At 42.4% G+C, this 72,089-nt stretch overlaps 1 protein-coding gene across 2 annotated transcripts; it reads left to right on the top strand.

Moving 5' to 3' along the window:
- The first annotated feature begins 11,676 nt into the window (after positions 1–11,676).
- SLC24A5 (solute carrier family 24 member 5) lies at positions 11,677–64,831 on the top strand. Of its 2 annotated transcripts, XM_089670339.1 has the most exons (9): positions 11,684–11,920; positions 23,845–24,024; positions 25,584–25,667; positions 32,368–32,471; positions 34,818–34,918; positions 35,978–36,261; positions 41,282–41,488; positions 58,248–58,349; positions 64,488–64,831. In XM_089670339.1, the coding sequence occupies exons 1-9, from the start codon at positions 11,752–11,754 to the stop codon at positions 64,808–64,810; spliced, it is 1,554 nt and encodes a 517-aa protein (XP_089526465.1). In that variant the 5' UTR covers positions 11,684–11,751; the 3' UTR covers positions 64,811–64,831. The 2 variants fall into 2 exon arrangements, with proteins under 2 accessions (XP_089526466.1, XP_089526465.1); XM_089670340.1 differs by lacking the exon at positions 41,282–41,488 and having other exon boundaries at positions 11,677–11,920.
- The last annotated feature ends 7,258 nt before the right edge of the window (positions 64,832–72,089 follow it).

The raw sequence follows: 72,089 nt of genomic DNA, 5'->3' as shown, positions 1-72,089 counted from the left end.
GATATGCTTTCAACAGCATGGAGGAAATATATCATACAAACTCTATTCAACTGAAATTTTATGGTAATTTATATGGTTGCTAAATTTATCTTTAAAAAAAAAAAGTTGTGAATAGAAGATATTTTCTGCTTTGTGTATGAAACAGCTTCGTTTTCCAGCCAAACGCTCAAAATGTGTGGCTCCAGCCGACACATAAATGAATAGTCCTATGGCATAGCTGTGTGGTAATCTCAGAATCTGATGGACAGAAATACATTCCTTTGTCAGATACAAAAGCTCCCATATATGCATTTCATCTGTGTATTTAGTTGTTTGCCTGGAGTTTAGCTTTATGGCTCAGTTCACTCTGTGTGGGTTGGTTGCGAGTGCAGGAATCACATCTGTTCCCACACCCACAACCATCCACTGCCTAATTGCACTGCTCTTATGGGATGCACGTGGCTACCATTCATTGTGAATGGGACCCCCATGCATCTTGGCCAGCATGCGGTTTCCCTGCGGCAACGTTTTTAAAAAAGGTTGTGTGGGAAACACGGGCACAGCAGCCTATTCAAATGAATGGGTTGCCGTGCCTGAGCACACGCAGGTAGCATGGCCTGCAATAGTGTGAACCAAGCCTAAATGGTGTTCAATGAATGTGTTAGAGCTGTATTTACTCACCTGACATTGTATGCAAATGGATGGACAGCTCACTCCTGAGGGTAGAGGGTCAGAAGAAAACAGCCTCCCCTTTGTGTTGCTCATGCACACTCTCTAGAGCGTGCAATGGTGCATTCTGTAATTGATGTGGCCGTCAGACACAGCAGATAACAGATGTGTACAGGGCTGATAAAATTGACCCTGTACCATGTGATCCATGTGACCAATCACAATGATCACACATGTAAACAAAAAGCTGCATATTGCAGCTAGTGCTCAGTTTTACACACTGCCTCTAGATCAGCCAGTGTCCCTAATCATTGAACGCTATAGGGGTAGATTTAGATATGTTTATAAATCTCCCCTGCCTCTGAAGTCCATTCTGCATTCAGATCGAGCTCTGGAGGTTACAGACAGGTGGTGAGGAAGTGATGCGATTCCTCCTCACCACCTGTTTTTGCCGAACAATCGCGCCACAATGGCGTGCATCATTTACTTGAATGTGTAGCGTTCGATGGGCTTGCCGGTCATTGATCACTACATGCCGCAGGTGTGAAGAGAAGCATTGTGGCCATGGCATGCAAACATCAGCTGCCTTTTGCAGCTTAAGGTGGGGGCAATTGTTGGGTAAAGAAAAATGTCTCAACCGCACCCACCCCCCAAATGCAAGTCTAAACAAGGCCAAAGGCTACATTCACAACAATGATTTAGGCCAGCGCAAAGTATACCAGCAGGAATCTATCTGCTGTGGCTCTGAGCAGATTAATGCGGCCACCAGCCTTGTTTACTATAATGACAGGTCACAAGCATGTATCTGTGGCTGTTTGCATACACTAAGGGGGAGATTTACTAAAACTGGAGCACTCAGAATCTGGAGCAGCTGAGGAAGGGGGTTTAACTCCCGAAACGCGTCAACTTATCCGTATCCTTAGACTCACAGTTGCATTGTGACTGTTTTTGTGGATCACCTATACTGCCCATTATCACGTTGGTTTGTGAGTATACATCCTTTCTATTTAATAAATTACGTGTTATACCACGGTAATGCACGATGAGAGTGCGCCTTGTTTGTTTTTATTCATCAGTGGTCAGATTTCCCGATCTCAGAAGGGCAGCACCTCTTCGGTTGGCATTTGACAATTCCTTGGTTTGCATGAAGATTGGAGCACGGGTTTCATTTGTTTTTCTTCTGGTGCAGCTGTGCATGGTAGCCAATCAGCTTCTGACTTCAGCTTGTTCAATTTAGCTTTGGTAATAAAACCTGAAAGCTGATTGGTTTCTATGTAGAGCTGCACCAGATTTTGTACTCTCCGTGTTTAGTAAATAAACCCCAATGTGTCCAGTAGCAATCACCATAATTGCTGGCTGTTCAGAGAGCCACAAATAGCAGCAGCCACCGGCAACCACTGATTACAGTGAACGGGCCGGCGGCCGCATCTACCCATTTGAAGCTGCAGCAGGGATTGAAAGATTCCTGCTGCTACAATTTGCACCTGCCTAAATCACCAGTGTGAATGTATTCCTAAGGATGCTATACTGGAGTGGCTAGCGATTAGAGACACTGGCTGGCTGCTCTTAATAACACTGTATGCCAGTGCAGCCGGCCAGTTTCCCTGATCACTAGCCATACCAATACAGTGTCACCATACCAGTGCCTCTGGTTAAGGTCGGGTCACGGTTGGATTTGAGGTGAACCCAACCTGTTTGGAGTTCAAGGACATAGCGAACTAATGTGACTTTTTATCACCATAGCAACCAACTACCAATAACGCACTTCCTGGCTGCTGAACTTATGTATCTTACAATGGCCAATAATGGGAGATTTGTGATATGCCAGCCATGCACTATAAAAGGGTGGGCTTTCCAGCAGCCATAGTGACAATGTGCTTAGCTGTGATAAGGAAAGCTTAGGGAGTGCTGGTGATAAAGGGCATAGGGGTAGTTTACTGTAGGGCTTGTAGGCACTGATATATACGGGATAATTCCCACCAGCCCACACAGAAAACCAAGGTGTCTTCATGTGCTGGCTGGTGTCCTTAGGTAAGACAGTGGGGGTCATGAGGCCCTGCATTTTTACAATGCACGGCAAGGTTTACCTTTTTTTTTCCTCTTTGTTTTTCACTTCATTAAATCGTCATGTCACCTTTTATTCATGTATAGGCACCATTTAACGTACAGGGGTCTACGTATGAATAAAAATTGTCATGCGAATATGTTAATCATTCACATGGGCTCCACAAATCTTCACCATCATTTTCCAAATTTTTATTCCTATGGTTGTCAGTGCTATCTAGTGGCAATAATGTGATTTTTTTTCCCTGAAATACCCCAATTATTTATTTTATTTTTTATTTATTACAGGTACTTACAGTATATAGTGCCATCTATTTATGCAGCACTTTACATGTATACACACACATATATATATATATATATATAGTACATTCATATCAGTACCTAATCCTCAAGGAGCCTAATCTAAGGTCCCTAACTTACATTCATACATACCCATACTAGGTCCAATTTAGGCAGGAACCTTAACCTACCAGTGTGGTTTTTATCTTTATAAACTGTAATGTACGTAATAAACTTTGCAATCTTCCTGTATCCTACTTGAGTGTTGGTTACTTTGATTGCCCGATCGCGATCGAGCCCGTGCCACACCCAGACACTGCGCAGCACAAAGAAAATATAAGAAATAAGAATATAAGGATTCCAGGAAAGGGGGAATACCTTACAGCCAGCATGTCTTTGGAGTGTGGGAGGAAACCAGAGTACCCAAACAGGCACAGGGAGAACATGCAAACTCCAGGCAGGTAATGCCGTGGTTGGGTTTTGAACCAATGACCCTAGTGCTGCCAGGCGGAAGTGCTAACCATTTAGCCACTGTGCTGCCAATTAGGAAAAAAACTGCATTTTTACCACTAGAGGGCACTGAGGATCCTAGAAAATAAATATATTAGGAATATTATGGAGGTTTATGAAGCCCTTGTGAATGATTGCCATATTTGCACAGGGAATAGCCCCCCACAAAGTCTCTTGTGCTGTAAAAGTCAGCCTGCCAGCAGATGATGTCTGATTTTCGAGCTGTTGCTGTGTGTTGGCAGCCCATTCATATTGAATGAGCTGCCTTAACACAACGTACAATAACACAATGCCATAACTCATAGAAATGCGAAAGGGACCTTTTAAATATTTGCCAAAATGGAAGATTCATAAAGCAGAGTGGAAAAAACAGCAATACATATTGTAAATGAATTGCAACTGTCAAAAAAACCAAAGTGGCAGTGAAATCACGCTGTATCTCTGTATACATCCCCTCCTGTGAGGCTGTCTTGTGGAGAATACGATCCTTGGCAATCAGAATAACAGGTGTAGTATGTGTAATACTTTCACAAAGTTACAGACCTCCAGACCTCTTTAAAGGAAAGCTGTCATAAGAGACAATAGGAGGGCTGCTATTCTTTATCTTGTATACTGCTGGCTCTGTCTTCTAACTCACAAACATGGTAAAAGCATGCAGCTAGTGAAGTCAGATTCAGTATTGAAGCCATATGATCATCATGACAGTGAGATCATGAGCATTTTCAGAAGGAGATCAGCAAGGGCAGTCCCTGGATATCTCTGGGGGCTCTTTCACACAGGCATTGAAACTAGGCACTTGGGTTATTACTTCCTGACCACCTATTAACACCACTCAAAAGGTTCAAAATAGGGAGTGGATGGAGGTGTACTCACTACAGAATTATGCAGGCCATATATGGGTCGAAAATCGGCCGATTTGTCGGCTGAAAATAAAATCGGCCGATTTTCGGATCGTTAGTGGGCGATTTGGTCGGCCGTTTTTCGGGATTTTGGCCGGGTTTTTTTTGGTGAAGTTGGAAAAAAATCGGCTGATCGGCCGATTTTCGCGGCATTAATGGGCTAATCGGCCGATTTTTTACCGATAAAAAATCTGCGCATGAGCAGTGACCTGCAAGAGGAAGAAAAAGAAAAAAAAAAGAAGAAGAGGATGAAGAAGAGGATGAAGAAGAGGAAGAAGAAGATGAGGATGAAGAAGAGGATGAGGAAGAAGAAGAAGAGGATGAGGAAGAAGAAGAAGAGGATGAGGAAGAAGAAGAAGAGGATGAGGATGAAGAAGATGAGGATGAAGAAGAAGAAGAGGATGAGGATGAAGAAGAAGAAGAGGATGAGGAAGAAGAAGAGGATGAGGAAGAAGAAGATGAGGATGAAGAAGATGAGGATGAAGAAGAGGATGAGGATGATGAAGAAGAAGAGGATGAGGATGAAGAAGAAGAAGAAGAAGAGGATGAGGATGAGGATGAAGAAGAAGAAGAAGAAGAAGAAGAGGATGAGGAAGAAGAAGAAGAAGAGGATGAGGAAGAAGAAGAAGATGCAGAAGATGAAAAAGAAGATGAAGAAGAAGAAGAAGAAGAGGATGAGGATGAAGAAGAAGAAGATGAAGAAGAAGAAGAGGAAGAAGAGGATGAGGATGAAGAAGAAGAGGATGAGGATGAAGAAGAAGAGGATGAGGATGATGAAGAAGAGGATGAGGAAGAAGAAGAAGAAGAAGAAGAAGAAGAAGAGGATGAGGATGAAGAAGAAGAAGAGGATGAGGATGAAGAAGAAGTAGGATGAAAATAAGAAGAATTCCAGTCCAGCAAAAAGTGTCTCTGCAGAGAGCTCCGCTATTTCTGACAGTTCTCTGACAGTTCCTTCGTATTTACAGCGGTTGAAACATTGTATCTATTTGTTTCCAAATAAAAACATCTGTATCCTAAATGGAAACAAATAGATACAATGTTTCAACCGCTGTAAATATGAAGGAACTGTCAGAGAACTGTCAGAAATAGCGGAGCTCTCTGCAGGGACACTTTTTGCCGGCTGTAAACGGGATGAAAATCGGCTGATTTTTTTACCATTGGTGGTAACGTCGGCCACTTGAACGACCGATTGTTCGTTTTTTAAAAGAAAAATCGGCCGATTTTCGACCCATCTATGGCCTGCATTAGTCACTAGTCACACCGCTGCGATTTAAAATCATGCAATTTGTGTGCAATTTCAGCAAGATTTCATGTGCGATTTCTGAAGACTTTATTGCGAGTTGTGAAGATTTTCAATGATTTCTTGCGATTTGCATTGTGATTTCCATTATATTCTCTTTATGTGGAATTGAAATAAATCTCACAGGGGGTTTGATGAGTGTTGCCTGATGCTGTTTAAAATTGAACACCTGTGTGAAAGAGTCCTTACGCTAGGTTCACACCTATACAGTTTGCATTTGATCTGTTTTTGCAGTGCGTTTTGCGGTGCACTTTGCATTGTTGCACAGGCATTTTTACAGCGTTTTGCGGTTTTTAACAGTTTTTAATTTTTTTTTTTCTTGCTGCTAGGCAGATTTAAAACGCAAATCATATGAAAAATGCAGCAAAACACATGAAAAACGCACTACATGTGAGATGTGAACTTGTCCCATAGGAAATCATGTTAAATGGACTGTAGTGCGTTTCTGCAAAACGCTGTGGAAAACGTTTAGGTGTGAACCTAGGGTAATGGTAGATTCATTTACGTAGAACAGGCAATTTATCAAACAGTAAGGCCTCGTTTTCACTAGTGCTGGTCTCTGAAGAGCAAACCATGTTCAGATTACTCTTCAGAAAGTACTTGACAGGCAGTGAGGAGGTGCTGTATCACCTCCTCACTGACTGCTTGAACTCCTTGAACCCTGCACTAGTGCGCAGGGGGTGATTGCAGGGCACAGCTCTTTAGTGAAATGGGTGGCAGTCAGCGGGCGGTACAGCTTGCTGAACGCGACACTAGGGATCATTTTTACTGCGACGCAATGCAAAGGTTAGAGGCCACTGCCTCTGCAGCTAAACAAAATAGTAGTTTCAAGGCAGTAAAAGTATGGTTTAACCTCTGGGTTTAACCCCCCCCCCCCAACTGCTACTGTAAATGATAGACACGTGCGCTTCATTTTATTCAGAATCTATATTCGAGTGGCCTTAGGTCTGGTATGGATTTTAAGGGGAACCCCACACCAAAATTTTAAAAGCATGCAGGCCAGGGAAGGGGGATGAGCGAGTGCCCCCCCTCCTGAACCATACCAGACCACATGCCCTCAACATGGGGGAGTTCTCTCCTTCAAATCACCTTGTCCCCATGTTGATGTTCCCCACAACTCTGTCACGGTGGTTTTGGGTAGTCTGTGGCCAAGGGACTTATTGTAATCTGGAAGTCACTTTAACAAGGGGGCCCCCCAGATCCCACCCCCCCACATCCCCATGTGAATGAGTAGGGGGTACATATTACCCCCTACTCATTGATCAAAAAAGTGCCAAAAATAACTAAGAACACAAACACAGTTTTTGTTAAATCCGTTATTAAAAATAAAAAACAAACAAAGAAGTCCCCCGAAATCCATCATCAATCATACTGAAAGCCAGCTGCCAACCTGAAAAAAAACAGAAGAAAAAAAAGGTCTGCACACAACGCTTGCCTCCTGGCCACTGACAGCTCCGGTTCCCACCAATGGTAAATAAACATGGGGGAAGGGTCACTGGTGCACCTTTGTTTATTTACCATCCCTTGGACAGCTCTGATTCCCAATGACAGGTGACCCCACCCCTTTATTTACCATGGATGGGAACCAAAGCTGTCAGTTGTTAGGAGGCAAGAGTCACATACAGACCTCTTTTTTTTAGTTTTTAATTTTTTTCCGATCAGCAGCCAGTGTTCATTGTGACTGACACTAAATTTACTTTGGAGAAAATTTTTTTCCTTTTTTTGTTTTTTAATAAAGGACTTGTCAAAAACTGTGTTTGCGTTTTTATTTATTTTTGACACTTTTTTTGGTGAATGAGTAGGGGTACTATGTACTCCATACTCATTCACATGAGGGGCCCCTTGTGAAAGGGGGCTTCTAGATTCTGATAACCTCCCTGCCCACAGACCCCCACAACAACAGAGCCAGGGTTGTGGGGAAGAGGCCCTTGTCCCCATCAACATGGGGACAAGGTACTTTTGGAGGGAGCCCCCCTCCCCACATGGGGACAAGGTACTTTGGGAGGAAGCCCCCCTCCCCCATGCCTCCCACCATGTTGAGGGTATGGGGCCTGGTATGGTTCAGGAGGGGGGGAAGGCTTGCTCGCCCCCACTTTTCACTGCCTGCTGGGCTGCATGCTCAGATATGGATTTTGGGGGGACCCATGCCATTTTTAAAAAAAACTATTTGGCATAAGGGTCCCCTTACAATCCACACCAAGCCGAAGTGTCTGGTATGGATTTTGGGGAGGACCTCATGCCATTTTGTTTTTTAATTTTGGCAAGGGGTTCCCCTCAAAATCCGAAATAGATTGGAATGGGACTGCTAGGCTGTTTTTATTTTATTTTTTGATGCTGACACTTGTTTACATTCTGCTATTAGCAGGGAATCCCACTGAAAGCAGATGAGTCATGGTTGATAAGGACACAGCCACCGCCCGCTCCTAAACAATAGATATTCCTCACAATGAATTTGGATCGATTCGATATTTATGATTCAATTCAAGTACTTCCAAAAATTCAAATCCATTAGAAAATGAATTAACAAAATGAAAACGAACCTAAACAATACAAGTTACGAAAACAAATCATTTGAATTTAACAAAGGCAACAAACATGGTGGATCAATTTCTGAGGGGCCTGGTAACCACCACCACTAATGTGAAAGGAGCCAAAAGCCTAGTACACACTATGAGAAAATCGAACAAACGATCGTCCAGTTTTTCATGAACGTGCATATCATGATGTAACTGATGATTATATTAACCAACAATGGCAAACGCAAGCAAGGATAGCTACGTACTATCTCAGTAGAAGAGGAAGTTTATGTAGGACAGTGTAGGGTCGCTCTTAGCTTGCGCTGTTTTTTCTATTCAATTATTTCTGTACGATTATTGTACACATTGAGCGAAAATCAGGCGTTGTGTTTATGTACATAAAAAAAATTCAAGTTTGTACCTTCATTCGAACAGTCAAAATCGGTTGTCAAAAGCACTATACTAACGAACAGATAATCAATCGGCCATCCTTTGTATGGAAATTTTTGTACGACTTTCTTATCATGTGCAGGGGCAGACTGACCATTTGGAAACTCGGGCACTGCCCCATGAGATGCCCCTGGTACCTTTTTCATAGGTTTTTTTGAGTTTGGGCAAGGACACAGGGGCCCCATGATCCCCTATTGCCCGGGGGCCCATGAGTTGTCAGTCCGCCCCTGATCATGTGTACAGGTCATAAGAATAATTTTTGCAGCTTTATTAATATACACCCCTAGAATACCGTGGTATAAGTTCACGGTGGGTACAGATTAGATCAGTGTTTCTGCAATCCTCACATATGGAAGCCTGAAACATTTGGAGCTGAGTTAGCCCAACCTTCAGTAAGTTACCCTGGGACCTGAAACAATTGAGTACTGACGTGATACTTTTTTTTATATTTGCACTAACAAATAATTTTGAGGACAAGCTTTCGGGGTATGTCCCCTTCTTCAAGGTCCAGGCAGTACTACTACACAAAGTTTTAGCAGAATGTTAGAAGAGATGTTGAAAGAAGGAGGGAAAAAAAAACAGAAAGAAACACACAAACAACTGTGACAAATTCAACCACCTTTCTACAAATCATCTCATTAGCATCACATTGATGTCAGAGTGCTGCCTATCAGCTGACTGTCAACAAGTGGCTGAATCTTTGAGCATCAAAGGAGCCTAATAGTCTGTGTATCCCTAGCTTTACAAAAGTGGAACAAAGGCCAATAGGATCCAATCTGTTTAATCTTTACCTTCTTGCCAACCATGTAACATAACGTGTGAAAGCAGGAAAGTGGGCCTTAACACCCACACATATGTGCCCCTGGTTTTGAGGATAAGTTAATGCAGATGAGGCACTAAGTGAGTCTAATTACCACCTAAATCAGCCACAGAACCTGTGTAATTAATATGTGTTCGGTTTTAAAGGGATGAGGTGGAAATCCTTCTATGGCGGCCAATGTTTCTGTACTGAGACCATGCTCCCAGCATAGTGACCGAGCTGTCACAGACCAAACTATGGTTATGATGTCTCGTGTACTGTCTCCCATTGTGTCGTGTATTGTCTCCCATTATAATGTACAGCGCTGAGCAAACTGTTGGCGCTATATAAATACTGTATAATAAGTTCCTGTAAGTGGCTATGGAGGGTTGTGCTCTCCCGACAGGCCTGGTTGTGACTTGTGACATTCTACAATATACAGTTCATATTACTCTGTGTTCCCTGTTCGACCCACCATGCTACACCCTGTGCACACACTTCTCATTGGCTAAGTAGACTAACAGCTTCCCGGCAGGACTAGGATCTGAACTAACCTGAGCTTATCCCTACTGTTGATCTTGCTAGAAATTTAGTGACCTTATTAAATTCTGTGAGATGAAATGAAATCTCAACAATGTTATCAGCTTTTCCCAGCTATCTTCTGTGAAATACAGAACACCACCACCCTATGTATGAGGGATAAAGAGAGGAAGAGGTGTTTGCAGAGGAAAAAAAAAAAAGGAAAGCAGCCTAGGTTAACAACACTGCTCTTACATACATACAATACAATGAATGTGTGTTGTCGTTCTAGGAAAGGAAGTGTGTTACTGGCAGGATCACAAGGTGACAAAGGAAAAAAGAAAACTAATGCAGCCACCTCATCTAAGGACTGGTAAGCTGCAATATATTATATTTTTGTTTTTTTTTATCTGCTTTAAGGACTTAAACACAGTATTAGGTGCCATTCATTTGAATCACACTCCAATAAATGAAATGAGCTTTGACAAACATGTATTGCACAGCACCACAATGTACAGTAATGCACTACCATGTGTTGCAGTGTGCTGCATTGAAAAAAAAATGCTGCAGGTCTTTTTTTTGGTCCATTTATGTCGGCCCCTTCAGATTTAATGGGCTGCCCTAACGAAGTGCATGTGTCTTAACACACAGGAATGGCACAATATTATTGGGCCCTCAAAGCTGCGATGTCAGCAGCTCCACTCTTCTTCACTTTTACCGCGCCCACCCAAATGCTGCTGCTCAGGAATGCACCCATGTCGCTGCCATGATGCTTTGTGGATTCAGCAAAAATTATTGCATTTGGCAGGTGGTGCTGCCACCAAACGCAACCTATTTAAGTGAAAGGGGCTGTGCCGCAAGCATGTAAATGCCCAGGGCGTGGCTCAGTGAGGTTGGTTAGCACTTCCGCCTGGCAGTACTATGGTCGTTGGTTCAAATCTCAACCACGGCACCACCTGTCAGGAGTTTGCATGTTCTCCCTGTGCGGGTTTCCTCCAGGGGCTCCGGTTTCCTTGGACACTCCAAAGACATGTTGGTAGGTTAATTGGCTCCTGTCTAAATTGGCTCTAGTATGTGTATGTATGAATGTAAGTTAGGGACCTTAGATTGTACACCCCTTGAGGGATAGGGTCTGATGTGAATGTACAATATATATACATAAAGCACTGCATAAATTGGTGCTATATAAGTACCTGAATTAAAAAAATAAAAATAAATGAGGGTTAAAGCAGATTGTGAAGAGGGAACTTATTGTCTCCTCACCGCCTGTCAAACTCCTCCTTGAAAGCGATCCACTGCAGACTGTGGTGTAGTATAGCCGCACATATGAATGAGCCTGTACGTTCAAAAGTAGAAACGTAAAAAGTTTGTTTCTCATAGCCTACAGCCTAGCAATCTTCATGTGTCATTTTTATGGAAGATCTCATGCAAGTTTTAGATTAAATAACCATTGCTCTTACCCTGGCTTTATAAATGTGGCTTGTCTCTGTTTTTTTAAGGCCTCCAGTGAAATATTTCCGTGGGTTTCACGTTCCATACAGCTCGTGATTGAGCATCATCTGAGTTTAACTATTGAGCACTTTGTATTCAAGGTCCCCCCTCAGGGACTCATTCCTGACCCTCCTTGTAATGAGGTTTGATGGAGCCCCCTGAGGAGGTTAATTGGTGCATGTGGACAGGACACCCTGCCTCACATGATGAGGATTAACTTGGTCTCTCTTTTAGTACATGGCAGAGACAGCCAGGAGCTGCTGAGAGCCAACCATGAAGGTAGCTGCACTGGATGGAGGACGGGAGGGCAGACAGAGAAGACCACGAAGGGTTGTACTTGGCATCTTAACCTTCATCTTGCTGCTGTGGGCATCTGTGCACTTCCTGTACCAGGCCTTGTCCCATGGGGGTTCTGCAAAGCATCGGGTCCGGAGAGATGCAGGTCAGTGTATGTTCTGTCTGTATGTTGTGTAGCTGGTTAAAGGAGTTTTCAACATTCAACAGAAATGTGGCCTCAATCACAATGGCGTACTGTAGTGTGTGCCTATGTGAGGGCTGTGTTTGCCTGCACAGGAATTCCATGCATCCCAATGCAGGCAGTCCCATTCATGTCAATGGGGACGCAGTGGCTGCACTAATGCACCCAATTTGACAGCCATGCTGGTGCACAGCCCTTAATGCACACGGAGTTTGGAGTCAGCGGTCAAATTCGGAGTAGCAGCTGTCTATATTGACATAAATGGTAGAGCCTGTATAGAACACCTGTACAGGTAAACATGGCCCTCACACACTCTTACATTATATTTCATCCGTGGGAATGAGGCCAAATTGTTGCGTCTTTCTCTAACCCCCCCCCCAAGTCTGAGTAGCGCCATTCTATAGCTAATGGTGGCCATACATGAACCAATCTGAATGATTCGTCATAGAATTGGACACTATAACCGAATCTATAAATCCTCATAGGACACCTTTTGTGTCATTGAACAGTTTTGCGCAAAATGGATCATTTTCATCAAAATTATTTTTATCTCTCTGGATGGAAAATCGAATCATAGGAAAGTAGAGAGATTGATATAATTGCTGTATGCCGCATGGAACGATCTTATGATCTGCAGAATGTATTTTTCTCCTGGACAGTAAACAGATGAACAATACAATTGTATACAAAACATTTTTACATATGGTCACCATAAAGACAACTTTTTTTTTTTTTTAATGCATTTTAGATAGAGTAGGGGAGGGTTAAACCAACCATCGTTTTTCTTGGCCGGCTGTGTCTCATTAAAGGCTATGTTCACCTTCGGTGTCTGTGTTCCTGTGCGATTCAGTATGCAGTTAGCTGTGAGCCGGTGTATTGTAAAGGATACGCTTTCTATTCTATGCTGCTTGCTTTGAGTTCTGCCTTGTTTAGAAAAATGCTATTTAGATGAAGTTCCAGGGATCAGAGGTTAGTCTGAATGGAGGTGGAGATGTCGTGTTTTACAAAGTATGTACTGAGCTGTGACCTGCTGAATGATTCATTTTTGCTTGTTTGTTCATTTTAGTGTTATGTCCCAGTATTTGTTTCAAAGGTAAAGCATAGATGTGCGCACATATTTAAAGTCAACAAGCTTTGTGTAGTGCAGAAGCTTACTAAAGCCTGCTTAGGTGCTTGTTTAGTGACCTTCAGAGCTCCCATTGTGATCTGCATTAAAGTGGTTGTAAACCTCAGTCATGAAATATGAACCATATCCCTCTATAGTGTGTACTTGTCTCAAGAGCACGAAGTGTCATTTCTGTCTGCTGCCTCATTTTTCTATCAACATGAATCACTTCTGGCAAGTTTTCCTGACACCAAGAGAAAAATGGTGACGGGAGGGACCTGCAGCAGATTGACAGCCTCAGCTCTATTCCTGTGAGCTGTGTGGAAGGGGGTGTATCTCTTCCCTCCAATCAGCTCTCAGAACACTCCTCACTGAGCTCTGCAGAGTGTAACTTCAGCTCTCAAGCTCTGCAAATGAACAGGTACAACTTTATGAGGATGCCAGTCATTTTACTAGGTATATGCAAGGGCTTACAACCACTTTCAAATCAAATTTGATCATAAATGTAGGCAAAAATGTATTCTGATACATGCCTTTTTCTAAAAGAAAATCCCAATACGTGTAAACTAATTGGTTTACGTGAAAGTTTTAGCATTTTACAAATGGTGGTATACATACTGGAATTTTTTTTCTGTTTATTACTAGTAATATCTCATAATGGCACAGTAACACCTATAGGACGACAGGCAAACCTGCACCTACCTACATGTTGGTTAGTATGTTGGGGTGCCATTCAAAATGAATTAAATCACAATGTGCTGATATTTGATGGCAGAGTGTAAATGGGCCTTTAATCTTCCCAAATTGAAGCTAAAGGGTTAGGAGTCGCTGACTTTGGGTCCCCCTATAATCCTGCTCAGCCAGGCAACACGTATTTCCTTCACACAAACTTGCATCCAGGAGCAGAAACCAGTCCTTGTGCTTTGTTTTGAAATGTTATAAGGAAAATTGTGTTGGGAATGCAACAGCATGTATTGTATGTTAATATCACTTGACCAGTAGATGGCACTGTACACTAAGGTCACTAGTTGTGCATATGGTTCTTCCTCTCTTCTCTGCTTCTCTATCATCTCTTCAGGAAGTAATGAGTCTGTAATATGTCTGCTGCAATGTGCTCTGTATGTTTGTAACTTAAGCCACACAAGTAAAGCCTGAATTCTGCTATCACTACCAGTGTCTTCTATAACACATATCCAACAAATTGAACTTGGATGGGGTAAGGGGGGGCGGGTATGGGATGCCCAAGGGTAATAGCAACAGAGGAAAAACTCCTTAGCAACCATGTACAAGTCTTTATAGCAAACAGTATCTTTTGGAAAGCTAGCCAGCATCTCCTGTTGTACCATTATAGATGAATCCTCTCCTCATCCAGCTGTACTGGGTGAATCCCTGGGCAGGGGATCCAGTTCCTGACACTGCAGTGTGAACAGTTCCAGGTAAAAAACTAATCCAGTTTCCCACCAGAGTGCCTCTTTCCTTTTACTGGCCCAGGGGGTGCAGGCTTACTCACTCAGTCCTTCTCCTGTGTTGCTGATTAATTGGTGGCTACTACCAGGCCTCCTAGCTGGGCCACTCCTTCCCTACTGCATAGGTGGTCCTCGCTCTGGGGACTGGTGAAGTCCTGAGCTTTCCTCCCTCCAAGATCTGCCTGAAGGTATGCCCCTCTCCATCTGGGACCCCTCCCATGCTCCTGCTCTCCAGCCTCTCACTTCCTCATCTTCCACCCAAACTCTTCTACTACTGAGCGGGTTCTGTCACTTTTAAGGGCTGCCCTGGCCCCATGCCAAGCCTCCTTTTGGGGATTGACCAGGTTCCCTCAAAAGTGCAAATCAGCCACTCCTTACCTCCATCCACTGCTTCTAGATCTGTCTCCAAAGTTCCATAGCAGATGGAAGTCTCGGAGCCTCACAGCCCCTGACCACAATTTTACCCCAATGACTATCACACCTTTATATCCATACCCATATCTATCGACTGGAGTCCAGCTCCCCCTAGCTAAATAGGAGGGTGCTACATTTGCTTTATAAAACCATACTTTGTAGATTAAGCTGAAACCCAGATGCACAAGGGCTAAGGCCCCTTTCGCATGGAATGAAATCTGTTTTTATCCTGTTTGCTCAGTGGGGGATATGTCCACTGTACCCCCACTGAGCTGAGCGGCACGGATGGATGACTGATCCATGTCTGCTCTGCTTATGGGCAGTTGGATGCAAATAGACACTGATGTCTGTTTACAACCGACTGCCCACCTAATCCAGACAGATGAGGGAGGGGGGATGGATCCCAATCAGAATTGTTCTGATCCATCACCATCTCAGAAGCCGAAAGCAAAGACATGGAGGAAGTGGGAAATTCAGATCCCCAAATCGCTACACCAGCTGCGTGGTAGAGACAGTTCATCACTCAGAGGTAAATGCAGCAAGGACTGAGAAAGGGGGGGGGGGTTAAGGTGTTCACCTTAATTTTTTTCAAAAAGGTGAACTTATACTTCAAAGGCAACGTTAGTCTTCAAGTTGAACTTGGCTAGTGGTGGTTAGTTCACCTTTATCAAAAAACTGCCTATGCAGATATGAGGTATACAAAATGTGCAGCTCTAATCAAAGTTGAATAATATCCTTGCTATAGGTGTGACTGACTTTAATACTCCCAGGACACTGCTAAGTGAGTCCAAGTCATTACTGCTCATTTTCATCCTCTCAGGAGTGAGCTCTCAAATTCTGAGCTCAGAGCTGCGCATATGTGGGGTTTGGATCAGCGAAAAAGCGCACTCCTGTGATGGTGGAATTGAGCAGTAATGACTAAATCTGGTCATAGATGGCTCAAATTTTGGCAGGTTCAGCAGGGACTGGGCGAGATTCGAACCATGTATGGGCGGGCTGATTGTACCCAAGTCGATCGATCAACTTGGGTACAATCAGCAGACACCCCTTACCTGCGCAGGCAGTTTTTTGTCGAGATTTTCATTTGATTATTGCCAGCAACTATAGCCACTAGCACTAATCACTGTGTTCTTCCGACAGGGATGGCTCCCCATGCCCCAACACGATAGCTCCATGGGAGGGGTTCCCAAATCAGCACTGACTGTGTTGATGGGAGAATCGAGCAACTTTCCTTCCTGCAACCCGTGGTTGCAGGAAAGAAAATTGCTCCATCTATTGACAGATTAAGCCTCACTTAGCAATGTCCTACCTAGACAGTAAGTAGGAGGTACGTAAATGGCCTACACCTATAGATGGGGCATTATTTAACTTTAGCCTGAGCTAACCAGTATGTTTTTAACTGCAGACACCCCTTACCTGCGCAGGCAGTTTTTTGGTAACGGTGAACCTACCCTTTTAAAGCAGAACGCCAGCTTTTAAAACGTCTCTCCCCAACACCCCATTCCTTCCCCATGCACACACTTTTCTCTGCAATCCCCTGCAAGGGTCAGCCAACAATAAAGAAAGCCTTGACAAAGTGGATGATGGCCTTGTGAAAATATTCTACAGTACTAACTGCTCTATGCATCCTGCAAAATGGATTTTGGGTTCATTGCACTTCTATGAGGTCTTTCCCCTGGCCACCAAAATGCTCAAGAATTGCTGGTGCATGGAATTTTTTCCCTGAGCAGTTTTTAAATGATCTCCTCATTCCAGATTGTCAAATATTTTTTGACAACCTAACCGGCAGATATTCTTCTTTTTATTGTACACTTAAAAGGCTGGAACATCTGCACTCCTATATAAAAGTATACATTAGTGGATAATGTATCTTAAATGATTAGTCTGCATAATTTTACAGGGCTGTTACTTATGCACAATTACTTTTTAAATTAATTTACTTACCTTCTGACACTTACAGTAAAATAGATTGTAAAAAAAAAAATTAAGTGTTGGAATTTGTACATCACTCTGGAACAGGAGACCTTGTTATCAAGATCATATTACAAATTCCTCTATTACACTTTTATTAAGCATTGCCATAAAAATGCAGAGGTTGGCATTTGATGTAGGACTAGCCTTGTGCATTGTGCGCACCCATAAAGCTTGGCGTGAATCACTGTGCTTGTTTCACATGACTTTGCTGAGTTTTGCTAAATCAATAAAATGAGAGTTGTTATATACATCTAGTATAGTATTTTATATTCCGAAAACTTGTAGAAGTTTAGTAGAACTAAGAATTACTTTTGCCCAAAGTTTGGAAATTGCAAAAGAGCCCACAGATTGTATTCAACAGTGATAGTAATGAAAGACTAAAAGTACATCTGTCCTAGTATACAACACACCAATGCAAGTTCCTTAGAGCAGTCACTACAAGGTGTTTCTAAAAGATGGACTATGAGGCTTTCTGTGTGTTTTCATGCATTGTTTTGCGTTTTTTGTCATCAATGGGCCTTATAATGTGCATATTAATGCAATAAAAATGGAAATGTGTACTAGTACCAAGGAAATAACTAACCTGTGTGTATGTTTTTGATGCGCGCAAAAATCCATAGGTGTGAATGGGCCCTAACATGTATATGAGTGTATCTCTTAGGTGCTTCTCAGGAGCATTGAAACACAAGCACATCCAACAGATAATTCAGCTTTAACCAAGAGTCTTGGCACAGTACCCGCGTTCCCACAATAAAATATGCGTAGGAGAATGCAATCTACTTTTGTCATGGTCACGGGCTCAGAGTCTAGTAGCTATAGCAGCAGATAGGTATAGCAGAAGGTCGCCCTGGCAGATGACGCAGGCTCACCTGAGCTGTGGGGTCTAAGCACTAACTGGTACTCACCAGAGCTCCTGATGGTAGGGATGGATTTTGCTGCATGTTAGTAGCAGGTTGCAGTCCTCAGGATCACTGCACCCAGGGGGTGAGTGAGCCAGGGTCCAGTAGCAGATATAGAAGGTAGGGATCAAACAGAAGCATAGTCAGTAAACAAGCCAAAGGTCAGTAACAAGTGGTTGCAATTTGGGATCAGGCAGAAGCGTAGTTGGGGAACAAGCTAAAGGTCGGTAATGAGTGGTAGTGAAGGTATGAATGGCAGCAGGAGAGGCTAGAGTGAGATATTGGCTGGAGAAGGCCCAATATTCTGGTAAACAGGAAGTGCAGAGACATGGCTTAAATCAGGAAGTTCATGGGAGGTGCAAAAGGTTCAAGATGCACGATAAACAAGGTCAAGGCAGGATTATTCAATGAATTGTCCAGGGAGCTGTCCAGCAATCAAAGTGGCTCAGCAAGAAGAGACATTGCTAGACACAGAAGGGGTCCCAGGTTCGAACCCAGGCCCTGACAGTTTTGTCCACTGCAGGTGATGCTCAACTGCAGTGACATTGCAGAAGGAGAGGAGATCAAGAACATGGTTCTTCTATGGTTTCCTGGGTCACTGGGGAAGTTATCTGGTTGGATGCTGCTGCCCCGGGGGCCTCCGGCAACCATCTTGGGTTAGGAAAAAAAAATATGTAAGACCCTGACTCCCGGGCTTGTTGTGCATTTTGTTTGCAGGTAGTGTAAGGACAGATCACCCATCTGTCAAGGATGGTGACTAGCGGTAGGGAAAGAGTAGGGACATGTCATTCTTCCTGGAAGCTTCCCATTTGGCCATGGACTGGCCAGGCTGCACTCTGCACCTCAAGACAGATACTGTTGGCACATCTGAGATCTACTCTTCTACACATTGCTTTTGCATTCTGTGAGTGTTCGCAGTCGGGTGCCGTCCCACTGGGATGTTGTGAAGTTCAAACTTTAAATTTAATACAAGTTCTGCTTCCTGTAACTGGACTCTAAGCTGCACCACACTGCACTTCCTCACATATGGGAGAATCCAATGATATTAATGTAGACTGGACACAACAAACAATTCTCAAGTCAACAGCTAGTTTGAATTGTAGCATCTCTCCCAGCTTCACAACCTTAGGACAAAATTATTAACGGGTTACGGTGAAAGCTGTAAAGATGAACTAACTCCAAATATCCTGGCCACCCCTCCGAACTCCATTGTCATGATGAAAAAAACCCAATATGGTGGCACCTCCTAAAAAGGTATTCTGAGCACTGTAAACATATGGAAGCTCATTTGCAAATCAATACCAATTGTGTAGCAGCCAGTTTAAGTGTAAATACACCAATAAACAATTTTGAACAATATAAAGATGGGCACTAAATTGGCGTACAAAAACATTAACTTAATAAATTAATGAAAAAAACAATATTAATGTCCATTAAAGTGCATATCCCAACACTACACTGTGATAAGGGTCCTGTAAGAGGATGCCAGATGATACCAGTCTCCCAACTTCTTCACCACTTGTTCATAAGGAATATACACTCGCCAGTGGACTTTGACCCCTTTTTTTTTTTTTTTTGGTGCCAGTATTGCAGGCACTGTAAAACTCACTGTAAAATGTGAGTTTTATACACTGCTCAAAAAAATTAAAGTAACACTTTGAAAACACATCAGATCTCAATGGTGAAAAATATGCTGAACATCTATACTGATATTAAACTGGGTAATGTGTTAGGAACATAAGGATGCCTCATCATTTGATGGAAACAAATATCAACATACAGAGGATTGAATTCAAAGACACCCTGAAAATCAAAGTGAAAAAATGATGCAGTAGGCTAGTCCATTTTACTGAAATTTCATTGCAGTAACTCAAAATGGTACTATTAGTTTGTTTGGCCTTCACATGCTTGTATGCATGCCTAACAACGTCGGGGCATGCTCCTAATGAGACGACGGACGGTGTCCTGGGGTATTTTCTCCCAGATCTGTACCAAAGCATCACTGAGCTCCTGCACAGTCTGAGGTGCAACCTGGTGGTGTCGGATGGACCGAAACATGATATCCCAGAAGTGTTCTATTGGATTTAGATCAGGTGAGCGTGGGGGCCATTCAGTGGTATCAATTCCTTCTTCCTCCAGGAACTACCTGCATACTTTAGCCACATTAGGCCGGGCATTGTCGTGCACCAGGAGGAATCCAGGACCCACTGCACCAGCATAGGGTCTGACAATGGGTCCAAGAATTTAATCCCGATACCTAATGGCAGTCAGGGTGCCAGTGTTTTTTTTTCTGTTTCTGGTTGTTTATTTAGTCTGAGACATTCTCTCCGATGGCCTGCTGGAGGTCATTTTGTAGGGCTCTGGCAGTGCTCATCTTGTTCCTCATTGCACAAAGGAGCAGATACCAGTCCTGCTGATGGGTTAAGGACCTTCTATGGCCCTCTCCAGCTCTCCTAGAGTAACTGCCTGTCTTCTAGAATCTCCTCCATGCTCTTGACTGTGCTGGGAGATACAGCAAACCTTCTGGCAATGGCACGTATTGAGGTGCCATCCTGGAGGAGTTGGACTGCCTGTGCAACCTCCGTATGGTCCAGGTATCACCTCATGCTACCAGTAGTGACACTGACCCTAGCTAAATGCAAAACTAGTGAAAAACAGTCAGAAAAGATCAGTAGGGGAAAAAATGTCAGTGGCCTCCACCTATAAGACCATTCCTGGTTTGGGGGTTGTTTCATTGTTGTCCACCTAGTACACCTGTTGTTAATTTCATTAACGCCAAAGCAGCTGAAACGGATTAACAACCCCCTCTGTTACTTAACTGACCAGATCAATATCCCAGGAGCTCAGTTGACTTGATGCTATACTCTGATTAAAAACTGTCCCCCTCTTTCCTCATTGGCTGACTGGCTGTGGTTGACAGCAGCAGGAGCCAATGGCTCCCACTTGCTGTTTCAGCCAATGAAGGGGCAGAAACCCGGGACGGCCGAGGCTTTCAAGCACATCGCTGGATCTCGATGGGACTCAGGTAAGTATTGAGGGGGCTGGGGGCACTGCTGCAGACAGGTTTTTTACCTTCATGCATAGAATGCATGAAGGTAAAAAACTTTGAGCCTTTTACAACCACTTTAATATTTTTCATTTTATATATTTAATGTTTTTGTGTGATTTAAAATTGTCCATTGTTCTGATGCCCCATTCTGCAAATGTAGCAGTTCATACACTTCAATCTACAGTCCAGAATGAGTATCCTAAATAACTCTGGCAAAAGCAAATGCTCATTGATCAGTGTGCCCATGCTGACCGATGAGAAGTGCTTCTTTCTTCTGGGACACCTTAACCAAAGAAGAAGCCTCAGATGCACTTCTCATTGGTCAGCATGTCATGCAGGTGTACTGACCAATGATCACTTGCTTTTGCAAGTATTATGATGGAGACTCACTCTGTGGCTGTGTGTTGTAGTGTACGGACTGCTACAGCACGGGGCATCATGGTCACTCAGTGGTTAGCAATTCCAACTGGCAGCACTAGGGTCATCAGTTTGAATCTCAATCATGGCACTACCTGCCTGGAGTTTGCATGTTCTCTCTGTGCCAGCGTGGCTACCGTGTCCTCCTACACTTCTAAGACATGCTGATAGGTTAATTAGCGCCTGTCTAAATTGGTCCTAGTATGTATTCACTATATTTCCAAAAGCTTTGGGGTGCCTGCCTTTACACACACATGAACTTTATTGGCATCCCATTCTTAGTCTGTAGGGTTCAATATTGAGTTGGCCCACCCTTTGCAGCTATAACAGCTCCAACTCTTCTGGGAAGGCTGTCCACAAGATTTAGAAGTGTATGGGAATGTTTAACTCTTCTTCCAGAAGAGCATTTGTGAGGTCAGGCACTGATGTCGGACAAGAAGGCCTGGCTCAATCTCCACTCTAATTCATCCCAAAAGGTGTTTTATCGGGTTGAAGTCAGGATGTGCAGGCCAATCAAGTTCCTCCACACCAAACTCCCTCATTCATGATTTTATGGACCTTGCTTTGTGCATTGATGCACAGTCATGTTGGAACAAGAAGGGGCCATCCCCAAACTGTTCCCACAATGTTGGGAGCATGAAATTGCCTGAAATGTCTTGGTATGCTGATGTATTAAGAGTTCCCTTCACTGGAACTAAGGGGCCAAGCCCAACCCCTGAAAACAACCCCACACCCCTCCACCAAACTTTACACTTGGCACAATGCAGTCAGGCAAGTACTGTTCTCCCGGCAGCTGCCAAACCCAGACACGTCCATTGGATTGCCAGACAGGGAAGTGTGATTCTTCACTCCAGAGAACACATCCCCACTGCTGTAGAGTTCAGTGGCGGTGTGCTTTACACCTCTGCACCGACCCTTTGCATTGCACATGGCTATGTAAGGCTTGGATGCAGCTTCCATTCCATGAAGCTCTCTATGCACTGCTGTGGTAATCTGAAGGCCACCTGAAGTTTGGAGGTATTTAGTTATTGACACTGCAGACAGTTGGCAACTTCAGCGCCCTGTGCAATTCAGCATGCACTGACCCGGCTCTTTCATTTTATGTGGCCTACTACTTCATCGCTGTTGTTCCCAGTTGCTTCCCCTCTCTTATAATACCACTATCAGTTGACCGTGGAATATTTAGTAGCAAGGAAATTTCATGGATGGACTTATTGCACAGGAGGCAACCTATCCCTGTACCACGTTTAAATTCACTGAGTTCCCAAATGTTTGTAGAAGCAGTCTGCATGCCTAGGTGCTAGATTTTATACACCTGTGGCCATGGAGGTGGTTGGAACACCAGAAACCAATGATTTGGAAGGGTGTCCCAATACTTTTGGCAATATAGTGTATGTAGGCATGTGAGTTAGGGACCTTAGACTGGAAGCTCCTTGAGGGTTAGGAACTGATATGAATGTACTATATGTAAAGTTCTGCATAAATTGTCAGTGCTATATACATACCTGTAATAAATAAGTAAATTAAAATCTGTGCAGCGGAGTCCAGAGGGGTGGCCGGGATATTTAGTTCACCTTTTTTTCTTTTAACAAAAAAAATAAACTTATCTTTTTTACAGCTTATTCAAATCCAAGAAAAAAAATCTAAATACTGCAGATTAACAGTCCTTAGATGTGGTGGTGATATTAGTTTTCTCTTCTCAGGCATATTTCCTGGCTTTTCATCTGGTGATCTTGACTGTTTGGCAAAGCTCTTCCAGTTTTTGTTTTTTTTTTTATTTGTTCAGCAGGTTGGTGATGACAGGACCACCTACAGCTTGAATTTTGAACAATTCAGTAGGAATCAGCCAAAATTATAGCCAGATATGGCCAACTTAACCCTGTATACCTAATGCAGTAATCCCAGAGTTTCTCCCCTATTTAAACTTTAAAGGACAGGTATGTAGCGCTACAAAAACAATTTTGTATTCGCGTTAGAGTAATTGTACACATGAACATGAATAATTTTTACATATTCTCACAGAATCAATATGGTGGTTATGTTTTTTTATTATTAAAGCTTTTATCCAAAGCTATGGTCTGTAGTAGTCTGGCTATACTGACAGCTGTCGTGTTGCTTCACATCAATTTAAGGCATGGTTCAGGCATACTTTGAAAAAGATCAATGACACATTTTGCTTCAGTTGACACTGTCAGGTGCTACAGAGAGCGTTAAATGGGGCCCCATAAAGAGTTTGCTATGAGCCCCCATGATTCCTCTTTACACCCCTGTTGTGAAGAATGTAGCAGTAGGAGAGATTCTTCCTTTTTTTTTTTTTTTTTTTTTTTTTTCTTGGTTACTCATTGAAATATTGAACGGAACACAGCTAAAATGTCAGATGTGGATCTCATAGTTGACATTCCCAAGTGATATAAAAAGTCAATGGGTGATTTGATTACCCCAGTATCCATCCATTATTAAAATATCAATTCTAGCTAAACTTGGCCTTTACGAGTAAAAACCAAGTAAGAGAATGTGATTTATCTGGGAGTGAGTCTTGTCTGAGCCATGTTTATCTCTTTCAGAAAATGATACACTCTGCATTGTTTCACCATCCTCTGAGTTTCCCAAAGGATTATTCACAGAACAGGAGAGAAAAGATGGTGGGATTGTCATTCATTTCCTAGTCATACTATACATGTTTCTGGCTGTGTCCATCGTTTGTGATGGATACTTCATCCCTTCCCTAGAAATCATCAGTGAACGTAAGTACAAGTGCCATTGAACCACACTGCAGTGTAAAACACATCTGGAGACTTTCATTTTTGCTGCATTTTTTTTTTACTGAATAGAAGACATGAATTCAATATTATTGTTGGGTACTGAGTAACATTAAAGCGGTAATAAACCCAAAAACAAAAATGCAATAGATTGGAGCTTACAAATTCTTAGATTTGTTGGCTGCATTAATTCTTCCTTTTTTTTTCTTTTTTTTTTCCTTCCCATTTTTATCCCACCTGGTATATCATCCAGTAACACACTTCCTGTCTTGGGGTGTCTGCATTCTGGATGGAGGCGCATTGGAGACACTTTTGGACACTTTTATAAGCAGTTCCAACAAACCGTTTTTCTTTTTTCTTTGGGATGAAGGTTTTAGCTAACTAGGGTTAGTGTAGGTAAATTTTATTGTGTATGACTCATGGTAACTGAGTCTGTGATTAGGTCAGGTTCCTTCAGGTCAGGCTGGATTGCTTAACAGGTTGGGACTCTATCGCCTCCACCTGCTTCTAGATTCTAGAAGACCATGGAAAATTCCAGAGGCCAGTGAGTGAAAGAGGTGGAGACCTAATCTGCATGTTTATGGGAGTCTAGCCAATCCCAAGTTTGGAGGCCCTGGTAGAGTGGTGAGGCCAACCCATAAATATGGGACAGTCGGCCTAGCAGGGGATTTGGGTGGAAGATGGAGTGCTGAGGAGGCTGTCGGTGGCCTGGGGGGAAGGTCCCCTAGGTCTGGAGGGCCTGGCTAGGATTCAGTCAAGTTTGGGCATCCCATAATCCCTCTTAACCTATCCAAGTTATTTCCCCTAATAGAATAACAAAAAAACAAGCTCATGGACTGTTCACTGACTGTGGATGTGAGTATGGGAAATGCTTGTTACCTGGCTGTACAGAGTTTAGGGGGACCTAGAATCACAGCGGACCTCAAGAGAATACCGCTGCACTAAATTATTAAAAGCTGACCATTTTAAGCACCCCTGCAGTGTTAATGGGTTTGTCTCAACCCTTTAATTGCTACTTTGTCTGGACAGTTTGGTCTGTTTATAGGAAGTTTAGGGAAAAATAGACTACTGGCAGGTTCAGTAGGTGAAAATAATGGGGGGGAGCCTAAAAAAGGATAAAAATGATTAAAAAAAAAAAATTCCTCCATCCACACAAATTCACAATGGTGAATGAAGAAATCATCCTCTCTGCTGGGAAATTTTACTTTGCAAGAGGGACTTCTCCACTGTTAGACTACTCTGATCAGTGACTGCAGCCAGCTGGTCAAGAACATTTTTCCAACAAACTCCTTTTAGGATTGACTGTTGTCAGCAGCCACACATGGATCATCATTTGGCAAATTTTCAATCCATGACCAACTTTAGACAAAGTTATTTTAAAAATATAATAATGGATTTCACGGCTGCATTCTACAACTGCAGTGTTATTTATGTACAATGGAGCATGCAGCTTAAGTGTTGTAAGCATTTTCAAGCAAATGCTAACTGTACAGCTATTCTTCTGAACACTGACTCTCTGATTTTGTCCTTGTGTCACATGTAAGGCCTTGGCCTCTCCCAGGATGTGGCTGGAGCTACTTTCATGGCCGTGGGAAGCTCTGCACCAGAATTCGTCACTGCATTTCTAGGTAATTTTGTTTCTTAAAATGGATGTTAGAATAGACATTAAATCCAAACTGCAGGTGAAATGTTCTACTGTGTTGTATGTATGGTGCACTACAACACAGGCGTGCTGCCTTCGTGCCTTGGGATCATGAGGAAAGACATAAGCACACGTTACCTCGTGTTGTGATAAGGCATGTATTATTTCAACATAGAAGTGTAAATCCAGCCTGTTACTTTAATTAGTTACCCAAACACTGATATTCACATCCTTTGTGCTTTCCCACTACTCCTTCCTAACCCTTTTAAGCTTCCTGCCGGAACTTACACAGTCTACACCCTTCAAATGTAAGTGGATTCAAACATGCTTGGGACAAACCTAGATCCACATTCAGACAAAAAAGGTAAAAAAAAAAGACAAAAAGCATGTGTAAATATAAAAAAAATGGGGCAAACTTGATGGACTACTTTGGTCTTCCCTTTTTTTCTGCCTTCTGTTTCCTCTTCATGTTAGTGTTTGGGTCTAGCAACTGGCCACTCATCCTGGGAAAAGAGCACATGCTCCTCCGTACCCGGAAGAACCCACTTGTTACTAAGGGCTCCAACAGATGCATGGAATGGTAGGGGAGTGCTGTGAAGGTGAGTATCAGTGAGTTGGGGAGGTGGTTCTTACAAAAGAACCAGCATTGGGGGGGAAAAGTATTGAAAACTCTTTTTAAGGACTTATTCTGAAACCTGCAAACCTATTTTTTGTTTCTAAGAGCTCAATATATATTTTACAATATTATAGCAAGCTATGTTAGGGGTGATGAGTTGTATCCTAGTACTGATATAAATCCAGTTAGCCCGCTGCAGCAATATCACACCATTATGTACCCACGGGGGGTACCAGTTGTCCACTTTAGGGTTTGGCTGAGTGCACTTTTTGTCGTGTAGTCTTTGTATAGCTATTGAAGCCATCTGCTACCTTCCAGAGCAGTTTTGCACTAATATCTGCCGAAATGTATTCAGCCACTGACTACAGTAACCTCTTCTTAATCAAGCTACTGTTAAACAGTATAATTACTAAAAAATAATACATTGGGACATCAGATCCTGCTTGCTCCTTGTACGTATCCCTTTAATTCTGTAACAATCCCTTAAAAGCTCTTCCTCCTGAGCAGAGCAGTGAATAAACCAGAGTTTATTAAGCTGGCTATAGAAGGATTGAGATTTGGCTGGTTCAGCAGGGACCAGCCAAATTTGATCCATCCATGGCTGTTCCAGTTCATGAGGAGTCAATCTAATGACAAACTTCACTATTGCATTCAAACAGCAGGATTGGCTGCAGACGATGATTGAACGAAAATATGCCAACAGTCCTTTTTGAGTGAAGTGGGAAGGATTTCTCCATCCACCTTGCTTGTGTGGATGGGTGAATCCGTTCAGTTTTTCCAATCAGCCCAATAGCTGATTGAAAAAAAAAAAACTCATCTATGCACAAATTTTAAGCTGGGCACACATGGATTTAAATTCAGCCAGTTCAGCAGGGACTTTTCGCTCTACTCCCTGGATGAGCACTCCTTTTTCCTGTAGGAAGCCTTTGCACCAGTATTTAATGCACGAATCAAACAGCCTTGTGTTTTGTGCCCTAAATCCTTCTGCTAAAGTGGGTGTTTACAATTAAAATGGTTGTAATGTAAGAAGGATTTTTACCTCCATGCATTCCCTATCAGCACCCCCCCCCCCCCCCCCTTATACTCGCCTGACTCCCTCTCAGCTCTCTCACTTCTCATTGGCCTAGAGACAGCACAAAAAGCCATTGACCAGTTAGGTGGGAGCAGGGGGTGGATTTTATGGCCACACAGAGGTGGCTCATGAGCAAGCCCACACACAAGGGCCCCCATAGCAAGCAGCTTAAGTGGAGCAGGGGGGGGGAGTAATGCTGGTGGAGGACTTGAGAAGAGGAGGATCAGGGCTGCTCTGTGCTAAACCATTGCACAGAGCAGGTAAGTATAAAATGTTCATATTATTTATTTTATTTTTTTTTTAACATTTAGAATCACTTTAACTACACCTTCATTAATTACAAATAAATACAAATTGTTAGCATTCAAGTGATGAAAGGATACAATCCTGCTATTCAAGTACTTCCCTCCAAAGTTCATTTGAGTGTTCCATTAAATTGGCAATAATATCCATGGCCTCGCAGCTGTCTCCAGACTGGGAAATCTTTGCACAACACTATAGAACAGATGGAAAGCACACCGGCATTGTGTGACGGCTTCAATAAAAACATTGTTGAAAAAGCGTATTATGCTCACAAAAGCGCTTGCCAAAAACACATGTAACATTAAAAAACCATTTAAGGAAAGATCCTCTAGATAGCACAAGCATCCATGTGATGAATCAGGGCAAGCCCTCTTTCAGATGCCAGTATGAATTCTGTCCATTCTAAAGTGTTACACCTTCCTAGTTGACAAATTGACTAATTGCTAATTTTGCTTCTTTTTCCTGTGTAACGTACATAAACATTATGGGGTTGCTGTTGCCTTAGGAAAGTGTCATCCTTGCATCTTGTTACACCTTTAGTGAGCAGTGGGTAACCTCCAGATCTGCTCTGAATTTATGCTCACTGGCCATTTTATTAGGTACACCTGTTCAATTGCTTGGTAGCACAAATTGCTAATCAGCCAATCACATGGCAGAAGCTTCATGCATTTGGACATATAGACGTGGTGAAGATGACTTGCTGAAGTTCAAACTGAGCTAAGGAAGAAAGGGGATTTAAGTGTCTTTGCACTTGGCATGATTGTTAGTGCCAGATGGGCTGGGCAAAGTATTTCTAAACTGCTTATCTACTGGGATTTTCACACAACCATCTCAAGGGTTTACAGAGAATGGTCCCAAAAAGAGAAAATATTCAGTGAGCACCAGTTGTGTGGATGAAAATGCATTATTGATGTCAGGAGAACAGGTAGACTGGTTTGAGATGATAGAAAAGCAACAATAACTCGTGTCAATATGGACCAAAATCTGAGGAATATTTCCAATACCTTGTTGAATCTATGCCACGAAGAATTAAGGCAGTTTTGAAGGCAAAAGGGGGTCCAACCCGGTACTAGCAATGTGTACCTAATAATAAAGTGGCTGGTGAGTGTATATTTGTTGTACTATGTTTTAGTGTAGAAGCGACTCCTATAGATGAGTAGGTACCATACTGCCTTGAGGATGGCTTGTGACCCTTGCAGATGTAGTACCCTCCTAGATAGGTAAATTAAGGTTGCCATACTGTAGTCTGGCTGTGATTGTGAGGTAAAAGCATAACTTGCTCACTGTACTCGGTGAAATTGTATTCTGCTAGTCAGGTCTGCTTAGTGTGTTGAGCTCCTGCCAGTCTGATAGCTCTGCATCCAGAGGGCTTGAGAAGTTTCTGGATGATGGGTGTGGAGCTATACAGATGGCAGCATGAATATTGAAACAGCCCTGGCCTATCCCAGGGAGACAGGCTCTTGTGGCATGCTAGGAGAGTGTATATATTTGGTGAGCACACTGAGCTTCTGGGTCTTTTCCTGGATAGGATTAGTCTAGCTTGGAGAGGACATGCTGCCCTTCCAGGCAATGCTGTTATGTCAGCTGTTGTGAGGCCTCAGGTGGGCAACCTGAGGGCTCGGATTCTGAGTCCTTGGAACTAAAGAGAGCTGACGGAGGTGGCTGTCTGCTGAAGGTCTGGTCTGATGGCCTGGTCTGATTCCACCAGATTAAGGGGTCGCAACCAGCTGTCCTTGGCCTTGTGTGAGTACAGATGCTTCTAAGAGATCTTGGGGATGATGGGGACCTTTTGTGCTTTTGGTGCTAGTCAGCTGTGGTTCTAGTTAAATGGGACAATGGCTGGTGTCCTGAAGAGTTTCATCCATATAATCTTCTACTTAAAGTCTCTGCTCTTATGGCTCTAAGAGATTTATGGTTAACTATTATTGCTACTACTTATACCTTAAAGTTGAAGTCTGTTTGCTACAAGCACCTACTTTAATACAGCTTGTTCTGAAGTATATGTAAGTCCTCAAGTTGTACATAGTTCTTGTTTTTGGAGTAAACCACCTAATTCCCCTCACCCTATCCAAGTTCTCCAAAAATAAAAACCACAAAAACAACATCCTAGACTGGTCATTGAAAAAATGTGTGACTGAGCCTATGCGCCTGGCTGCGGGGCAAAGATTGGGGGGAAACATGGACAGTATTCCTACAGCTCTTATGGAAGTAGTGCTACACATATATTTAGCAAAATGATGGCACAGAGAAACGGTTTTTACTGAAATATCAAATATATGCACAGGCATTTTGCCACGCTGCATCCCAAATCGCCAGAAATTGATTTCTGCTGCTGGAAATTATGGCTGCACACGAATAGCAATGGCCGCCAAGCCCATACAGTTCAATGACAGACTGATGGCAGCAACGTGGCAAAATACCCGTGCAAATAGTGCCTAACAGGTCTAAGTGCTGAGGTAGTTTTGCATTACTGAGTAAACATTGTGGGCATGGTCGCCACACTGCTGCTATCTGTTAAAAATGTTTAGAACTGTGTAACGGAGAGTTAATGCTCATCTAAACCCAAGAACAAAAATTTCTAGTATTGCAGCTTACCAGTCCTTGGATGTGATGGCTGCATTAGTTTTTTCCAAATTAGTTTTTTTTTTCCTTTTATTTTAACCTTGTAATCCTGCCATTAGCTCTCTTCCTGTCAGAGGGTGATAATTTAACTGAGCAGCATTGTCCCCCTAGGGCTGGTAGTGTTATGACTACAGAGCCCTGTGTTTGGACAACAGAACACCTCCCTCTCTTCTCTACAACAGGGTGAGGTACTTTGTAGTCCAAGGAGATAGCATGGAACAATGCTAACTGATAATAGTCCAGAGGCAGAGCGTACAGGAAGTTATTATTTCAAAAGACTTCTAGCTGGATGATGCAATAAAATACTACGTTCAATGGTATATTTAACCACTTGCCTTTGTTTTTTTGTTATTTAGTTTCTGTTTATAAAATTTTGTAAATAAGTAATTTCTCTCCTTCACTGATGTGTGCTAATGAGGCTGCAGTGATGGGCACTGATAGGCTGCACTGATGAGGAGGCACTGGTAGGTGGCACTGATAGGCTGCACTGAAAGGCAATGGGTACTGATATGTGGCATTGATGTGCACTGGTAGGCATTGGTATATGGCATTGATGGGCACTGACAGGTGACATTGATGGGGCTACACTGCTCATCATGGCCCTGATGATCAGTGTAGATGTCCCCTCTGAGGAATGCTGCTTACCAGCTCTATTCTTCTCATGCGCTGTCAGCGTGAGGAGAGGACTGCCGTTAACCAGCATTTCCTTGTTTACATGCAATCCGCTGTGATTGGACACAGCTGATCACATGACAGAGCTGACGTCATTGGCTCAGTGATAAGTGATCCACTGTGTCCCAGGGACACAGCGCACTGCCGTGCGCCCATGGGGGCACCCATGAGCAATTAGAGTGAGAGGACCTCATATGACGTCCTCCCAGAATGAGAAAACCGCCGCCCGTCCATTTCCTTATATGGAGGGCGGGAGGCGGTTAAAGTAGCACTATAGCCAAAACGTGGGGGGGGTTTTTTGTTTGTTTTTTTTTTTTTGGATCGAATTAGGGAGAGTTACAACCCATATCAGTTTGGGGGGTTTTTTTGTTTTTTTGCCATCTGTGTCCCATTGGGTAGATTTACTTTCACTTCTCTACTGTCCTATAGCCAAACAGGAAGTGAGAGAAAATCCTTGCAAATTGAGAGAATTTCCTGGTAACCCCAAGTCAACACAACTAGTGTGCCAATTGTAAAATGTTCCCTCTATTACTTTTTCTGGGGAGAACCCAAAATTCGAGGTTTTTTACTTTTGATGATAATGGCAAACAAATAAGATGAAGATAACATTTAAAAACCTGAGATGTTCTAATACCTCTCTATCCAAAACTAACGAAACATTTTGCCTTTAGTTATATGTTAATAGACCAAAAAGCAGCAAATAAGAGAAATGTATTGTTGGTTTACACACACTTTAAGTTCAACCATGTCTTTTAAAGATGAATTCCAGGTATAGATATTTTTACATAGTTGAATTGGTCCAGCTTGGACCGCTGTAACTATGTATATGCCATACGTGGCCGATCCCCATGGAAGTGACTGAAGTAGACACCGCTACTAGGGTGCTATCCGGGTCTCGTATCGAGCAGCTGCCCTGCTGCACTGTGAACACAGGAGCTTGCCCTCTCAATATGGGTGCCATTCAGCGATAGATGTGCATTTTCCAATGATTGTAAAGCATTCTCTGCTTGGATGAGATGGAGATCATGACATTCCTACCCTGCTTCCAATTGGATAACCATTTGCATTCAGTGAGAAAATGCAAAGCTATCTCTGAATGGTGCCCCTGCTGAGTTTGCAACTTCCTGTGTTCAAAATACAGTGGAGCAGCCACTCGGCACAGGACTTTGGAAGCTGGAAATCCCTGAAGTAGACACCTCTACCACAATGATCTCTACTTGTTCCCGAGGTATTGGCCAGGTATAATATATATTCAGTTACCTTGGTTCAAGCTGGACCTTTTTGTAGCTATTTTAAAAATATCCATACCTAGAATACATCCTTAAAACTGTTTAGACCTGATCTTTACTAGAATTTCCAGGTTTTCTTCCATATAAACGTTCACTCCATCTTGTATTGCAGGTGTGTTTGTCACCAAAGGGGACATTGGAATCAGCACTATTGTTGGATCGGCTGTATACAACCTCCTTGGGATAAGTGCTGCTTGTTGTTTATTATCAACTGCGGTATGGTACCAGGCCTATTTTCCACATAAAAACTGTCAAATTTTTTGGGCTCCGCCCATACTGCTGCGTCATTCATTTAGAGTTCTGTGAACTGAATCAAAAATCTGCTTGACTCCTTGTAGTTCTCAATGAACTGCGAGGATGCTAGTGAATGCTATCATAGATCATTGATTCTTCCTGCCATTCAGTAACTGCCTGCCCGTACGAGGAACAAGTACACAGTGTACTGAGAGTCTGCAGGATCCTGGCATTGCACCCATGATCTGCTGCACATACTGCAAAGTATGCAATGTACAAATACTGCAAAGTATGCAATATACAAATAATAAATGCCCTATTTTTAGTTTATTTTTTTTTACCTACAAAAAGAGGTGCATTGAATATTTGTTTTGTAAAGAGTGAACTTGGCCTTTAAGGCTCCAGCTTAAATTTGTATGTGGTTTTCCAGGTCAGTCCTGCATTGCCCTGCTGTGGTCAAAGCTTTAGATTGATTCATACATTCGTGTATATATTATATTTTAGACTGCATTGTACCTCATCCCTAATTAACAAATCGATAAAAAACACAAAAATACTATGGAACTTTACTGGTGCAGTGTAGGACAAACTGATATTTATAAAATACAAATTAAAAAAAAAAATTAAATGTTTATATTTTAAAAAACGTACATGGCCAAACAGCCCTGATATAACATCAATGTTCTCTATGGCATGATGTCCTCCAAAAGGTTGACTCATTTCACATTTTCAGCTTCTTCAGGACCATGGAGCTTGGAGACAGAGAACCAATTACCTAAATATCCCCACCAACAGGTATACAGGGCACTAGCATGCAAAGGAAGTCAGCAGAGTAGCAATAGGTGGGCATCCATCTTTATTGGTAAAGTGTTACTAAACCCAGAACCCTGCATTCATATATCTGGTGTCCTACAGTACACAACATGGAAGTGCAACTATTTTAGTAAATATAAACTGCTAAATACCTTTTTATCAGAAGTTAGAACATATTTGTGGCTTCTATCAGTGTTAACCAGAGCACTGGTTAAAGCTTGTAGGAGGAGTTTGCTTTCTGCTCTAAGAAGATGCAAAACCCCTGACCCTCTGCCTGCACAGTGCTGATCACATGCACTCTCCCAAGAAAACAAAAAACTTCTCTAGAAATACACACTAAACTGAGCATGTGCATGTAACTATGGGTTCAGTCTGTCTTATCGGGAGATAAGACGTGGACATTTGAACAAGCGGAGGGGCAGAGAAAACTGAATCAAACTGCCTTTTTACACAATCTGGAGTATTGACCCTTTAGGTTCCACAGTGAGTATAACAAGCATGCTTTACTGTATATACAGACTGAGTTTGCTGCTGTGGGTTTAGTAACACTTTAATCATGATATCCAAGATGATATAGTATCTTGATCAAAACTGGACTGCCTACACTTGAACGATTCCACAGGGAGTATACAGAATTATATGTTCCATACGACCGTTCATATTGTTATCGGATATTCCAAACAAATGGAATATTTTCTTGGGGTGATTGGAAGTTGAATGAGTATTTACCTTGTATGAGGATGAAAGTATTTCAAGACTTGGATCTATATGATCTCTATAACCACTGAGGGCAGTAATTTGATTTGTCACTTTGTTTGGAATATCAGATAACAATATGAATTGTCATACGGAACATATTTTATGTACTCCCTGTGGATTCGTTCAAGTGTAGGCAGACCAGTTTTGATCAAAATACTATATCTTGGATATAATGATTAACAATAAAGATGGGTGCCCACCTATAACTACTCTGCTGGCTTCCTTTTGATTGCTAGTGCCCTGTATCCCTGTTGGCGATATTTAGGTAATTGATTCTGTCTCCAAGCTCCATGGTCCTGAAGAAGCTGAAAATGCAAAAGGTGTCGACCTTTTGGAGGACATAAAGCCACAGAGAAAATGTATGTTATATCAGTGCTGTTTACCCATGTACTGTTTTTAAAATATAACTTTTATGTATTACTTAATAAAATTTGTATTTTTCTAAATAGGTGTTCGTCCTATACTGTACCAGTAAAGTCCCATATTGTTGTGGGGTTTTTTAATAGATTTCATACATTCATGTCTCATATTTACCATATAATGTCTAACAGTGCCAGGCAAGCATTGAAGTTAGCATTCATATTTCTTTATTCTACCTTTTGCAGGGCTGCTAGATAGCCAGCTTGATTTACATGTCTACAAATATGGTGAACAAGTAAAGAATTTTGGTAGCACTTGGGGCATATAGTACCGTGTTTGCTCAGCAGACTGAGTAGACTGTATTTGAATGTTGCTTTCCTTTTTTGTTTCCTACAGATAGCAAGGCTGTCTTGTTGGCCCTTATTTCGAGACTGTGTGGCATATGCAGTCAGTGTAGGAGCAGTAATTGGAATAACTTTTGACAACAAAATTTATTGGTAAGAAACATTTTAATAGAAGGGTTTTTTTTGTTTTATTTGCAAGATGTCCATCTGTATGACCTCATTACACACTGGCAGCAAATTAAAGAACTCTACATAACGGCTTTGCTCTTAGAATGTACACATCTGCTCACCCAAATTCAGATTCGCATAAAAAAAAAAAAAGGACTCCGTAAATGATTTTCTACAAAGTCCGTAAAAGAAAGTAGACAAACCTTTATTGGGTAAAATATTGAACTTTCCTGTTTTAGAAGCAGGTCATCCTTAAAGTGACCATTGGCCTATGAACTATACATTACAATGTGTGACCGATGATTGACTGTTGATTAGGAGGATTGACTGCATGCAATTCAGAACTGCTGCTTCTCCAATACCACTGGTTTTTCCAAACTATAACCATGGAAACTTACTAGATGTATATAGTAGAGGCCAAAGCTGTTAAAATGCAGGTAGTGAATCAGCATAAGGATTAAAGGGATCTCTTTACCAGATTTCACATTACAGGAATCATAGGCACCATTTTCAATAACTGCAATATAACTTTCATTTGCCCTATCCCTAGCCTACTACTGAAATGAATATATAGTGTGATAGTAAATTGTGTAAATAAGTTGTGTCCGTAAACAAAAACAAAAAAATAGCAACACAATACTGGCCAGTAAATTCCTCTGACCCGGTAGTAGAGCCTCAAGACTTGTAATGCAGAACAGGTGTCCTACCTTTTATTCCCCACTACTTCCATAGCAAAGTTTTTAATTTTACGGATTCCCATAATGAACTGATCACAAGCTGGGCTTGGTAGTCACATGTCCTGGAGAAGGCTTTCCACCGAGCAGGAGAGACTTACAAGGAACCTGTATGAAAACATTACTGATGTTAATGGGGAAAGGGGTGCTGATGCAAAGGTAGGCGACATGGAGGAAGATTTCTCCGTTCACGAAGAACAGCAATCAGCACAAAGGACATACCATACTAACTGTAAGTTATGTTCCTTATGCTGCTTGTGTTTGATTTTAGCAAAACTTGGGCTTTAAGCATATTTTCTTTGTGTTGCAGGTATGAATCTGCTTCATTGCTTTTGGTGTATGCACTCTACATTGCGATGTTGTGCCTTGATATTCGAATTAGTCAGTACATGATGAGGAAGTTAAGTCCTTGCTGTAGATGTTTTGCGGAGGCATTAGAAGAGGGTACTGAGCAGCAGCCCTTGCTGGGTTGGAAAGAGGAGAGCGTACGTGTAGTTCGCCATCATTCCCGCTCAGATAGTGGTATCTTTCAGGAAGACTCGGATTATTCTCAGCTCTCAATGAGTTTACATGGACTTAATGAGCTTTATGAAGGTAAGTATTGGCTGTATTTTGAAAAGTGTGATTTTTTTTTTCTTCCTTTACATTGGCAAATATACACTATATTATCAAAAGTATTGGGACACCCCTCCAAATCATTGGATTCAGGTGTTCCAATCATCTTCATGGCCACAGGTGTATAAAATCAAGCACCTAGGCATGCAGACTGCTTCTACAAACATTTTGTGCAAGAATGGGTCGCTCTCAGAAGCTCAGTGAATTCAAGCGTGGTACCGTGATAGGCTGCCACCTGTCCATCCATGAGTCCATCCATGAAATTTCCTTGCTACTAAATATTTCACCATCAACTGTTAGTGGTATTATAACAAAGTTGAAGCAACTGGGAACAGCAACTCATCCACTAAGTGGTAGGCCACGTAAAATGCAGGGTCAGCACATGCTGAAGTGCACAGTGTGCAGAAGTCGCCAACTGTCTGCAGAGTCAATAGCTGAATACCTCCAAACTTCGTGTGGCCTTCAGATTAGCACAACAGTGCGTAGAGAGCTTCATGGAATGGGTTTCTTCTTCATCACTAAGTACAATGCAAGACGTCAGATGCAGTGGTGTAAAGCAAGCTGCCACTGAACTCTAAAGCAATGGAGACATGTTCTCTGGAGTGACCAATCATGCGTCTCTATCTGGCAATCCTATGGATGTGTCTGGGTTTGGCGGTTGCCAAGAGAACGGTACATGCCTGACTGCATTGTGCCAAGGGTAAAGTTTGGTGGAGAGGGGATTATGGCATGGGGTTGTTTTTCAGGGGTTGGGCTTTGCCCCTTAGTTGCAGTGAAGGGATCTCTTAAAGGCGTCAGCATACCAAGACATTTTGGACAATTTCATGCTCCCAAATTTATGGGAACAGTTTGGGGATGGCTCCTTCTGTTCAAACATGACTGCGCACCAGTGCACAAAATGTCCATAAAGATGTGGATGACTGGCTTTTTTCAGGCCAGTCATGTTCCTCCACCCCAGAGTCCTGACCTCAACCCGATAGAACACCTTTGGGATGAATTATAGTGGAGAATGTGAGCCAGGCCTTCTCGTCTGACATCAGTGCCTGACCTCACAAATGCGCTTCTGGAAGAATGGTCAAACATTCCCATAGACACATTCCTAACCCTTCTGGACAACCTTCCCTGAAGAGTTGAAGATGAAATAGCTGCAAAGGGTGCGCCAACTCAATATTGAACCCTACAGACTAAGACTGGAATGCCATTAAAGGTTGTGTGTGTAAAGGCAGAAATCAGAATACTTTTGGCAATATAGTGTATGTCTAATCAGATGACTATTCTAAGATAGTAGTTTCTAAAATTGCAGACAATCCATTGTTGAAACCAGATGTCTTTTTGTATGGAGGCCATGCACGATCACTTTAAAGAAGAACACTATTTTATCTTGATTCTTCTTACCTCTCGAATGCATATTTAGCTTACCATTCTTCAAGGCACCATTCAAAGAACCTTTCATTTAAACCCAAAGAAAAAATAAGAAATTAAACATGTTTCATAAAGAATTGTACAACAGCTATGAACATACAGGTATGATGGTGAATATAAGAAGCCAACCTCTTAGCTTGGTCATGTTTTAGACCTGGGGGGAAAAAAATCCAAATTAATATTTGGGAAGGAACAAGGAGGAAAAGATAAAAAGTAATTGATCAGTGATGTGAAAGAAGAACCCAAGACAGCAGAGCCAAAATAACTTAAAAGCGATTAATGGTATATGGGTAAAAATCTGCAGAAGGTCAGCGTACTTTAAGGGCCACAGTGCCAGTCAGAGGGGGGAAAGTCCGTACTATATACTGTGTATTTCCCAATCTGGATCACCAAACACCACCACCACTGTTGGGATATGCAGTATCGAATTACAAAGATCAATGACGATGAGCACTGATTACTTCTAACTAGCTGATATAGGTTACTGGTGTTTTTTTTTTTAACATAAAATTTTGTCTTAACAAAGCAATCCTATGATTATTAATGTAAACAGCAGAAACTCTCAATCTCTGATTGCCATGAACAGAATCCTATCCCAAGCAAATGGTAATAAGTGTGTATAGAATATTGGATGAAAACGTCTAGGTTTAGTTCAAATTAAAAAGGAAAAAATAAAATCAGCACAGGGGTTGTACTTCTTCTGTTTAAATCTGGTCCTTGTGTTGCTGGCTGGTCTCTTCGTTAAAATCTGAAATCTGCTCTTCCTTCCCCCATACCCCCACAGCTGTAATCTTCCAGTGTTGTGGAGGTTTAGGACTGGCTGTACCTGTCATAGGCACCCATGAATTGTGCTGACTTTGCCCACCCTTTCTGCTCCCTCCTTCCACCATTCATAGAAGCTGTACTGTAGCATCCATCAATTGAAAAAAAAAATCTATTAATGAAGGAAGCAAACTTTTCATTCATCCTCCCATCCTCTATTCATAGAGTGCTTTTCCTTGATGGAAGCAAAAGTACAGTTTTTGTGAATGGAGGAGAGAGGCAGAATGGGCAGGCATAGTCCTGCCACTATATTAACCCCTGCCTGCAACATCAGACGATTACAGCTCAGAGGGTGGTAATAGGACTATGAATTTAAACGAAGGCAAGAGGGACACTTCACATGTAAGTACTGTCCCTTGTGCTGGCTTTTTTTTTTTTTGGTGTTCAACTAAACCTGAAGCGGGATTAAACCCAAACCAAAAATGTAATACATGGTAGTTTACAAAGCATTAGATGTGGTGGCTGCATTCATTTTAATTTATTTTAGGCCTTTCCCTCTTTCACCTGGTGATCCAGCCAGTAACGCATCTCCTGTATTAGAGGGCCTCCACTCTGGATGAAAGAGCACAGAGGGCACAGCAGCAATGTCAGTCTGGGAGGAGGGGAGTGTTAGATGTGCTAGCAGATTTAGATACAATAACAAATTGAAGCCAAACTCCAGCTCACACTGCATTTACACAAGCAGTTACAGCAACAGTTTTTTTTTTTTTTTTCTTTTGAGATAAAGTTTCAACATGAATAAATAAAAGCTTATTGTAGTAAGCACCCCTGTCGGTGGTAAATGGTTTGTCTCAACACTCTCTAAACTGCTACATTTGGAGGAGAGCTTTATCTGGCAAGATCACCAGGTGAAAACAGGAAAGGGCCTAAAGAAAATGAATGCAGCCATCACATTGAGTTTTTAAGCTGCACTATAATTAATGTATGCTTTTGGGTTTAATGCTGCTTTAATGTAATTAGTTGGTCTTCGTTATTATAGTCCTTAGGCACTTACCTACCAGGTACTTTCACCCCCTTCCTGCCCAGGCCAATTTACAGCTTTCAGCGCTGTCGCACTTTGACAATTGCGCAGTCGTGCAACATTTTACCCATATGAATTTTTCATTTTTTGATAAATAAACCAAAAACTGAAAATTTTTGGATTTTTCTCTGTTATAAAATTTTGTAAATGAGTAATTTTTCTCCTTCACTGATGTGCACTGAGGCTGCAGTGATGGGCACTGATAGGCTGCACTGATGGGCATTCACAGACATCACTGAAAGGCAGTATTCATATACAGCACTGATAGGTGGCACTGATTGGTGCCACTCATAGGTGGCACTGACTGGCACTGATAGTTGGCACTGAGGCATCTCATATGGGCACATGTGGCATTGATGGGCACTGGCAGGTGGCATTCATGGGCAATGACAGGTGGCACTGATGGGAGAGCACTGATAATCAGGGCACTGATCATCAGTGCCCTGATGATCAATGTAGATGTCCCCCTCTGAGTCATGCTAACAGCTCGTGAAGAGAGAACTGTCCATAAGCCTTTCCTTATTTACATGTAATCAGCTGTGATTGGACACAGCTGATCACATGACAGAGCCAAAGTCATCTGCTTTTTCTGCTGATCGGTGATCTGCTGTGTCCCAGGGACACGGCGCACCACTGATCACTGCGCTGCATGCCTAGAGTGGAAGGACGTCATATGACTTCCTCCCAGAACACGAGAACCACCTTGAGCCCATCATTTCCTTATGTGGTGGGTGGGAGGCGGTTAAAGAGGAGCTCCACCCATAAGGGGAAGCTCTGCTTGTTTGCTCCCCCCTTCCCCTGCCACATGTGACACTGGTTTTGACAGGAACCCGCTCCCTCTTCCAGCTCGGTGCGCTGCGGTGCACTGAGCCAGAAGTTCAGCCCCTCTCCTTCCCTCCACAGTGTTCTGGGACACTTCACAGGTCCCAGAAGACTGTGGGGCCATTCACAAGGTGAAGCTGTTCCAGTTTCCCTTACTTGCTATGCCGGCGTCGAGAACCCAGAGGCTAGTGCAGAACTAGCCCAGGTGTGGATGTCACTGGATCCATGGACAGCTAAGTGTCCTTATATTGAAAGTCAGCAGCTACAGTACTTGTAGTTTTGTCATTTGAAATTTTTTGGGGGAGCCTGGAACTCCTCAACTTAAAAAAAAAAAAAAAAATAATAATTTTGACAAACTTCTGTTTAACAAATATCCAATTCATTGTAAGGAGGAACCCCCCATAATCTAGGAATTGTGCACTTAGGTTGGTGTCAGTCACTGTGTGCTTCTGCCTTTCTCATACTAAAAATATCTTGAGAGCTGATGGTACAGATCAGCTCTCCAGCATTGTCCTTCACAATAATGTAGATTAAAAATCCATATAAAACCTTGGTATGTTCTAAATCAAAGGTATGGCTGCTATTGAACCCACATATTTTAAAGCAGTATGACAGGTCTGCCAGCCACAGGAGAGCAAATCTTTAAAGATGTATTTTAGTGCAGCAAAATGGATATAGAACTTTACAACCATGAACCATGATGACAAAGAAACATAGATTTTTGACTGCTGCTAAATCAGCCTTCTTACTTTATAGGGTTCCCATGGAAGGAATCAAGACTTCCCCTGGAAAGCCTTAATTGATAGTTACAATCTTTGTCTCCAGAGGGTTTCTGTTCCTTTTCTGACAGATGTCACTGTGGCTGTTTGAGCTTCTTTTGTTACATGCATTTATTGTTCTCTTATATAACAGATCCTCCAAGTGTGTTTGCAATGCCTGACGAAGATTTGAAAAGAATTCTGTGGGTTCTCTCATTGCCAGTCATTACACTGCTCTACCTGACTATTCCTGACTGCAGAAGAAAATCTTGGCATAATTGGTTCGTTCTGACATTTATTATGTCAGCTGTTTGGATCTCTGGAGTAACTTACATTCTAGTCTGGATGGTGACCATAGTGGGTAGGTATGGGGAAAATTATTTCCATTTTTTTCTTTTTTTTTTTACTGCCTTTTATGTCACATGTATAGAAAAAATTTTCTTCTAATTATTTTTTTTATGGCATAAAGGACAACCCCTACCAGATTTTTTTTTTTTTTTTTTTTTTTGCCATGTGTGTCCCACTGGGGACATTTACCTTCACTTTCTGTCCCAAACAGGAAGTGATAGGAAATCCTTAAATTCTTTGGGAATAGGGGTCCATAGGGAATTCGTAGATACTCCCAGGTCTTCAGAACTATGAGTGTCCTCATTGGAAGGTTTTCCCTCTGTCCCCCCTTGTTCTGGCACCAACCAAAAATATGGGGTTTTCTTTTACTTTAACTTTCAATGGTAATCGAAAACAGTACAAATATAGAGGGTGACTCCCTAATGGGGCACAGACCGCAATCAAAAACCTAATGGGTAGTGATGCACCAATATGTCGGCTGCCAAAAATTATCGAAAATAGGGTTATTTGGCGTTTTTGCCGATAGAAAAAAAAAAAACTGACATCAATGCAAAATCGTGTCCCACTGACTTCAATGCTAAAAAAAACCTCTCTATTTAAATTTTTTTTTTTTTTTTAATTTTATACACTTTATTTTCTGTCCAATTTTTGTGTTTTTCAATAAGTTATTTTACATTACTGGATTTAATTGTTTTAATTCATATTCATTTAAATTCATAATCTTAATTAAACAATCTAATATAATACAATTATTATTATTATTATAAAACTGTCCACTTTGATTTCCGGCTAGATGCATCCTAAAGTTTCGGTCCAGAATTTTCATTTCGGTGTACCACTACTATTAGGTGTTCCATTCTATCCAAAACTAAAATAAAAGTTTTTGCCTTTTTTTAGTTATTTTTTTTTTTTAAATGCCCAGGAGTTAAACTAAAGGTTACAATCTGAATAGGCAATATCCTTTAGATTTCTGAACTACTAGGGTCAATCTGGATAGAAATGAATTGCTTAAGTAAATCCACCCTTTACATGAGTAATGTATGAAGGCAACTTAAGACAACTTGGAGGATCTTCTGTCTGTCTGCAAAACAAAATTAAAAGTCAGCAGCTACCAATACTGCTGCTGACTTTTATTAAACATTTACCAATCCAGGGATACAGTGCTGTCCTCAGCCAGGACAATTCTTTGCTAATCTTAGGGTCTCCGGCGCCATCATCTTGCATCTGGGAATCCAGCTGTGAATTCCACCACAGCCGACTCCCCACTGGGCATGCACAAGTCATATTGTGCTTTGTGAATTGACCAGCAGTAGGGTTGACACCTGTATGTCATTCACCTTGAGAGTCCGAGTTTTGAATCATGTGTCTGGTGTTCAGTCCGCCTGAAAACTGGGCACATTATTCCGACCAGACTGTGGCTTCCTAACATTGATGGAGAGAGGATTAGGCGTTCTCCCTCCAGCCTGCAGGGGGTAATAGAGCCAAAACTGAGGGCTCACCTCAGTCTCGGCATAGGACTTGCTAAGAAATGAAGACAAGCTGTCCTTCCTCTCTATTCTCCCTTATCACAAGACTGGAGAGAGGAAGGAGGAGCTGCCTTCTTTGCAGAATGTGTGATTTATGAGTACAAGAGGGAATAGGGGGGTACTCTAATGTCCTCTAGTGGTGCTGGAAAGTGCGTCTCTCTCTCTGGTGCTGCTGGGCAGCGTTTTTGTTTATTTTCTGTTTCTTTTTTCTTCTTTCTCCGGTAGCATTCCCTCCCTCAGCTTTTTCCTGGGCTGCAGGCTTTTTCTCCTCCCAGCAGAGTGCATGCTAGGGGCTGTAGTCTGCTCCCAGAAGCCAACAATGGGGCCACCAATCTTCCAGGACTGCATGTCCTACCCTAGTCTATTCTGATTGGCCCTCAGCTGTAGCCAATTTTTCCAGAAGCACATTTGTGTAGTCAGGAACTGATGTCAGACAAGAAGGCCTAGCTCGCAGTCTCCGCTCTAGTTCATTCCAAAAGTGTTCTGTTGGGTTGAGGTCAGGACTCTGTGCAGGCCAGTCAAGTTCCTCCACCCCAAAATCTCTCATCCATGTCTTTATGGACCTTGCTTTCTGCAATGGTGCGCAGTCATGTTGGAACAGGAAGGGGCCATCCCCAAACTGTTCCTACAAAGTTGGGAGCATGAAATTATCCAAAATGTCTTGGTATGCTGACACCTTCTAAGAGTTCCCTTCACTGGAACTAAGGGGCCAAGCCCAACCCTTGAAAAACAACTCCACACCATATTCCCCCCTCCACCAAACTTCACACTTGGCACAATGCAGTCAGGCAAGTACAGTTTTCCTGGCAACTGCCAAACCCAGACACATCCATCGGATTGCCAGACAGAGAAGCCAGATTCATCATTCCAGAGAACACGTCTCCACTGCTCTAGAGTCCAGTGGCGGTGTGCTTTACACCACTGCATCCGACACTTTGCATTGCACTTGGTGATGTAAGGCTTGGATGCAGCTGCTCGGCCATGCAAACCCATTCCATGAAGTTCTCCATGCACTGTTGTGCTAATCTGAAGGCCACATGAAGTTTGGAGGTCTTTGGCTATTGACTCTGCAGACAGTTGGCAACATCTGAGCATTGTGCGCTTCAGCATGCGCTGACACCGCTCTGTCCTTTTTACATGGCCTAGCACTTTGTGGCTGAGTTGCTTCTGTTAGTGGTATTATAAGAAAGTGGAAGCAACTGCTAACAGTTGACTGTGGAATATTTAGGAGTTATTGCACAGGTGACAACCTATCACGGTACCACACTTGAATTCATGAGCTCCTGAGAGTGACCCATTCTTTCACAAATGTTTGTAGAAACAGTCTGCATGCCTAGGTGCTAGATTTTATACACCTGTGGCCATGGAGAAGATTGGAACACCTGAATCCAATGATTTGAAGGGCTGGCCCAATAGTGCATATACTTTATTGTAAAATAAGACTCATATTTTGTATTATGGCTAGGTTCACAGCTATCCATGTACGGTTGGTATGTTTTCAGTACGTTTTGATACATTTGTAATGCATTTGGAATTTTTGGGAAGTGTAGATATTACTAGAAGATGTCTGTTGTCATGCAGGATATCCTGCAATTCCATTGAAGTGTATGGAGCCAAAAATGCAACGTGTTTCATGTAGTAAAAAAAAAATAAAGTCCCTGCACCTTTCCAAAAAACGCATTGTGTTACAGGATTATCAGTGATCTGATTGTGAGGTATGACAAAGATGCTGCCTACAGTATCTGTATTTGGGGCCGGTTCACACCATTGAAACACAGTTGGGATGTGTTTCTGTATGTACAGCTTTGATTCGTTCCGGTGTGTTAGATGCAATCTGGTGCATTTTTCCCCTCCCTTTTTTTTTTCTTCAACTTTTTAAAGTCCTGTGCGTTCCAGTGCATTTACATGCCTTGCGGTGCATTTTTTTAATTTGTTTTACCATGTTACAGTACAGTTCAGTGCAGAAAAAATGAAGTGTGTTCCACTTTCCTTTTTTTTTTTTTCTGGAACACACTGGAATTGACCACACTGGTGTGAACTATGCCACTGGAAAACATATAACCTACTATCCATGTGTTTTTGATGCAGGGAAAAAAACCACTGGACTGTATGTGGTGTTGCACGGGGGACAGAAAACCCATGTTGCTCACTTGCATTCTGTGTTTAATTGATTAGAAATTGATCACATTATACAGATAATTACTTTCTTCATAGTGGCAGCACAGACCATATGGAAAAGAGCATCAATTTGTCCTGACACTAGGTTTTCGCTGTTTAGTATCCTATGTTAGTAATGGTAATTCTCGAATACAAACACAAAACTGAAAGGTAGCATGAACCAAATGTGACTAAGATGTACTTACAGAGGAGACCGAAAAACACATATTGATCAGTTGATTCTGAGTTTAATATGAGCTTGTTGGTATAGTCTCCTGAAGTCACACTACAGATCATTAGAGCTCCCTCTAGCTGCAGCCTAGTAATAGCATTACCGGGCAGTTTACTTGCTACTTTTTACTTTTGCAGGAATGTCATGTTAGCCTGCAGTTTCCTGCTTGTGTATTCTTACCTCCTTGATGCAGTGTTTTTTTCCTACCCTGATTCCTTTCACATGTGTGGTTAGCTGTGCTCGCCTTTGGTGTTGCCTGCTATTCTGTGGGCTTTTATTTCCTTCCCTTCCATCACTTTCTGACCCACCTCCAAGTTTTCTTGCCTATATAAGACATGCTTATTTAGGCCACATTGCCTTAGCAAATTCACAGTTCTCTAAGCTCCCATTCACTTGTTACTTGTGCATCCTGTGCCTGGCTACTTTTGTACCGACCCCGGCTTTGTTTATCTTCTGTGCTTGCTTGCTGCCTGTCCTGACCTTGGCTTATCTCCTGGATTTCCTTTTTGTCTCCTGATGTTTGTACTCTGCACACGACTGATCTCTGCATCCTCAGCTGGGCATACCTGGGTGCCGTGACCTGGTTCCAGCTTGCTGCAAGTCCATCCCCACCATCAGGTGCTCTGGTGAGGAATGAGGCTGGGGATTAGACTCTGCACCCTGGGGAACCCCAAGTTGGCAATTTACTCACTACCACAGGTGCTTGACAAGGAAACTGAATAGATGTGAACAGGACCCATAGGAAATAAGGTTAAATGGATTGTAGTGCATTTTTATGGACCTGCAAACACATTAAAACACATAGATGTGAACCCAGCCTTAAAGGAAATCTCTGTTTAACTTCTGAAGGCCAAAGTAACAGGTTCTCTTTAGAACAAACCTCTAATTTATGTTATGGGTTTTTTGCTTTTTACTTGCATATAGTACAGTAGGGTGTATCATCTCCTCTTGCATGTCTTCCTCCCTTCAGTGCAGCAATCGTAAATCTTCATAACCTGAATGGGTAATACACTTTCAGCTGCCTCCTTCTCTCCAACCTGGGGACCATACACTTACCACAACACAATTCTAGAAAAGAGGGTAGGAAGGGGTGGCCACTTTACTGCTGCTGTAACATCATATTTAAATAGCTGAAAAAAATAATATAGCTTGCACATTTATTTGGAAGGGGGGAGGGGGGGTGGAGAGGGGCAGTATTTATTTTTCTGGCTGCAGATCTGCTTTAATGCTCTGCCATTCAGCTGTCAGGAGCAATGAAAGGAGACTGTGATTATAGGCTTAGTCCACCTTATTACCATGGTGCCAAGTCCTCCTCCCCCTTACATGACTATGGATGGCTTCTGTCAATTTTGTAATTTTCTATGATCTGTGAATGAATAGCCTACAAGTCCCATTTGCCACCGTGGTAGAGGGACTTGTTGATGGACAAGTGCAGTTATTACCTCCGACTCCATAACCAAATGTCATGTGACAATCCTAAGCCAATCACCAAGCACCAGTGCTGCCTAATGAAAAGGGGAGTGAATCGCATGCTCCTCCATATTCAACTTTTTGGCTTGTTCCTGTTCTTGAATATCCCCACACTGCCAATAGTTCTAAACTGGCTTTTGACCAAATGTACCAAGGCCAGTAAGCTTAGATATAGTAAGATCCACTACTTAAAGTGGAACTTTAGTCAGAAAATTAAAGTGACAAAAAAGGTTCAGTCCTCCTCCTTCCTCTCCTTTTTTTTCTTCTTTTTTTATTTTTTTATTTTTTTAATAAACATGTTATCTTTACCTGCTCTGTGCAGTGGTTTTGCACAGAGCAGCCTGGATGCTCCTCTTCTTGGGTCCCCTGGCTCCTGCTTTCTGTCGGGTGCCCCCATAGCAAGCAGCTTACTATAGGGGCACATGAGCATGCGTGCTCCCGAGCTGCTGCTCCATGTGTCCAATCACACATGGAGCTGTGGCTTGACGCTGCACCCTCTAGCTACTCATTGGTTTACTGGCTGTGATTGACAGCAGTGGGAGCCATTGGTTCCCACTGATGTCTCTGCCAGTGAGGAGGCAGAGACCGAGGACAGCTGAGGTTCCTTTTGCATATAAATGGATTGTGATGGAGCTTGGGTAAGTATTAGGGGGACTACGGGACTGCTGCACACAGGTGTGTTTTTTGTTCTGTTTTTTTTACCTTTATGCATAGAATGGATGAGGGTAAAAAACCTTGAGCCTTTTCAACAACTTTAAGTCCTTCTGGGTCACTTCGGGCCGGCCCCTTTTGCAGGTATAAGTGCCTACACTGTTTAAAATCCAGTAATACTCTCACCCTGCTCTGCACATTCTCTATTTTTAGGCACTGTGCCGAATTTTAGATGCCAATCTGCTGATGGCCCTATGCAGGCCATACATGGGTTCAATTCCGAATTAATTTTCTTTAGAATATCGGAAATTTTGTGAGTTTTGAAATCCGATGGTGCCACCATTGATTTCGAAATTTGACCAACCAAGCCTTTTAATTTCACCTCCTCTTGCTACAGAAAAGCATTTTCGTGGCCAAGAATTATTTTCTTTCCAGGTCACAGCTCATGCTCATTTCTTTTTCAATTACATTTCTCGTACGATTGTCTGTTTTTTTTTTTTTTTTCAAAAAAGTTCCAACATACCCGATCACTTGAATTCGATGGTCGCTCAAAAATTGGCTGCTGCTGTGGCCTACTAATGCTGCAAAATGAGTATGAAAATTCTTAGAATTTTCTTTCGGAATTCGACCCATGTATGGCCGGCTTTAAAGTGGGATTAAACCCTCCTATCCTTTACAGCCAAGGAAGCTGCTTCTGTTTAATATGCAGCTGCCATGGTGCTGCACTTGTGATCAGTTATAACACCAAACATTTGATTTGATCATTTGTTCATAAGCAAATGTGATAGTTGGCAGTCCGTGCATTTTAGGAATGTAACTGTTTTTTGAAATGGCTAAATTGATGGGTTTAGTTCTGCTTTGATTTACTGCTGTTCAGGGACTGTGGGCTTTAGCATAATGATTATAGTGGAATGTACACTGACCTGCCACTTTATTAGGTACACCTGTTCAATTGCTTGGTAACACAAACTGCTAATCAGCCAATCACATGGCAGCACCTTAATGCATTTAGGTATCTAGACGTGGTGAAGAAGGGATTTAAGTGACTTTGAATGTGACATGGTTGTTGGGGCCAGACGGGCTAAGTAAACTGCTGATCTACTGGGATTTTCACGCACAACCATCTTTAGGGTTTGCAGAGAATGGTCTGAAAAAGAGAAAAAAATCCAGTGAGTGGCAGTTGTGTGGACGGAAATTCCTTATTTATGTCAGAGGAGAATGGAGAGACTGGTTCCAGATGATAGGCAACAGTAACTCAACCACTGGTTACAACCAAGGTAAGCAGAATACCATCTCTGAACACACCACACATCAAACCATGAAGCAGATGGGCTACAGCAGCAGAAGACCACACTGGGTGCTGCTCCTGTCAGCTAAGAACAGGAAACAGAGGCTACAATTAACACAGGTTTACCAAAATTGATCAATAGAAGATTGGAAAAACGTTGCCTGGTCTGAGTCTCGATTTTCCCTAGAGATGGTTGTGCGTGAAAATCCCAGTAGACTCAGATCAGCCCATCTAGCACCAACAACCATGCCATGTTCAAAGTCACTAATATCCCCTTTCTTCCCCATTCTGATGCTCAGTTTGAATATCCGCAAGTCGTCTTCACCACCTCCTAGATGCTTAAGTTACTGCCATGTGATTGGCTGATTAGCAATTTGTGTTACCAAACAATTGAACAGGTGTACCTAATATAGTGGCTGGTGATTGTATGTTCCTTACCAAAGAACAAGTATTTTTTTACCAAGTTATGAGTAAAGGTTCCAGTTTAACTGCTCTGAAGCTGTCAATACACTGCCCATGCAAGGGCTTACAGAGAGACGGGGATGCCTGGTTATTCTCTAGATCAGTGGTGGGCAACTGTGGCCCTACAGCTGTTGTGGAACTACATGTCCCATAAGGCACTGGAAGACTGACCGTTACAAGCATGACTCCCAGAAGCATAGGCATGATGGGAAGACTGTCCGTAGCTCCCAGTGGTAGAGGCATGATTGGACTTGTAGTTCCACAACAGCTGGAGGGCTGCAGTTTGTCCACCCCTGCTCTGGATTTTTAAATTAAAAGAAAAGGATTTTTCAAAAAAAAAATGTCTAGCCAGGTTTTCCCTTATTTAGTTTCTAAATACTAAGCTCCAAGCCCATGGCCATTACAATTTTTTCTTTCTTTTTACTGCACAGCTGGGAAATCTCACTGCTAAAGTCTGGAAGAAATGTAAGTTGTCAGGGGGTGACTTGTCCCATGAGACATTTCCTGTAGCTGAAATATTACTTGTGAGTGTAATGGTATGTTAAGGAAAGTCATGCAGCAATCTGGATCTCTGAAGAGATGGATATGTAGAAAGTAAATAATACTTGTCTCAATGTCCCCGATCTTCCATTCTGCAGCTTCACAGTACTTGCCCAAGAGCACTTACAGTAGTTGTGGTCAGCTCTTTAATCTCCCTGGGGTCTTACACATGGCACACAACCTGCACTGCATTCTGCAGAGGATATCGAAGAGCTGATCGTTCTAGCGCAGGGTATTGTGGATCTGATAATGAGGAAGGAGCACAATATGATTTATACACATTGCTGATATTCCCCAAAACCATCACAATATATGCTCTCATCCCCCACTTCAATCCTCAAAGATCAGCGGACTGAAACTTGCTACAAATAGAATACTTATTATGATGTCTTTTTTTTCCTTTACCCCATCAAAATGCCTCTCCAAGGAAAATCTGAATGCATATAGCAAAGGCATTAAATAGAAAATGACATCAAATTCCCTCTGGTTCCTAGGTACAGAAACAGCACGATACTTTCTTCTGTCATAGAAGATGGGGATCTTTTATTTAAGAGTGTGATCGCAGCAGACAAATGTCAGATGAATATTCCCCTAAAAGGCACATACAGTTTTGCTCAAAAGTGTGCATACCCTGGCAGAAATTGTGAAACTTTGGCAGTTATATTGAAAATATGGCTGATCATGCCAAAAAGTCTTTTATTCAAGGATAGTGATCATATCAGTGACTAAATCATTAGCACTTCTGCCTGGCAGTACTAGGGTCGTTGGTTTGAATCCCAACCATGGCACCACCTGCCTGGAGTTTGCATGCTCGCCCTGTGCCTGCATGGGTTTCCTCTGGGTACTCCAGTTTCCTCCCACACTCCAAAGACATGCTGGTAGGTTAATTGGATCCTGTTTAAATTGGCCCTAGTGTATGTAAGAATGTGAGTTAGGAACTTTAGATTGTATGCCCCTTGAGGCTAGGTTCACACCTATGCAGTTTGCGTTTTGACCCGTTTCTGCATTGCAATGCATTTTTGCACATGTTTTTGCTGCATTTTTTGTGTTTTTTTTTTTTTCTTGTTAGGCAGATTTAAACGCATCAAAAGCACAGCAAAAATGCAATACATGCTTTTCTGCAGCGTTTCCATTGAAGTCTACAGAACCAAAAACGCAACTTTTTGTGTTTTTAAAAAAAAAAAAAGTCCCTGACCCTTTCCAAAAAATGCACCCGGTGAAAACACGGAGATGTGAACATGTCCCAGAGGAAATCATGTTAAATGGACTGTAGTGAGTTTCTGCAAAACGCAAAACACTGCGGAAAATGCTTAGGTGTGAACCTAGGGTGAGAGTTGGGTACTGATGTGAATGTACAATATATATGTAAAGCGCTGCATAAATTGATGGCGCTATATAAGTACCCGAAATAATGAGATAATTATGATTTAAAAAGGATCCAAACAACTATGTGATAATAAATGGCTTCACATGATCACTTTCCTTAAATAAATGACATGGCTTGATTAGTTACATTTTCAATATGCCAAAATGTCATGATTTCTGCCAGATTATGCAAACGTTTGAACACAACTGTATACTACACATATATATGGGGTTTATTTATAAAAACCGTGAATGTGACATTGACCAAACAGTCATTACAGGTGAATCTTCCTGATGCATTAGATTGATTCACCTGCAGTGAATGTCACATTCACTGCTATATAAATTTGCCCCACAGAGAGCTTTCACACTCTAGGCTGGGTGGAGGTTATTATTATTATTATTATAATTATTTATTATTATTATTTTTATTATACAGGATTTGTATAGCGCCGACAGTTTGCTCAGCACTTTACATTATAGTGGGAGACAATACAGTAACAATACAGTTCAATACAAGAGGGATTAGAGGGCCCTGCTCCTTGGAGCTTGCAATCTAGGAGGGAGGGGATAGTGGTACAAGAGCTGTAGGGGATGGAGTGGTAGGAGGAGTAGGGGATTCCAGTATTAGCTGGGGTCGGGGTAGGCTTCCCTGAAGAGATGGGTTTTCAGAGTGCGCCTAAAAGTGAGCAGAGTAGGCGATAGCTTGGGGTAGGGAGTTCCAGAGGATGGGTGAAGCCCTTGAGAAATCCTGCAGACGAGCATGGGCTGGGGGGAATACTAGAAGCTCAGTTTTGGAAAGGTTGAATTTGAGGAAGTGGAGTGACATCCAGTCCGATATGTCACTTAGTAGGCTGGTGATACAATTGGAGACTGAGGGGGTGAGGTGAGGGGTAGAGAGATAGATTTGTGTGTAGTCGGCATAGAGATGGTAGTTGAAGCTGTGGGAGTTTATCAGGTGACCAAGGGAGGAGGTGTAGATGGAAAAGAGAAGGGGCCCAAGGACAGAACCTTGAGGGACCCCTACAGAAAGAGGGAGTGAAGGGGAGGTGACAGCGTTATAGGTAACACTGAAGGAGCGCTGCGATAGAAAGGAGAACCAGGAGAGAGCGGAGTCTCTGAGGCCAAGAGTGAGTTTTTTGAGGAGGAGGGGGTGGTCAACCGTGTCAAAAGCTGCAGAGAGGTCAAGTAGTAGGAGTATAGTATAGTGGCCACTGGTTTTGGCAGTTAGTAGGTCATTGGTGAGTTTGAGTAGGGCAGTTTCGGTGGAGTGAAGGGGGTGGAAGCCGGACTGTAAAGGGTCAAGAAGGTGGTTGTTGGTGAGATGGGAGCTCAGGCGATTGTAGACTAAGCGTTCTAGGAGTTTAGAGGTAAATGGCAGTAGGGAGATAGGTCTTAGGTTGTTCAGGTCAGAGGGGTCCAGGGGGGATTTCTTAAGTATGGGAGTGATGTGCGCGTGCTTTAGAGGGGAGGGGAAGGTACCGGTGGAGAGAGAAAGATTGCAGATGTGAATGAGGGAGCATAGGGTGGAAGAGGAGGGGGACCGCAGGAGTTGTGAGGGGACAGGGTCCAGGGGGCAGATGGTGAGGCGGGCTTTGGAGAAAATCTTAGTGACCTCTTAGATGGTAATGAGGTCAAGAGAGCAAAGTGTTGAGGGGGTTATTGTGTGAGGAGTGTTAAGTGGGGTGGATGTCTGAGCAGTGGCGAAGTCCCTACGAATTGCGTCAATCTTGTTTTTGAAGTGGTTGGCAATCTCGTGGGCGGTATATGAAGTACTGGGTGAAGGTGGAGAAAGTAGAGTTAAAAGTGGAGAAGAGCCGGCGAGTACTGAAGGAGAAGGAATTAATGAGGGTAATAAAGTAGGCTTGTTTGGCAGCGTGAAGGGAGGAAGTGTATGTTAAGGCAGATTTATAGCGGGTGAACGCTTGTTGGGATTTGGTTTTACGCCATAGTCGCTCCAGTGCATGACTGTCGCTTGCGGTTTCTGGTGTGGTCGGTCTGCCAGGGTTGTAGCGGTCGGGGCCTAATGCTTCGTGTTGTTGGGGGTGCGAGCGAGTCTAGAACGGCTGAAAGCGAGTTGTAGACAGTAGTGGCCAGGTCAGGGCAGGACAGGGGATGGATGTTGTCGTAAAGTTGGTCAGTTGCAGGGTTCCAGTTCCGGAGGTTTCTGCTGGTAATTGTTTGCTGTTTGGAGAGATAGGTGTTTGAGGATGAGGAGACGGAGAAGGTGATGAGGTTGTGATCGGAGAGAGGAAAGGGGGTGTCTGTGAGGTTGCAGGGAGTGCAAAGGTGAGAGAAGACAAGGTCAAGAATGTTATTGATGTTGAAGTCTCCAAGAATTATTGTGGGTAGCTCAGAGGATAGAAAGAAGGGTAGCCAGGCGGTGAAGTCGTCAAAGCGGTCCAGGAGGGCGATAGATCACTGCAATCCTCAGATTGGAGAGAATAGCCGGATGCAATGGGTCTCGAAGGAGGAGAAGGATAGAGAGGGAGGGTTAGGGAGGACTTGGAAGGTGCTCAGTGGTGACAGGAGCAAACTAACCCCACCACCTTTCCGACCACTGGGTCTGGGTGAGTGGGTCCAGATGAGACCTCCATAGTAGAGTGCTGCGGGGGAGGCAGAGTCTGTTGCTTGGACCCAGGTTTCGGTGATCGCTAGGAGGTTAAGGGAGCGGGAGACAAAGAGGTCATGGATGGAGGTGAGCTTGTTGCAGACCGAGCAGGCGTTCCAGAGTGCGCATGGGAACGGGAGGGTGGTTTTGGGGAGCAGGGGGACAGATATAAGATTGAGGGGGTTGCGGCAGTTTACGGAAGAGAGAGGATGTCTTGTGTTTGGGCGAGGTAGTGGAGGACCAGGGTTCGGGGAGAGATCCCCGGAGGTTAGGAGAAGGGTGAGAAAGGTGGCATGGGAGCGGGATGTATATGAGCGCGTATGTCTTCCAGTTCTGGTGTTCGGATCAGCAGGAGAGTGCAGTATCAGGAAGAGGTGATGAGAGCAGTAGTAGGGAGATGGAAGCAGTGAAGGCGAGATGTACAGTTGTTTGGGTGGAGCATAGGGACAGAGAAAAGAGATTTTGGGGACGCAGGAGAGGAATCTGAAAAGGGGGAGTAGAGGAGGCATTTCCAAAGGTAAACGGAGTGGGGGTCAGGTGTGGAGAAGTTTCCTCGGGTGCTTGATTGCAGATGGACCAATGTGCTGTGGAGTCTTCTGTAGTTGTGCCTTCTTGCAGCTAGAGTTCTCGTGCTTAAGTTCGGTAGAGTTCAGTTACGTGTCGTGTGGCCAAGGGTGGTGCTGGCCCCATGGGATCTATGGCACCCGGTGCGGGTGTAGAGGAGTAGTAGCATAGTTGGATCAAGCTACAAGTTCCAATTTGTGTAAGTTCTAGATTGTAAGGTGAAATTTGACTTGGGGCGGTGAGGAATTGAATGTTGGCTGTACTCACGGGGGGTGGACAGAAGGGCCTCAGGTCCGGGTCAGGTAGTGTTGTGGTAGGCTGTGGCAGGTCTCTGGTCAGGCCGCATCGTGGTAGGCTGTGGCAGGTCCAGGTCAGGCCGCGTTGTGGTAGGCTGTGGCAGGTCTCGGGTCAGGCCGCGTCGTGGTAGGCTGTGGCAGGTCTTACTACTCACGGGGGTAGACAGATAGTAGGAGGTAGCTGCAGTTTTGCTTCCCACTCAAATTCTGACATCACAGCTTGACAGGACTGTACACATGCAATGGCAGTGATGCTTTGCTTCGCAGCTGTAGAATTTTTCACTTTTGATACACTCCCATTGAGATCAATGGGGCTGCGCCACAATCACAAGCCATATGTTTGGCTCCCAGTTGTTTCTCTGTACCCTGTAAAATTTGCAATTGAGCAAACAACGTGTCCGAAGGTGGCAGTAGACACTTTTATACCTGCCTCTAAAAAGGGGTCCACTGTGGATTCGGAAAACAGTAAGCTTTTCACCTGTCTGACAGAACCCTAGTGTGTGTATAATAGATATAAATATACACACATAGCCAACCATTTCTCTGAAAATTAACTGCATTATCAATACACCCAAACTGTCCTCTTTGCCCTCCCAAATCCACCTACTCTAGTGCCCTCATCTCCTCCTCCCATTCTCACCTCAAGGACTTCTCCAGAGCCTCTCCCATCCTCTGGAACTCCCTACTGCAATTTGTCCAGCTGTAACCTAGTCTGTCTGCCTTTTAGGCCATCTCTGAATCTCATCTTTGTGGAAGCCTGTCATGCCTCTATCTAACAACTGAACTTTACTTTCTTCATCAACTCATCCTCACACGGTTATTACCTTTTTGTACCTCTTGCCCCTCCCTATTAGATTGTAAGCTCTCACAAACAGGAACCTCCTAACAATTTTTTTTTATTGTGGCCTTACTGTCTCCTTTTTATATTGTAAAGTGCTGTGCATACTGTTGGCACTAATTCAATCCCTAATAATAATATAATAATAATAATGCACCTTTTTCCACAATATGGAACAGCCTACCTCTGTTTACACCAGACAACGAATGGACACACTTGGTGGGTAGTGTGATTTAAGAGTTTTCCGCAATATCTCACTCTTTCCCTGGCTAAAAAATTATCAGTTTTTGGTTTGTGATTTTCTGTCCTTTTAAATCTGCAGGCAAATGTCACACTGAAGCCTGCCAAGAAGTGCATAGTTGGAATTCTTCTAGATCCCCTCTCATTAGTAGCTTAAGGATTACCGTCACATGTCTTTGCTGAAAAGGGCATGATTAAAGGAACAATGTCACATGACTTGGAATGTTGTATGACCAGAAGGCCTTGGGAGATTAAAAAAAAATGTATATTCCTACCGGAGAAGATATTCACATGGAAACCTTAAGACTGTGGCTGGGTGAAACCAGTCATCCTTGGAATTATATCTTTAAAGAAATGAATGAATGGGAGCTTTTAATTTAGGATTAGTGTGCAAAGGCATCAGACTGCTAGTGAAATGCACCATGCGTTTACAGTGTACTCTTCTCTGTGCATGGCAAAAGCAAACACTGCTCCAAGCAATCCAGTTTACATTTCAAAGTTCAAGTACTGAATACCCATCCAAAAAGCTTCACAAATGCATCTCAAAAGTAAAACCAATACCTGAATATAATATCCCTTAAAGTGGAATTATGGGCAAAAAAAATACAGATATGGATATGATTAGCACAGCAAGTTCTTCCTGCAGTTTAATTTTAATATCTGTTGATTCTGCCGGGAGATCCATGGATTTTTCACTTTTGTAAGGGCTCGTTCACACTTGACTGTTTTACCAACTCTTGTCAAACACCCCTATAGCGTTTGGCAAGCGTTGGTCCGGTGTTTGCGGAGCGTTTTTTAGGCGTTTGTCGAGCGTTACAAATGCCCTACAAATGCCTATAATGAAGTTTGAATGGTGTTACCGCTCCGCAAATGCACCGCAACCGCACTGCAAATGCCGGCCGGGCGTTTGCGGAGCGGCACCATAGACTAGAATAGGAGGCTTCAACTCCTCTTGACTCGACCAGAGGCGTCCGTTTTGACGCAACGCTAACGCTCCCGTTAGAACAGCACCATGTGCTGCAATGTGCAGAATTGTCCAAGGCGTTTGGGAAGCGGTAAAAACACTTCCCAAACACCTTTCTGCTGCCTGCACACAACGGTAGTGTGAACGTAGCCTAAATTGGCCATGCGCTGAATTTTAAATGAAGAAAAAGACTAACTTTGCTCAGTGGGCGACCCTGTTGGCTACCCTCCCACCTGATATCACTTGACTGAAAAATCAAAGGAACTGGGTGGAAATTGTTGGCCAAAAAGTTCAGATATGACTGATAAGGCCGGCTGTTAAAATGCAATCCTGTGTTTTTTTTTTTTGTTTTTGATGTGTGGGTTTTTTTTTTTTTTTTTTTTTTTCAGCCATTTAGCCTGCATGTATCAGTATAGGGCCAGCTTAATTGCCAGCTCTTACCAACTCAGTACGGTCCATTTAACATGATTTCCTATGGAATATGTTCACATCTGTGCATTTTCACCCGCTGTGGTTTTTGTTTTGTTTTTTTGTTTTTTTTGGGGGGTTTTTTGGAAAGGGTCAGGGACTTTTTTTTTTAACGCAAAAAGTTGTGTTTTTGGTTCTATAGACTTAAATGGAAACGCAGCAGAAAAGTATGTATTGCATTTTTGCCACGTTTTTTAATCTGCTTAGCAACAAGAACAAAAAATGCAAAACACGTCCAAAACACAATGCAGAATGGCTCAAAGGCAACCTGCATAGGTGTAAACATATTTCATATTTCAATATATTTTTGGTTAATGGCAGCTTCACACTATGTGCAGCGGTTGTCATTCTTTCACATCCAAACAATGGCAGTTACTTCAATTGCACATAGAAAACAATTGTGTTTCGGGGGCAGTAAAAATGTGTGGCTGAGCCATTTTGGGTGGTAAAACTGCATGCCTGAGCTAAGGTGTTTTTACCACACACCCACCCCATATTACAAAAGCAGAAGAGGGAGGAGTACATATGCTCCAGGCCATGATGCTTTACATCATAGTGCAGCAAACATTCTCTACTGTCGTTCAGCAGTACTGCCCACTGAATGCGACAAATTCAACTGAGTTGGGGGGGCCCTGCAGTTGCCTTGTACTAATGTGGGGTTTAAAGAGTTCATACAGATGAAGGGGTGATACAACGCCTCCTCATCACCTGTCTAATGCCCTCTGATGAGCGATTTGAACGTGGATGGATCTTCAAAGCACAACGCTAGTGTAAACCTAGCCCTTTTTAGAACCAGATGTCTATCTATGACTACCATGTTACAGCTGAGACTTGTCCAACTAAGTCTGGTTCGCTGTGCCTAAAATGTAACTACTGTATATTGTAAAAGAAAAATACTACCTATAGTACTTTACTATCTACTGCCATTCTGAAGATGTTTAGATCTTGGCTATACAATACAAATCTGTACTGATTACAACCACAGGCATTCCTAGGTTACCAATGTCCTAAAGGGGTTTGTAGCAAGATGTGTTTATTTTTTTGCCATTTATGATTTTCATATCCTGGCACTTAACTTCCATTTGATCTGTTAACTGCAGGTGAAACCTTTAGTATTCCGGACACTGTGATGGGCCTAACATTACTAGCTGCAGGAACAAGTATACCTGATACAGTTGCAAGTGTTCTTGTGGCAAGAGAAGGTAAGGAACGATTTTTGTCTTGCTTCTACCTACTTTAAGTGTTCTTGCATGACGACCACTTACTGTCATCTCACATATATATTCTTATTATTATAGCCAAATTTACCACCCTAACTCCTCCCACAGTTTTTACACTACATAGACAGTAATATACCGAAACGTGTGGATTGTTCCCGATTGGTGTGCTATTACATTGTGGAACGTTTCGCCGAATGGTTCACGAAATATCTGCGTTTTTGTGGTGAAATTGGTCCCATAGGAATGAATGGCGGAATGTTCAAAACTAGAGTGGGAGCTGACAAAAGCTAGAGTGTGAGCTGAAAAATCAGGACATGATTTCTAAACTGCCATCACTCCCTCATTTTCAAGCCCACCTACACAAATCTTATATCAAAACATTCAGCTATCCCTGCTGCCCCTAGAAATGTCCACGGCTAAGCCATAGTCCTTTATAGTTTTTACAATATGACCATTTGTTTGCAACTCACGCCACCCATTGACATTCATTGAAACTTCACTTTAGCCACCTCAAATTTGAAGGGCAATTTCTAAACTGCAACTGTGCCTTCATTTTTAATATTTCAGAGACATACTATGCATCAAAATGTAGATCTGGGTCTTGTGATTCTCACAATATAAAGCTGTAGGATTTATAGTTTTTAAAACTATAAATAATTAAAAGTTGAAATGCATTTCTCACTCTATCAAGCTTGCCATGTGCACTTTTTAAATTTGATCAATCAATTGGTTAGTGCAATGTTTACTATCTTTACTCACTCCAAACACTCCACACAGTTACTCTGCTCACTCCATAAAGTTACTCTGCCCAGTCCAACCTTTTCACAGTTACTTCAGCCACCTCAACCATTTATCATTTTTAAACTGCAACCATTTGAAGATGGCAACCACCAGTGAAGTGAGCAAGTTGGAGCAGTTTGTTTTTAACCGCTCTTCTCTGCCCTTGCTGTAGAGTGAGTTGCCATAGGAACCCAGGTGTGTGAGCAGGCAGCAGAGTGACAAAAGCTAGAGTAGACTACTGGTGGAGGCAAGAACACTTTACACAATTTCCCCAGAAATTGTAGCTTTTCTAGTTGTAAATGCTGTCAGGAGTGTCCAAATAATACTAGTGATTGGCTTTCCAGAGCAGCTATCGGACAGATGATTGGGTTTGTTCTTTGAGATCAAACCAAACAAAGGGTTATCCCTTACCATGCGTTCAGTATGTCACAGTAGGATCCCAGAGCCCTAGGTCAAAAATGGATAGCAGGTTATCAGAAGGTCTAACTTTTTATTTTCCAAATCATTGTTACCTGAGAAAGTTGAACAGGAAAAAACAATTTAGCCAAGTTATAAATGCTTAGGGAGCCTTTCTCCAAAAGGGCTTTCACCTAGCAGGACAATGTCAGCCCTGTAGTGCTTGACATAGATGTTCTGTTCTGGAACAACCTGGTTCAGGTCTGCAGACTTAGGCTACGTTCACACTAGCGCTGTGTGCAGGCGGCAGAGAGGCGTTTTGGGAAGCATTTTTACCGCTTCCCAAACGCCTCTGCCAATTCTGCACATTACAGCACATGGTGCTGTTCTAACAGGAGCGTTTGCGTCGCGTCGCGTTGCGTCGCGGCAAAACGGACACCTCTGGACGAGTCAGGAGGCGTTGAAGCCTCCTATTCTCGTCTATGGTGCCGCTCCGCAAACGCCCGGCCGGCGTTTGCGGTGCGGTTGCGGGGCGTTTGCGGAGCGGTAACACCACTCAAACTGCATTATAGGCGTTTGTGGGGCGTTATTAACGCTCGGCAAACGCCTAGCAACCGCCGCTAAACCGCGCATGCAGCGTTTGCGGAGCGTTTGCCTAGCGTTAAAAAACGCTCAGCAAACGCCGGACCAACACTTGCCAAACGCTATAGGGGCGTTTTGGCAAGCGTTGGCAAAACAGCCAAGTGTGAACGAGCCCTTATACTATAAAAGTGTTACTAAACCCACAACAGTACAATCAGTCTGTATATGCAGTAAAGCGTGCTTGTTATATTCACTGAAGAACCTAAAGGGTTAATCCTCCACATTCTGTAAAAAGGATGTTTAATCCTGTCTTCTCTGATCCTCCCTTTCGTCTACTGTCTGCAATCCATCTCCTGAAAGCACAGAACCTTGGGGGCAAGCTGCACATGCTCACTGCTGTGTGTATTGCTAGATAGTTTTGTTTTTTCTTGGGAGAGTGCATGTGATCAGAACAAGGCCAATCAGTGCTGTCCAGACAGAGGGTCAGGGGTCCTGCAGCCTCATAGGACAATCAGGGGAGGATGAAAACTCCTCCTACGAGCTTTAACCAGTGCTATCCTGGACACAGAAGTCACAAGACTGTTCTAACTGCTGATGAGAAAAGGTATTTAGCAGTTTTTATTTACTAAAATAATTGCACTTCTATTTTCTGTGTACTATGGGAGACCATATACAGTATATTGAATGCAGGGTCCTGGGTTTAGTAACACTTTAAAGCCAAAGAAGTAAAGGGAGACCTGGTATAATTATAAATTATTATATAGGATTTGTGGTATATAGTGCAAGCAGTTTGATCAGTGCTTTCCAAAATAGAGAGACAGTACAGTTAGAATACAATTCAATGCAAGAGGGTTAGGAGGCCTATGCACAGGAGTGCCTACAATCTTAAATTGTAACCAATGGGTATATCTAATCCCCAGCACCACATCCCAATTATGACATGATAGCAAAAAAGAAAAATCATAAAAGGAACTTTCAAGGTGCTACATTGTCTACCCTCAGGAAAACACACATAGAACCAGATAGAATTTTAGAGTTTTATTACAAAAGAATTACAAAATTTTGTAATACAATTCTGAAATTGTATCTGGTTCTGCGTGTTTTCCTGGGGGGGATTAGACAATGTAGCACCTTCAAACCACTTGCCGTGTTCCAGATGGATGTAGTGACATCATCCAAGCCTCACCCCAATGCATTTTGTCACAGGGCACGTGACTTCTTCAGCAAGAAATTATTGAATTATGTGCAATTCTGTTGGTGTAAACTGCATTGCCCTGCTTCAGGAAGTGGACTGGCAGGGCCTGCAAGAGATATAGGAACTTGGGCAATATCACCACATTATTAACAATGCAGCAGCCAGTCCAGATGTACATCCCCCAATTTGCCACCCTGAGTTATATATTAAAAGCAAAGTGTTTTTTTTTTTTTCTTTTTTTCCAAATCCTACTTGCATAGGTGGATGGAGCATCGCCCCGATGTTGCATTTGTGCCCCATTGTCTCCTAAGGGTGAGAAATCGTCAATTGCATGACCGCTGATTGTGAAGTTCTCACTGTCGCCGTGATCCATAGGAGAAGTACAGCCAAAAGAGCTTTGGCTATACTTCTCCTTTTTTAAAAAAAAAAAAAAAAAAAGTGGCCAAAAAGCAGACCACAATAGACATGGAGTTAAAATTGCATGTAAACTTGCATTGCATTGCCAGATATAGTAATAAAAAAAAATCTTTGGTTTTTGGTGTGTTTGGTTTTAGAAATACTTTAAAGGATAAGTTCACTTTTAGTTACATTTTACACCCGATAGTTATAACATGTTACTAAGTCACCTACTGCCACCCTGACCCGATCCCCCATTGTGACACTGGACAGGGAATAATCTCCCCACACCCGCTTTCAAAATTCAAAAACTGTGTGGCTGTGTGGGGCTCTGCCCACTCGGCTGTCATTCATTCACATGTTCTGTGAATAAATGATCTAGAACTACCCTCAGCCATTGTGGCAGACCGCTTTTAGTTCTCAATGAGGGCGCTGGTGATCTAAATTCAACAACTGCCTGTCTGTATTGGAGGTACGGGCAGACAGCTCTACTGTATCCTGGAATTGCACCCACGATCTGCTGCTTGTGGCTGCAATTAGGGATGCACCAAAAGTTCGGTGGCCAAAATGTTTCGGCCTAAAACACCCCTTTCAGCTGTCGGCCAAAATGAAAAAAAAAAGCACTGATACAGGTGCTGAAAAAACTCCCGCCCGCCGCTCGGTAGTTCTCAGCCTTACCTGAAAAACCATCGACTATGCCCAGTGCTGAGATCAGAGATGAGTGAAGGAAAGATGGCCTCCACTCATCTCTATGCCCTTGGAGGACCGGAGCAATGTCACTTCTGGTTCTGGCCATTTTTTTTTTTTTTTTTGATCCAATGCTTTACATTGTAGAGGAGAGATGTGGTGTCTTATTGACCCCATATCTCTCCATAAAGAGGACCTGTCACTAATCTTTTTTACTCTTATCACGAGAAATGAAAGCATCCCTTGTGATAGAAATAGTTTAAACTTTTTTTTTTTTAATTTTATTTTTTTTGCACTGTCCCTTTTTTAAAAAAATTTTTAAAGTGCCCCCATCCCCCCGTGCTCGCACGTAGTGGTGAACGCATACGTAGGCCATGCCCACATATCTAAATGGTGTTCAAACCACACACGTGGGGTATCGCCACAAATGTCAGAGCAAGAGCAATAATTCTTGCACTAGACCTCCTCTTTAACGTTACACTGCTAACCTGTAGAAATTTTTAAATCATCACCCATGGAGATTTTTAAGTACCGCAGTTTCACGTCATTTTAAAGTGCAACATGTTGGGTATCGATTTACTCACCGCAACATCCTCTTTCATATTTTACCAAAAAACTGGGGTATACATTGATTAAAAAAAACAAAAAGTTTTTTTTTTCTTTCCCCAAGAAATATATATTCATTTTTAAAAACTGCGCGTTTCGGTTTTTCGGCCAAGTTCATTTTGAATTTTTGGTTTCGGCACCAGAATTTTCATTTCGGTGCACCACTAGCTGCAATGCTTTACAGGCTCCCAAGAAAAAATAAACGCTTTTTTTTTTAAGGTGCCTTTTTAAGTAGTTTTCCCAGAATAGGAATAAAACAAACCTACATTTTTTTTTTTTTTAATTTTTTTTTTCAAACCTACACTTATGTATTTTGGGTAACCCCCTACCTGCCTAATTTTCATTAACGAAGTCCATTAACTTACAGTATATACCAAGTGCACAGTATATGGCCTTCATTGTTATATGACAGCACTCTTCGTGTTAAAACTCTGGCCCAAGAGATTTTCTTTACTTTTACTAAAGTAAATATGAAATCTATTTTGACAGCTGCAATGCTTGTTACGCACCAACTGCATTTGCAATTATCCTTTCAAACATACATGATGCTTTTGGGTGTTCCTGTCAATTCCATGTTATAATATTCAGAATGCTGCCTAATGATCTATACCAGCGTGTAATTTAGGTGTACTGCCTTGTTAATGTGGTAAATTCCACAGGCCCATGTTATAGTACAATGTTTTTAAAATGTATTGGCCACTTTGCATCTTTGGAAACCAAAATAACTTCTCCCATTTGGCTTCAAGTGCTGTTGAACTCTGCAGTCCATTAGGCCTCGTACACACAAGTAGTAGACCCGTGCGAGGGCCGTGTTTGCCCGCATGGGCTTGCCCAGGTGTTCTGTACATTTTTGTGCAGGCAGTCCCATTCATGTCAATTAGGATGTAGTGGCTGCACGGACATAAACATTGCTTTTAGTTTGATAGTCATGTGGGTGTACAGCCCCAAATGCAAACCGTGTGCATCTGGGGACATGCACGTCGCATGGCTGTCAACCTGGGAGCAGCAGCTGTGTCTGTGCAATCGCTGCGTCCCTATTGACATAAATGGGACTGCCTGCACAAGGATGCATGGAACACACATGGATGCACTAGTGTTCCAACACCAGCTTCACATGCTGTTTCAGAGAAGAGGAAGTGGTGTTCTGTAGACCTGTCGTAGGTGATAACACTGCTCCTCTATGGATACAGCACAGTGCGAAGAACCGGAATTGTTACTGGCAGGTTCCCTAGGTGAAAAAAAAAGGTAAAACCCCCCCAAAAAAAAAGAAAACTAAGGCAGCTGCCACATATAACGAGCCGTAGTTTGTAATATATGTTGTTCTTGACTTTACATACACTTTAAGACTGCAATAAAAGGACTAAATACTTATTTTTGACATTTTAAAATGTGGATTATTTTTGATATTTTAAAATGTGGTACTAATTTGCCTATAAATATACTTCTATTTAAACGTGACCTTTTTGGCTTCCTTTCAGGTAAAGGAGACATGGCTATGTCAAACATTGTAGGCTCAAATGTATTTGACATGCTGTGTTTGGGAGTTCCTTGGTTCATTAAGACCGTCTTTGTAGACCGTTCAACGCCTGTGGAAGTGAACAGTACTGGATTAACGTATACCACCATTTCTCTTTTATTTTCCATCATCTTTATATTTGTGGCAGTTCATGTAAATGGATGGAAGCTTGATAAGAAGTTGGGTGTGATCTGTTTAATAATGTATCTTGTTTTTGCTACTCTCTCCATTTTGTATGAGCTGGGAATTCTAGGAAACATGCCTATACGTATGTGTGGTGACTAATAAACAATATAAAAAATTAAAGCTTTGTGTTATGTTTTAATTCATGAATATGAGAGGTTGGAAAGACTGTAAGAGAAGAGTAATTACTAGTTTGATGAGCCTAAAGGATAAGTTCACCTTTGCAAAAAATTATAATAATAATAAATGCAAATCTTGTATGCGTTTTTTTTATTTATTTATTTTTTTACTAGGAGCCTGCAAAGCATTGCTCCCTTGATTATCTGTACCAGGTTCCTGCAGACTGTCAGTGCATCTTTCTGCTCGTACCTCGCATACCTTAGGCCCCATGTACACGGGACATTTTTGAACGATGGAAACGGACTGCTGGAAAACGTAGACTAAAAAATTCTGTTTAGCTGCGTTTGCATACCGCGTTTATGTGCGTTTTGCTTTTAGAAGTGTTTTTTAAAGATAAGCACAGGAGAACCTCCCAAATGCCCAGAATGCACTGAAAAGTGGTAAATTATTAACTATTTCAGACTGTTTCAGAGAAATACACACAGTAGAAGCAGAGAGAGCAGTATGTGTTGAGATAATTAGGTGTGAGTTGCTCATTAACATTTCTTTTGTTTCCAAGGGTGGGAAAGGTGTCTGGCGGAGTGAGTCATTAAGGTCACCTGGAAGGGGGTCTTCATGAGGAATTTGAAGTATGAATTGTCATTATCATATCTTTTTTGTTTCCAAGGGTGGGAGAGGTCTGAGGTGTGAATGGGTCATTACAATATGTGACAAGCTTGGTAGGAACATCCTGTGTTTAAGTGTTTTGTCCATCTGAGCACATTGAAAACTCTTTGCATGCATTTTTCTTGATGAAAAAAGGCTCTGGACAGCATTGGGAACTGGAAGAGTTAATAAAAAAATGCGATTTGCCGCGTTTACAAGTGTTTTGCGTTTGAACCGCTGATAAAATCGACGTCTGAATGCAAACTTGTTGCGTTCAAAAAAAGCCCGTAAACTCAACTGCCTGTAAACGACTGTAAACAAAGATGTGTACATGGACACACAGGAAAACATAAGCAAGAATTCAGGGGCTGCTAAAAAAAACAAACCGCTGAACAGCTCCTAAACATGAGTTTATCAGCTGCAGTGTACATGAGCCCTTAGACAGGCAGTTACTGAATGACAAGAAGCATCACTGAACTACCTAGAGCACTCGCCAGCACACTGGTTATTCATTGAGAATCACAAGCCGACATCCGCAAAGGCTGTCAGTACTTGTAGTTCTCCCATTCATAGAACTCTCCACCCACCCAGCCACATCTTCTTTTTTTTTTTTTTTTTTTTTTTTTTTTTTACAGTGTGACATCAAGCAAATATGAACAGAAGCAATTCGACTAGTTGTATTTACAAATATTCTTATGAACACAACTGCTATAAGTACCTGGTTTGTGCTTGGCATCAGCCCCGTGTTTCCTTTTTTCTTTTTTTTTTTTTTTTTGCTGCATATGAGCACTTGAGCCCCTGCAATGTAAATCCCGTTGAATTCCCCTCCGCCCATGTACTGCATGCACCTGTCCATAGATCTGAATGGCTGTGTGTGGCTGTACAATGGGTTATGCACGAGTACAGTGTACGGAGATGATGCAAAAAATTTAATATGGTATTGTGTTGATGACTTCATGCTATGGTACTTCAATTCTGTCACATATTATAAGAGGAAATCATGCCATATGAAAGTTAAAGTGGTTCTAAAGTCTCAAGGTTTTTTTCCTTTAATGCATTCCATGCAGAATTTTAGAAATGTCTGAATTTCTTAAGTACATGCAATATTTCATTTTTTTTCTTTAAGTATTCTTTTAGTATTCTTTAAGGATATCTCTGTACTTTGCTCAGGGTTTAGAGAAAGCTGAATGGAGCAGTCTCCCAGTCTTTGCTGCTGAAAAACGCCCCCACAGCATGATGCTGCCACCACTATGCTTCACTGTTGGTCAGGTGATGAGCGGTGCCTGGTTTCCTCCAGACATAACATTTGGAATTGCGGCCAAACAGTTCACTCTTGGTATCATCAGACCAGAGAATCTTATTCCTCAGTCTGAGAGTCCTGTCATGTTTATGGCAGAGTAGCTAGATGTAAGCCTTTCCTCAATGTCTAGATGGAGGGCTGCAGTGATGATTCCTCCTGGAACTTTGACTGAACTCCAGAGATCCTATGTGGAGATGGGACAAAGTGACCATCGGGTTCATGGTCACCTCTTTTACTAAGGCTCTTCTCCGATTGCTCAGTTAAGCTGGACAACCAGCACTTGGAACAGTCCTGGTTGTTTCAAACTTCTTCCATTGAGAATATGGTGGCTACCATGCTTTTGAGAACCTTCAGTGCAGTAGTTTTTTTTTTTTTTGCCTTCCCCAGATGTTTGCCTTGAAATAATAATGTCTCTGAGCTCTGCAGGCAGTTCCTTTTTGACCTCATGGATTTTTCTCTGATACAGTATGCATTGTCAGTTGTGAGGCCTTTTATAGAGAGGTATGTGGCTTTTCAAATTCTGTCTAATCAAGTTAATTTACCACTGGTGGACACCAATCAAGGTGTAAAAACATCTCCGCAGCGATCATGAAAAATGGGAGGCATCTGAGCTAAATTTCAAGTGTTGCGAAGGTTCTGAATACTTGTGCCAATGGGATATTTCAGTGTTTTCCTTTTTTTCATTTATTTGCAAAAATTCTGTTTTTAATTTTGTGATTATAGGGTAGAGTGTAGCTTGACGAGGGAAAAAATTAATTTAACCACTTGCCGCCCACCCACAGTACATGTGCTGCACGGCCAGGATTGATCACCTACATGGAGATCATGTAATCTCTGCAATCACATGGTCAAAAGGTTAAAGCTGTCATGAATGAATGTCAATACAGTGATTGGCCCATAGCTATCAAATGGTACCTGGGCCAATCACAGCACCTTGTACCATGTAATTTAGCTGTGGCCAAGCACTGATCACTAGTAATCACAGCTGTGATTATTCAAAACTTTGCTGTTACAATGATCATCACTGTAACAGCAATCAAATTGTTTTAAAAAAAAAAAAAAATCCCTGATCACCTTCCCAGAGTAGTAATGTTGCTATGGTGACACCTGAACTACTCTGATGAAAAGTGTGTTTAAAAAAGAAAATTTTTAAGAACTGCATAAAAAAAAATTATATTTAACATACTGTCACCAATGTCCCTGATCACCTCCACACCCATCATATGATGACGTTGTACTGCGCTGATGACCGTTTGTTAAAAAGAAAAAAGCATGAAAAGGTTTGTTTTATGTCATTTTCCAAAGAATTGTGAGAAATTACAATTTAAAAAAAACTTACCGTGCCTCTTACTAAATACCTCAGACTGTCTACTTTCCAAAAAGGGGTTATTTGGGGGTATATGTACTGTCCTGGCATTGTAGGGAAATTAAAAATTGATCAGTTCTCATGAACCGATGGCCTAATTTTTTGAATACACACACTGTAGTGTGTAGACACTAGAACTTTAACACAAACCAATTAATATGCACTTATAGAGATTTTTTTTTTTTTACCAAAGACATGTAGCAGAATACAGTTTGGCCTAAAATTATGAAGAAATTTGATTTTAAGGATGTTTTATAACAAAGTAGAAAATGTTGCTTTTTTCAAAATAAAAAATCCAGTGGCGATCAAATACCACTAAAGAGCTCAATTTGTGTGAAAAAAATATACATTTCATATGGGTACAGTGTTGCTATTTCTAGGCAAAGTATCGCAGTGTTGAATTACAAAAAAATGGTTAGGTCATGAAGGGGGTAAAAACTTCCGAAGGCGAAGTGGCTAAACAATTGCATGCAACATAACAAAATTGAAAAAAAGCGAAGCGGGTCAGAAGTGTGTGTGTGTGTGTGTGTGTGTGTGTGTGTGTGTGTGTGTGTGTGTGTGATTTAACCACTTCCAGACCGGACACTTTTACCCCCTTCCTGACCAGGGCAATTTTCAGCTTTTAGCGCTATCACACTTTGAATGACAATTGCGCGGTCATGCAACACTGTACCCAAATGAATTTTTTACCATTTTTTTTTAGATAGATAAAGCTTTATTTTGGTGGTATTTATTCACCACTGGGATTTGTATTTTTTTTGCTATGTAAATGAAATGTCCAAAAATTTTGAAAAAAGGTGTTTTTTTTTTTTATAAAATTTTGCAAATAAATATTTCATCATAAATCTTAGCCAAAATTTATTCCGTTATGTTTTTAGTAAAAAAAAAAAATCCAAATTAGTTTATAAGCAAAAATTATAATTTTTAAACATTTTTTTTAACATTTTTATTTTATTTTTTTATATTATTATTTTTTTTTTTACATACTGTTACACTGTACTACTTGTGAGGGGTGATGAAGATTTTTTTTTTTTTTTTACACTGATTGCTTTTACACCCATATAGGATGTAAAAGCAATCATTTCTCTTTCTCTCTGTGTGCATTCTTGCACTCATTGAAAAGAACTGAGTGAGCTGTGATTGGTCACAGCTTGTCACATGGTACAAGGCTTTTGTGAATAGCCTTGTACCATGTGACCTCTGTGATCATTCACAGATTTCACACGTAGTAAGCAATGATGTCAGAAGTGACATCTTGCTTACTACTTTGCATGTGATCACTGATTGGCCAATCAGTGATCACATGATCGGGACCTCGTACAGAGGTCCCGTCCGACGATCGGTGTTTCACTTTGTCCAGAGGACACAGCGGGCACCGGATCGTGGTGCTGCGCGCTCCCAGGGAGCACGCACAAGCAGGGTGCGGGGAGGCCGTTTATAGACGCCCACCCGACCCTGCAGTGCCACCGTCCGGCCGTTTATATACAACGGCCGGTCGGGAAGTGGTTAAAGGAACACTTTTTAATCAGAGTATAGCATCAAGTCAATTAAACTCCTGGGATATTGATCTGGTCAGTTAATAGCAGAGGGCGTTGTTAATCAGTTTCAGCTGCTTTGGTGTTGGGCTCCATTCACATGGGCATTTTATTTTCTTCTTGGAAAAAACATGACTGAACTAATGAAAAAAAATCAGTTTACATCCATTTTTTTTGTCTGATTACATCTGTTTTTTTGTTTGTTCTGGGGTTTTTTTACTGGAAGATAAATAGGGTTCTCTTCTGTTCAAAAAAAAAGTATGTTAACAGATGATCATCTGTTTACAACTGCTAGTCCATAGAAATACATGGGTGTCAATTTTTCATCTATAAATGGACAGATGAAAATGGACATACAGAACACCAGTGTGAAAGGGGCCTTAATGAAATTAACAGGTGCACTAGATGGGGAACAATGAGATGACCCCCAAAACAGGAATGGTTTTACAGGTGGTGGCCACTGACATTTTCTTTCCCTACTCATCTTTTCTGTTTTTCACTAGTTTTGCATTTGTCTAGGGTTAGTATCACTACTGGTAGCATGAAGCAATACCTGGACCCTACAGAGGTTGCACAGGCAGTTCAACTCCTCCAGGATGGTACAGCAATACGTGCCATTGCCAGAAGGTTTGCTGTGTCTCCCAGCACAGTCTAAAGAGCATGGAGGACATTCTAGGAGAGCTGGACAGGGACCCATCAGCAGGACTGGTATCTGCTCCTTTGTGCAAGGAGGAACAGGATGAGCACTGCCAGAGCCCTACAAAATTACCTCCAGCAGGCCACTGGTGTGAATGTCTCTGACCAAAAAATCAGAAACAGACTTCATGAGGGTGGCCTGAGGGCCTGACATCCTCTAGTGGGCTCTGTACTCAATGCCCAGCACCATAGAACTCAATTGGCATTTGCCATTGAACACCAGAATTGGCAGGTCCACCACTGGCGCCCTGTGCTTTTCAGTTGAGCAGGTTCACCCTGAGCACATGTGACAGATGTGAAAGGGTCTGGGGAAGTGGCAGGGAACGTTATGCTGCCTGTGACATTGTTCAGCATGGCAGTTTTGGTGGTGGGTCAGTGATGGTCTGGGGAGGCATATCAATGGAAGAATGCACAGGACCTCTACCGGCTACACAATGGCACCCTGACTGCCATTAAGTATCGGGATGAAATTCTTGGACCCATTGTCAGACCCTACGCTGGTGCAGTGAATCCTGGGTTCCTCCTGGTGTACAACAATGCCTAGTCTCACGTGGCGAGAGCATGCAGGTAGTTCCTGGAGGAAGAAAGAATTGATACCACTTAATGGCCCCCACGCTCACCTTAATTAAATTCAATAGAACACCTCTGGGATATCATGTTTTGGTCCATCCAACATGCCAAGTTGCACCTCAGACTGTCCAGGAGCTCAGTGATGTCATGGTCCAGATCTGGGAGGAAATACCCCAGGACACCATCCGTGGTCTCATTAGGAGCATCCCCCGATGTTGACAGGCATGCATACAAGCACGTGGGGGCCATACAAACTACTGAGTACCATTTTGCGTTGCTACAATGAAATGTCAGCAAAATGGACTAGCCTGCTGCATTACTTTTTCACTTTGACTTTTGGGGTGTCTTTGAATTCAGTCCGCTGTAGGTTGACAATTTTCATTTCCATCAAAATGAGGCATCCTTACATTCCTAACACATTAACCAGTCCATATCGGTATAGATATCCGGCATATTTTTCCCCATTGAGATCTGATGTATTTTCAAAGTATGCAGACTGCTTCTACAAACATTTGTGAAAGAATGGATCGCTCTCAGGAACTCAGTGAATTCAAGTGTAGTACTGTTATAGGTTGCCACCTGTACAATAAGCCCATCCGTGAAATTTCCTTGCTACTAAATATTCCACGGTCAACTGTTTATTGGACTTTTAACAACGTGGAAGCAACTGGGCACAGCAGTAACTCGGCCACATAGGACAGAGTGGGGTCCGTGCATGCTGAAGCGCACAGAAGTCACCAACTGTGCAGAGTCAAAACTAAAGACCTCCAAACTTTGTGGCCTTCAAATTAGCACAACAGTGCAAAAAGAGCTTCATGGAATGGGTTTCCATGGCTGAGCAGCTGCATCCAAGCCCTACATCACCAAGTGCAAGGCAAAGCGTCAGATGCAGTGGTGTAAAGCATGGTGCCACTAGACTCTAGAGCAGTGGAGATGTGTTCTCTGAAGTGATGAATCACGCTTCTCTGTCTGGCAATCTGATGGACTTGTCTGGATATGGAGATTGCCAGAACGGTACTTGCCTGACTGCATTGTGCCAAGTGTAATGTTTGGTGGAGGGGGGATTATGGTGTGGGGTTGTTTTTCAGGGGTTGGGTTTTGTCCCTTAGTTCCAGTGAAGGGAACTCTTAAGGTGTCAGCATATCAAGA

Source organism: Staurois parvus, unplaced genomic scaffold, assembly GCF_062004578.1.
Source record: "Staurois parvus isolate SC_StPar_1 unplaced genomic scaffold, SC_StPar_1.0 ptg000089l, whole genome shotgun sequence".
Taxonomy (NCBI): Eukaryota; Metazoa; Chordata; class Amphibia; order Anura; family Ranidae; genus Staurois; species Staurois parvus.
Note: the sequence above shows the minus strand (reverse complement) of the source record. Positions and strands in the feature narration are given on the sequence as shown.

What these genes read in the sequence shown, in the direction of transcription:
- SLC24A5 (XM_089670339.1), top strand. Translation starts at nt 11,752, where the DNA reads ATGAAGGTAGCTGCACTGGATGGAGGACGGGAGGGCAGACAGAGAAGA. An exon ending in CTGGATGGTGACCATAGTGG is followed by an intron (nt 41,489 to 58,247) that starts GTAGGTATGGGG and finishes TGTTAACTGCAG; the next exon opens with GTGAAACCTTTAGTATTCCG. An exon ending in TGTTCTTGTGGCAAGAGAAG is followed by an intron (nt 58,350 to 64,487) that starts GTAAGGAACGAT and finishes GCTTCCTTTCAG; the next exon opens with GTAAAGGAGACATGGCTATG.